We start from the raw sequence: 72,089 nt of genomic DNA, 5'->3' as shown, positions 1-72,089 counted from the left end.
TTGAAAGTCTGTGCATCAAGAGTTAAATGCTGAGCAGCAATCATTGGCTCGCACGCATCATAAGTGCTGCTTCAGTGGGCACTCTTGTATGATGAGTCTGACTCCAAGCATGTCAATTGAGCTCGAGCTGAGCAGTCGCAGCTGTAAAAGACTGCTCAAACATGTTTTTCCATTTGCCTTGTCCTTGTCTTCTTTCTGCTCCTATACGTACCCTCCCGTTCACATACCCCACCCCCATGATTGTGTAGCACCTTCAGACTGGGCTGATTCCTCCATACCCACCACCGCTTTTAAGCCCATTCCCTGGACTTCCTTCCCTTCTTTCCCTTCACCACTGATGCCTGTGCTCCAGCACCTAAAGGCAGCCAAGAAGAAACTGCTGTGCAGACATATCTCTGAACCCCCCCCACCCACCCCCGAAGATGTAGAGTCACTCTGCAGGTGCAGCGCCAGCTTAAGGCTCATCTCTGAACTCCCCTCAGAGATCTGTTCATGAGGTGCGCATCTATTGAAACAAGTCGTACATTGCGCCAGTCTGACATCACAATGCTATGGAGGTTCAATTTGACATGGGGGTATGATTCCGACGTATGGGCCTGATAATAATGTACAGACATATTATAATGATGTTCCCGATGTTTGATGGTGGGAAACATGGAACACCACTGGCGGAGGGAAGGAGTCGATTGCGACCTGCATCTACACCACCGGGAAGCATGTCTGGAGCATTCTTGCGATTATTTCCGCTCGCCCCGCCTGCCGTGATGTGGAGCAGAAAATCCCGGCCAACATATAACCTGCAAGTTAAACAAAAGGTGAGAATATGTGCAGGTTAGGTGGGTCGGCCATGCTAAATTGCCCCTTAGTGTCCCAAGATATATAGGTTAGGGGAATTAATGGGGTAAATACATGAGTTTATGGGGTAAGCCTGAGCAAGAGTTGGTGCAGACCCGATGGGCTGAATGGCCTCCTGGGTAAGAGTTGGTGCAGACCCGATGGGCTGAATGGCCTCCTTCTGCACTGTAGGGATTCTATGATTCTATCTTCAGTAAACAGTCGGACTATGAGCTTGCATTTGAATTTCTAGTTACAAAGAGATTTTGTCGTGTGCTGTTTATGAATATTCAAATAATAAATGCTTCACTGCTTTGCCCTTGTTTCATGCTGAGGTGATAAGCTGGCACAGGCATGATGATGCTTTCTATGAAGAGTAAAGGTGCAGCATCTGAGTTTCTAGCTAGTGTGAGAAAGATGCAGGAATGAAATGAAGTTTTAAAGACATTTCAATAAATGCAGCCCACGTCTCATTGGAGAAATGCACTGGGATGCTTCGCGACATAGACCATAATGGGCACAGTGACAGTGGTTAGCACTGCTGCCTCACAGCGCCAGGGACCCGGGTTCAATTCCTGGCTTGGGTCACTGTCTGTGCTAAGTCTGCACATTCTCCCCGTGTCTGCGTGGGTTTCTTCCAGGTGCTCCGGTTTCCCCCCTCAGTCTGAAAGACGTGCTGGTTAGGTGCATTGGCCATGCTAAATTCTTCCTCAATGTACCCGAACAGGCACCGAAGTGTGTTGACTAGGGGATTTTCACAGCAACGTCATTGCAGTGTTAATGTAAGCCGACTTGTGACACTAATAAATAAACCTAAACTTTATAATCATAGAAATCATCATATAATCATAGGCCAGATGAGATATATCTTAGGATTCTTTGGGAGGCAATGGATGAGATTGCAGAGCCTTTGGCTTTGATCTTTGGGTCCTCAAAATCCACAGGGATAGTGCCAGAGGACTGGAGAGTGGCGAATGTTGTTCCTCTGTTCAAGAAAGGAAATTGGAATGACCCTGGTAATTATAGGCCGGTTAGTCTTACCTCGGTGGTCGGTAAGTTAATGGAAAAGCTCCTGAGGGATAGGATTTATGACCATTTGGAAAGATACAGCTTAATCCGGGATAGTCAACACGGATTCATGAAGGGTAAGTCTTGTCTCACAAATTTGATTGAATTCTTTGAGGAGGTAACTAAGTGTGTAGATGAAGGTAGAGCAGTTGATGTCATATACATGGATTTTAGTAAGGCGTTTGATAAGGTCCCCCATGGTCGGCTGATGAAGAAAGTAAGGAGGTGTGGGATAGAGGGAAATTTGGCCGATTGGATAAGTAACTGGCTATCTCATAGAAGACAGAGGATGGTGGTGGATGGGAAATTTTCAGACTGGAGACCAGTTACCAGCGGTGTACTACAGGGATCAGTGCTGGGTCCTCTGCTTTTTGTGATTTTTATCAATGACTTGGAGGAGGGGGCTGAAGGGTGGATCAGTAAATTTGCTGATGACACCAAGATTGGTGGAGGAGTGGATGAGGTGGAAGGCTGTTGTAGGCTGCAAAGAGACATTGATAGGATGCAGAGCTGGGCCAAAAAATGGCAGATGGAGTTTAACTCTGGTAAGTGCGAGGTGATTCATTTTGGTAGGACAAATTTGAATGCGGATTACAGGGTCAACGGTAAGGTTCTGAGGAATGTGGAGGAACAGAGAGATCTTGGGGTTCATATCCACAGATCTCTGAAAGTTACCACTCAGGTGGATAGAGCCATGAAGAAGGCCTATAGTGTGTTAGCGTTTATTAACAGGGGGTTTGAGTTTAAGAGCCGTGAGGTTATGCTGCAACTGTATAGGACCTTGGTGAGACCACATTTGGAATATTGTGTGCAGTTCTGGTCACTTCACTATAAGAAGGATGTGGAAGCTTTGGAGAGAGTGCAAAGGAGATTTACCAGGATGCTGCCTAGTTTGGAGGGTAGGTCTTATGAGGAAAGGTTGAGGGAGCTGGGGCTTTTCTCTTTAGAGCGGAGGAGGTTGAGAGGCGACTTAATAGAGGTTTATAAAATGATGAGGGGGATAGATAGAGTGAACGTTCAGAGACTATTTACTTGGGTGGATGTAGCTGTTACTAGGGGGCATAACTATAAGGTTCATGGTGGGAGATATAGGAGGGATGTCCGAGGTAGGTTCTTTACTCAGAGAGTGGTTGGGGTGTGGAATGGACTGCCTGCTGTGTTACTTTAGGAACTTTCAAGCGGTTATTGGATAGGCACATGAAGCACACCAGAATGATAGGGAGTGGGATAGCTTGATCTTGGTTTCGGACAAAGCTCGGCACAACATCGAGGGCCGAAGGGCCTCTATTGTGCTGTACTGTTCTATGTTCTATGTTCTATGTTCTAGAATCCCTAAAGAGCAGAAGGAGGCCATTCGGCCCATCGAGTCTGCACCGACCACAATCCCACCCACGCCCTATCCCTGTAATCTCAAATATTTACTCCGCTAATCCCTCTACGTCTCACATCCCAGGACACTAAGGGGCAATTGAGCATGGCCAATTAACCCAACCAAACTCCAGAACATGAATCAAGCCATCCAATTGTTCGACACAAACTTTCTATGAGTCATATTTGAAGTGAAACAAAATGTAATCTTCAGTGTGATGCAAAGGCAATCATTTTATAATGATCCTCCTCATCAATGCTTATGCTGACCGATGGCGGCACCCTGGCGCAGTGGTTAGCATTGCTGCCTCATAGCGCCAGGGACCCGGGTTCAATTCCAACCTGGGGTCACTGCCTGTGTGGCATTTGCACATTCTTCCCGTGTCTGCGTGGGTTTCCTCCGGGTGTTCCGGTTTCCTCCCGCAGTCCAAAGATATGCGGGATAGGTTGATTGGCCATGCTAAATGGACCCTAGTGTCAGGAGGGTTAGCAGGATAAATGTGGGTGACGGGAATAGGGCCTGGGTGGGATTGTGGTTGGTATGGACCCAATGGGCTGAATGGCAGCTCAAAGAATGACAGCTCATAGAACCATAGAATCCCTACAGGGATTCTATGCTTCTATGATCACATCCAGTGAGATGATGGGGTACCACAGTCTGAAACGTTATGCCACGGGTGTCATGTTGTAGCTGTGGTGTGAAACAAGTGCAAAATACAAGACTTCCTTTCTTCAATATCAATCTGTCCATTTTTCATGGCGGCAGAGAAAACAATACAAGTGACAGGATTTGCATATTTTTACTCCTTTAATTAAACTTGTTAAAACAAAATTCTAAAATCAACAACTGAGCTGAAAATTAACAGAACATGTGTAAGTGGCTTTTCACAGGAGAATCTTCGACAATCGGGCCCATGGTGTTGGATTCAGGGTTGAATGCTCCTGTTTTGCTAATCTTGTTTGAGATGTGTGTGGAATAATATTGAGGCATGCTGGTGTGACATTAGCCCATCAGCATGATCCTTCCCATTAACTGCAAGCACAGTGATTACATTTTAAATGTGGCCACAAGCAGGCATTAATTACATTGCTTGATTTCATGCTTCAACAAAGAATTTGGTACCGTCACATAGCAAAGGATTAAAGTCCCAAACAGTGTGTGACACGATGCTGTGGATCAATCGGAGTGTTTGATTCAATCTGATCTGTCCTATGCACTGAACCCTTTGCCAAACTCAAACTGCTTCAATTATCTGTTTTACTAAAGATTACATTTTGTTTCATTTCAAATATGACTCATAGAAAGTTTGTGTCAAACAGTTGGATGGCTTGATTCATGTTCAGGGGTTTGTCATGGGACTATGATACACATTTTTGAAATTGAGGGCTCGGTGAACTTTCTTTCGCTCAAACTCATTCCTTCCCAGGTTCTGCAAACCGAACTGTCTCGGTCTTCCATTTCTCCAAGAATCTTCAAGTTCTTAAACTCATGCCCAATGTCATAGAGCCATAGACCAGAATTTTACCACCCCATCCACTGGAGCGGGCGAGGGGCAGACCATGGAAAGGTCTGTTGACCTCGGGTGGGACTTTGCAGTTCTGGGATGAGCAAGTCGGTAAAGTGCCGCCCATAGAGTTTTACAGCACTGAAAGAGACCATTCGGCCCATCGTGTCCACGCCAGCCATCAAACAGCCAATCTATTCTAATCTGATTTTCCAGCACTTAGTCTATAGCCTAGTATGCCATGCTGTTTCGAGTTGTGATAACTTCAGCCAGGCTAATGAGGTTGGCTTGCTAGAGTATGAAGTACCTGATTGATGGTCCATGACTACCTTTCGTGTCTTAGGTTGCACTCCCTTTTTGTTTTCCTCAAAAACCTTTTACTGATGTTTTGTTTGCACTTCAGCCCCATGCTCCTGATCTACAGGCACCTGGTGCGGAGAGGGGCGGGTCGGGATGGCAGCCTCCTCGTGAACCTGCTCCTGGGCCTGGCGAGGTGCGCCAGTAATATGTCCAGGGAGCAGGCAATCGACGGGGTCGTCCATCCTGACTGTCTGCCCCTCTACCGCGGCTATATTCGTGGCCAGGTGTCCCTGGAGAGGGAGCATGCGGTGTCCATGGGCGCAGTTGACGCCTTCCATGCCCGCTGGGCACCGCAGGGGCTGGAGTGTATTATCAACCCCGAAAATCACATTCTGATTTGATGTTTTAAGTTTCCTTTGTACTTTGTTTTTTGTATGGCTGTTCCCCCTCCTTTTGGGGAGCTGCCCCTTTTAATTTGTCCTTAAGTTAATTTGAGTTTGTTTATTTGGTTGGTGTTGAAAGAGATACCTGATTGATGGTTAAATCAGGGAGCCTCATGCTCCCTATTTAAAGCATTGAGTTTGCCTCTGCTGCTATCAGCCCTTCTTCAGCCGGCCTCACTCCATCACTCGTCTCATCACAGCTCCATTCCAATTTAACTAAGCAGTTTTCCTTCCATCTTTCTCTATACATTATGCCTATTGTCTCTCCTGTGACTCAGTTCCTGACCAATCAGTTCTTTCACCACTCAATTTCTGGCCCCCTCCTAATTCCCATTCTAGCCAACATTGTTGTTAACTCTCTGAGAGATCCTATGTATGCTTAGCCCTATTTGCTTTAGTCTATGCAAAGACTTCATCCATGCAAAGACTTCATTTTAAGATATTTCTGCCTGTGCAATTACATTTAAATGCTAGACTGTAGGGGTTAACTAACACTGCTAACTTGCTTACATTTTAAAACTCAGAAGGCATGCTGAGTTGGCTAAACATTGACTGCATTCCTAAAGGGTACACAGCAGGCAAAACAAGTCCTGCAGCTGCAAGACTTGTTTTTTCTAGACCAAGACAGCATGTGAAGGACACCTACAATAATGAGACAAGGGTTGAGATATAGTTTGGATTTTAGTGTGTGTTTGTGCAGTTTGTTTTTGAGATCCTGTTCAAGGTCAGTTCAGTGTCTACAGTACCGAGACTGGCTTATTTAGAAGTCAATTCCTCCAAGTTCGCTTTGCTTTTACCTTTTGCTTCTGTCATGATTTAATTTTCTTTAAGTTCTATTCAATAAAAGAAATTCATTTCAAAACTCGTACCAAGTGCCGTCCCCTCATCTATTTGAATGAATGAATGGACCCTTTACTCTCTTTGCTCATGTTATCCCTTACCTTTGGAAAATTCCCTCTATCATTATCTCCTCCTATCTGTCCAGAACAACTTCTACCCTATCTTTATCATAGATGACCAGTCTATGGTTCTCAAATTCATTGTACAACCATAGATGTTTATGATGCAGCAGGAGGCCCATTAACCCATACAGACATAAGGAGAACATACAAACTCTACACAGATAGTCACCCCAGGGCTGGAATCGAACCCGGGTCCCTGGAGCTGTGAAACAGCAGTGCTAACCACTGTACCACCGTTCCACAGGGCGCTGTACCCTTAATCACTTAACATTGGCATGTGTTATATGCAGTAACAATGCATCAAAATTTGTCCAAAGTTCCACCTCGCTCTCTGTGGTGACACTTTTACATTGATGACTCATCATCATCGACTCACTGACCATGGAATGTAAGCTTTGCCAAATTACTTGGTCAAAACCATTCATAATTTAGTTAATGCCTGAATCTTACCACTGTTCATGTCAACGGGATTTTCCCATCCAGCCACAGTGAACAGTTTTTTCAAATTTGGTATTCTTTCAACTCAAAATCAAAATTTCAAGTCTATCATGCCAAAGCCATTCAATTCACAGCAGCTTAGGAGATAGGTTTGGTGGAGGTACAGGTGGGCTGAGATAGAGGTTGGATTTGCCACAATGTTAGACAGACCGTCTGGTTTCAGACATGGTACATTGGGGAGACCATGCAGGTGCTACGACAATGAATGAATGAACACTGCTCGATAATCACCAGGCAAGAGTGTTCTCTTCCTGTTGGGGAACACTTCAGCGGTCACAGGCATTCGGCCTCTGATCTTCGAGTAAGCATTCTCCAAGGCGGCCTTCATGACACACGACAACGCAGAGTCGCTGAGCAGAGACTGATAGTCAAGTTCCGCACACATGGGGACGGCCTCAACCGGGATCTTGGGTTCATGTCACACGATCTGTAACCCCCATGACTTGCCTGGGCTTGCAAAATCTCACTAACTGTCCTGGCTGGAGACAATACACATCTTTTTAACCTGCGCTTAACCCTCTCCCCACTCACATTGTCTGTATCTTTAAGACTTGATTACCTGTAAAGACTCGCATTCCAACCATTATTTTGTAAATTGAGTTTGTGTCTTTATATGTCCTGTTTGTGAACAGATCTCCCACTTTCCTGACGAAGGAGCAGCGAGCGCTCCGAAAGCTAGTGGCTTTTGCTACCAAATAAATCTGTTGGACTTTAACCTGGTGTTGTGAGACTTCTTACTTGTATTCTAGCCCACGAGACACGCTGGTTAGATGCATTGGCCATGCTACATTCTCCCTCAGTGTACCCAAACAGGTGCCGGAGCGACAAGGGGATTTTCACAGTAACTTTATTGCAGTGTTAATGTAAGCCTACTTGTGACACTAATAAATAAACTTAAAATTTTAAACTTTGCAAAGTATTGAGTTATACCATTAGTTACATCCTCTGTCTCCTCATGTCTCAGCTTGTCTCAGTTTTTTATTATACTTTTGCTTTCAAGCTAGCAGATCGACCTCAACTTCAGGATTTAAACACAAGTGTGGTGAACCATCGTTGGTTCCCACTGGATAGTATATTTCCCGAGCATCTAGCCTCGTGTTTGATAACGCGCATCAAGGTGTTGGGGGGGAGGGCGGGGGAGGACGGTGGGGGGGGGGAAGGTGGTGTGTTGGGGGAGTAGGTGATTAACTCAGTGGCCCAAATGGCTGTAGCATTTGGTTTATAATAGCATCAATAAAGCAGGTTTAATTCCCATTCCTACTGAGGTACATTTGAGCACTGCTTCCTTGTTCTATGCCTCAGACTGGAGACCCTGGTATACCACCACTTAAAAACAACCACCAAGAAAACAGCTCAGAGTGTAAAATAATCCGACATGAGTCAAGGACCTGCCTTTGGACAGAACAACACATCCATACGCCATCAATCTACACTGCTAGTTCAGACCAGCAGTCAAATAGAGAAGTCCATAGTTCATACTTTCGGTCACGTAAGCTATTTAACAGAGGCTGAGACTGTTTGTTTTGGTAAAAAAAAAGTCCCATGAAACTATTGGAAGCACTAAACGGAGTTCTCTTGTTGTACTAGCACTGCCAAAAAAAAAATTTCTTGGTCATTTGTTTTATCTGCTGTCTGTGGTACTTTGCATTATGCAGTTAGCTTCCACATTTCATAGATCATAGAATCCCTACACTGCAGAAAGAAGACATTCAGGCCATCGGGTCTGCACCGACTCTCTGCCAGAGGATCTTATCCAGATCCTCTCTCCTGCCCTATCCACTTAACGCCGGACATTTACCATGGCTAATCCATCTCACCTTACACATCTTGGGACACGAAGGGGCAATTTAGCATGGCCAATCCACCTAAACTGCACATCTTTGGACTGTAGGAGGAAACTACTGCACCCGGAGGAAACCCACGCAGACGCGAGGAAAACATGCAAACTTCACACAGACGAACACCCAAGGCCGGAATTGAACCCAGGTCTCAGGTGCTGCTATAGTGATTTCACTGTAAGAGTAATTCATTGATTGTGATATCCCATGGATGTGACAAGATGCCACTTAGATATAGCCAGACTGATTCCTGGGATGGCGGGACTGACTTTTGAGGTGAGGTTGAGTCAGTTTGGATTATAGTTCCTGGAGTTTAGAATAATGGGGGGGAAATTTCATAGAAAGCTATAAAACAGGACAAGACAGGGTAAATACAGGATGGATGTTCCCGATGGTGTGGGTGTCTAGAATCAGGGGCTAAGGATATAGAAACATAGAAACTAGAAGCAGGGGTAGGTCATTCAGCCCTTCGAGCTTGCTCCACCATTCATTTTGATCATGGCTGATTATCAAATTCAATATCCTGATCCCCCTTCCTCCCATATCCCTTGATCCCTTTAGCTCCAACAACTATATCTAATTTCTTCTTGAAGTCAGGCAACATTTTGGCCTCAACTACATTCTGTGGTCGTGAATTCCATACATTCACCACCCTCTGGGTGAAGAAATTTCTCCTCACCTCAGTTCTAAAAGGTTTGTCCCTTATCCTCAAACTATGATGCCTAGTTCTGGACTCCCCCACCAATGGGAACATTCTTTCTGAATCTACCCTGTCTAACTCTGTTAGAATTTTATGTTTCGATGAGATCCTCTCTCACTCTTCTAAACTCCAGTGAATATAATCCTAACCATCTTAGCTTCTCCTCACGTGACAGACCTGCCATCCCAGGAATCAGCCTGGTAAACCTTCACTGTAGTCCCCCTATAGCAAGGACATCCTTCCTCAGATAAAGACATCAAAACTGCACACAATACTCCAGTTATATCTTTAAGGACTGAGACGAGGAGAAATGTATTCACCCAGAGCGTGGTAAACATGTGGAATTCAATACCAAAGAAAGCAGTTCAGGCCAAAATAGTATATTTTTTCAAGAAGCAGTTAGATGCAGCTCTTGGGGCGAAGGGGCGAGAAATAAACAAAGAAATAACTGATGCATGTAAAAATGATACAGCAATTATCATGGGGGATTTTAATCTACATATCAATTGGTCAAACGAGGTCAGCTGAGGCAGCCTTGATGAGGAGTTCATAGAATGTATCTGCGATAGCTTCCTTGAACAGTATGTAATGGAACCGACAAGGGAGCAAGCTATCCTAGATCTGGTCCTGTATAATGAGACGGGAATAATTAATGATCTTGCAGTTAGGGATCCTATTGGAAGAAGCAATCACAGTATGGTTGAATTTAAAATACAGATGGAGTGTGAGAAGGTAAAATCCAATACCAGTGTCTTGTGCTTAAACAAAGGAGACTACAAAGGGATGAAGGAGGTGTTGGCTAAGGTAGACTGGGAGCAAAAACTTTATGGTGGGACAATTGAGGAACAGCGGAGGACTTTCAAAGCAATCTTTCACAGTGCTCAGCAAAAGTATATACCAGTGATAAGGACTGTAGAAAAAGAAATAATCAGCCATGGATATCTAAGGAAATAAAGGAGGGTGTCAAATTGAAAGAAAATGTATACAAAGTGGCAAAGATTAGTGGGAACCAAGAGGATTGGGAAATCTTTAAAGGTCAGCAGAAAGCCACGAAAAAACTATAAAGAAAGGTAAAATGGATTATGAGAGTAAACTAGCTCAGAATATAAAAACAGATAGCAAACGTTTCTACAAATATATAAAACGAAAAAGAGTGGTGAAAGTAAACATTGGTTCTTTAGAGGATGAGAAGGGGAATGTAATAACTGGAAATGAGAAAATGGCTGAGGCATTGAACAGGTATTTTATGTCGGTCTTCCCAGTGGGAGACACAAATAACATGCCAAAAATTGATGACAGGAAGGCTATGGCAGCTGAGGACCTAGAAACTATCATTATCACGAAAGAGGTAGTGTTGGGCAAGTTAATGGGGCTAAAGGTAAATAAGTTTCCAGGTCCTGATGGAATGCATCCCAGGGTACTAAAAGAGATGGCAGGAGAAATAGCAAATGCACTAGTGGTAATTTACCAAAATTCGCTGGACTCTGGGGTGGTTCCCGCAGATTGGAAAACAGCAAATGTGACGCCACTGTTTAAAAAAGGAGGTAGACAAAAGGTAGGTAACTATAGGCTGGTTAGCTTAACTTCTGTAGTAGGGAAAATGCTTGAATCCATCATCAAGGAAGAAATAGCGAGACATCTGGATATAAATTGTCCCATTGGTAAGACGCAGCATGGGTTCATGAAGGGCAGGTCATGTTTGACTAATTTTGTGGAACTCTTTGAGAACATTACATGTGCAGTGGACAATGGGGAACTTGTGCATGTGGCGTATCTGGATTTCCAGAAGGCATTTGACAAGGTGCCTCAACAAAGACTACTACATAGGATAAAGGTGCATGGCATTATGGGTAATATATTAGCATGGATAGAGGATTGGTTAACGAACAGAAAGCAAAGAGTGGGGGTAAATGGGTGTTTTTCTGGTTGGCGATCAGTGACTAGTGGTGTGCCTCAGGGATCAGTGTTCGGACCGCAATTGTTTACGATTTACATAGATGATTTGGAGTTGGGGACCAAGTGTAGTGTGTCAAAATTCATGGATGACACTAAGTAGTGGCAGAGCAAAGTGTGCAGGGGACACTGAAAGTCTGCAAAGGGATATAGATAGTCTAAGTGAGTGGGCGAGGGTCTGGCAGATGGAGTACAATGTTGGTAAATCTGATGTCATCCATTTTGGTAGGAATAACAGCAAAATGGACTATTATTTAAATGGTGAAAAATTGCTGTATGCTGCTGTGCAGAGGGACCTGGGTGTCTTTGTGCAGGAATCTCAAGGAGTTGGTTTGCAGGTGCAGCAGGTAATTAAGAAGGCAAATGGAATTTTGTCCTTTATTGCTAGAGGGATGGAGTTTAAAAACAGCAAGGTTATGTTGCAGCTGTATAAGGTGCTGGTGAGGCCACACCTGGAATACTGTGTACAGTTTTGGTCTCCTTACTTGAGAAAGGATATACTGGCACTGGAGGGGGTGCAGAGGAGATTCACTAGGTTGATTCCAGAGTTGAGAGGGTTGGCTTATGAGGAGAGACTGAGTAGGCTGGGGCTATATTCATTGGAATTCAGAAGTATGAGAGGAGATCTTATAGAAACATGTAAGATTATGAAGGGAATAGATAAGATAGAAGCAGGGAAGTTGTTTTCACTGGCAGGTGAAACTAGAACCAGGGGGCATGGCCTCAAAATAAGGGGAAGCAGATTTAGGACTGAGTTGAGGAGGAAATTCTTCACACAAAGGGTTGTGAATCTATGGAATTCCCTGCCCAGTGAAGCAGTTGACACTACCTCATTGAATGTTTTTAAAGCAAGGATAGATAAATTTTTGAACAGTAAAGGAATTACGAGTTATGGTGAGCAGGCGGGTAAGTGGAGTTGAGTCCACAAAAAGATCAGCCATGATCTTATTGAAAGGCGGAGCAGGCTCGAGGGGCCAGATGGCCTACTCTTGCTTCTAGCTCTTATGTTCTTATGTTCTTATGTAAGGGGATCAAAGGATGTGGGGTGAAGATAAGATCAGGCTATGGTGTTGGATGATCAACTATGATCATAATGAATGGTGGAGCAGGCTCAAAGGGCTGAATGGCCTCCTCCTGCCCCTATTTTTATGTTTCTATGTTAACTTCTTTATTTTCTGGTCCAAAGGTTAATATTTGGCCACCAGTACATGAGACAGTAGACTGAAAGTGAAGCCTGTTTTCAGGGAAAATGGCTGTGCCACATCAGAGCTGCGCTGTACCTACACTGACATTGTAGCACAATCTGGCACTCCATACCTGTCAAGCATTCTGGAAAGACATGGGAAGATATTAAGGAGTTAGTTTGTTGTCATCATGATGCATCTGAGAGGAAAGAAAATCATTGCTGAGATTTTAAGGATGGTGAGTGATCGGCATTCTCAACCCTGAGAGTCAGTGCTTAACGTGCAATCACCGAGTCTCTAACTCCCACCACTCACTTGAGTGCTGATTGGCAAGGGGTTGAAATTCCGTCCGCAATTGGAAGGAAACCCCACCAATCAGATAGGCCAACAGCTCTTCAACTCGGACAGGCAGAGCGCTGAAGTGGCCATAATAGCGGTTCTGCAACACTCTGCCTGGAGATAAGTTCCGGGACCTTGGGAAAGGTAGTTCCCAGAGGTCCCACGGTGGGAAGGGGAGGGTGGGGGGTGGGGGGATTGTGATGTCAGGGGGGTAGGCTTGGGGGGGGAGGTCCTAGAGCACCAACATCCCAGGGTGGCACGGTGGCACAGTGGTTAGCACCTGTCTCACAGCGCCAGGGACCCGAATTCAATTACTGGCTTGGGTCACTGTCTGAGCGAAGTCTGCACGTTCTCCCCGTGTCTGCGTGGGTTTCTTCCGAGTGCTCCAGTTTCCTCCCACAGTCTGTAAGACATGCTGGTTAGGTGCATTGGCCATGCTAAATTCTCCCTCAGTGTACCCAAACAGGCGCCGGAGTGTGGCGAAGAGGGCATTTTCACAGTGACTTCATTGCAGTGTTAATTTACTGTGTTAACATTAATAAATAAACTTTAAAACTTAAAAAAGTTGATGCCTTCCCAAGTCTGAGGGAGCCTTCAGAATGAGCCCCCTCCTCACCAACCTTTCCTGCCTGAGATGGGGAAAATTGCAAATGTCACTTTCCCACCTACCTGCACCCATGCCCGCCAGCCTAAAAATTGAGGCTGGGTGGGATAAGGTCCTTGAGTGGCCATAAGTGGTAACTTAAGGACCTTGATAGGTGAAGAGGTGGGATTCCTGCCCTGCCTGTAAAATTTTGTCTGCGTTCGGGCGAGAGGTTCCTGAGGGGGGGGAATCCCACCGAATCCCACCCATCCCACCCATTCAGTTTTACCCTCCCCCCTCTGCCTCAGAATCCACTTTTGAGTGGAGCGTACAATTCTGCCCCACAATACCATCATTATTTACCATCCTATTTATTGACTACAGCTCAGCTTTCAACACTATTATTCACATGAACCTCATCTCTAGACTCCATGGCCTGGGCCTCGGCACTTCCTTCTGCGGCTGGATTCTGAACTTCCTAACTCACAGACCACAATCAGTAAGGATAGGCAACAAAACCTCCTCCACGATCATCCTCAACACCGGTGCCCCACAAGGCTGTGTTCTCAGCCCCCTACTATACTCCTTATACACCTATGACTGTATGGCCAAATTCCCCTCCAATTCGATTTTCACGTTTGCTGATGACACCGCCGTAGTGGGTCAGATCTCAAACAATGATTAGACAGAGTACAGGAATGAGATAGAGAATCTGGTGAACTAGTGCAGCAACAATAATCTCTCCCTCAATGTCAACAAAACGAAGGAGATTATCACCGACTTCAGGAAGCATAGAGGAGAACATGTCCCTGTCTACATCAACACAGACAAAGTAGAAAGGGTCGAGAGCTTCACGTTTTTAGGTGTCCAGATCAGCAACAATCTGTCCTGATCCCCCCTTGCCAACACTATAGTTAAGAAAGCCCACCAGCACCTCTACTTTCTCAGAAGATTAAGGAAATTTAGCACGTCAGCTACGACTCTCACCAACTTTTACAGATGCACCATAGAAAGCATTCTTTCTGGTTGTATCACAGCTTGGTATGGCTCCTGCTGTGCCCAAGACCGCAAGGAACTACAAAAGGTTGTGAATGTCGCCCAATCCATAGCAAACCAGCCTCCCATCCATTGACTCTGTCTACATTTTCCGCTGCCTCAGCAAAGAAGCCAGCATAATTAAGGACCCCATGCAACCTGGACATTCTCTCTTCCACCTTCTTCCTTCGGGAAAAAGATACAAAAGTCTGAGGTCATGTACCAACCGACTCAAGAACAGCTTCTTCCCTGCTGCTGTCAGACTTTTGAATGGACTTGCCGTGCATTAAGTTGATCTTTCTCTACACACTAGCTATGACTGTAACACTACATTCTGCACTCTCTCGTTTCCTTCTCTATGAATGGTATGCTTTGTCTGTATAACGCACAAGAAACAATACTAATACATGTGACAATAATAAATCAAATAAAAAAAATCAAATCAAATTATTTATACATCATGTTGATTGTGAGGAAACATTTTGGACCAGGTGTATGGTCCCTTTACTGGTTCATTTTATGAGGGACTGGTGAGAAAAGTGAGCGTATTGACTGATAAGGCTTGCTCTTCTTGATAAGGAGGATATCCTGACCTTTATTTCCACAACAGACTCAGGCAAATGAGACAGTGTCTGGGAAGAGGAATCGCAAAGGAGACATATGAGCCATAAGGTCATTGTTACATATCAAAACACCTCTTAGATCCTACTTGACACCAATGATCTCTCTAAAGAGTTGGTATTCTGAACGAGCAGATAAGAAAGATATGGGGAAATGTAGGGGGATCGATATTCATTAGCTGTGAATATTCCCCATGCTCCAATTCTGGAACAATGTTGCAGCAAGTAATAGTCAATTCTTGGCTGCAACTGGCAAATGAGCCTGAAATAATTACGCTGGATATTCTTTCAAAAATGTAGTTTCAGATGGATGGGATCCATAAAAAGCATTATTTACTACCGCAAGGCGGACAATGCAGTGCTGTGGAGCTGGTGGCTAAACTAAGCACCAGCTCTGTGAACAAGTGATAAAGAGGGAAGGCAGGAAAGGGAGAACATAGTACAAAATGTAAAGTTAATTGCTGGCGTATCATAGGACATGGAGCCAGGTCAGGTTGGGGGTTAAGTTAGATAGATTGGTCATCAAGAGGTCACACGAGGGTGAAGGTTTTAGTCCGCATTGCAGGAAGGGAAACGACTGGAGGCGAGGGAGGAATGAAGGGAGGGATGGGAGGTGTGAATATTATAGAAAAAGTTGACAGTTAAATGGGGGCGGTATGGTGGCACAGTGGTTAGCCCTGCTGCCTCACAGTGCCAGGGTCCCGGGTTCGATTCCCGATTTGGGTCACTGTCTGTGTGGAGTGTGCACTTTCTCCCCGTGTCTGCGTGGGTTTCCTCCAGGTGCTCCGGTTTCCTCCCACAGTCCAAAGATGTGCGGGTTCAGCGGATTGGCCATGCTAAATTGCCCCTTAACGCTAGGGGGACTAGCTAATGTAAATGCATGGGGTTATGGGGATGGGGCCTGGGTGGGATTGTTGTCGGTGCAGGCTCGATGGGCCGAATGGCCTCCACTGTAGAGAATCTATGATTCTATGATCACACTCAATGTTGAATCGAAAATCAAGGCCGGAATTTTCCAGCTGTTCACACCCCATTGCTGCTGCAAGTGAGGATGGAGAATTTGGCGTGCAACCACTTCTCTGTTCACGGGAACCAGAAAATCCCGCCGGTATGAATGGCCGGAAAATTCCACTCCTAGTCTCAAGTGGCGAAGGAATTCACAGCAGGATGTTTGGATATTTTAATTATCTTGATTTAGGAGTTTGATGCGTAGTTTGAATCAGAAACAGTGTAAATTGTGATTTTAAGAAGAAAGTACCTGTAAATGTTGTATTGCCTTCCATTGCTGCACAAGTTTCTATGAGAGGTTTGAGTGCTGCAGTGGAAATGCAGGCTCAATTCCTGCATGTTCAGCTTGCTCCTACCGCGGCTACAGAAAGCAGTGATAAAAGTGACTTGCAGCAGTCCAGCAATCTGGCATAGAATCGTAGAATCCCTCCAGTGCAGGAGGAGGCCATTTTGCCCATCAAGCCTGCACTGACAACAGTCCCACCCAGGCCCCTATCCTTGTAACCCTTGCTTATCTCCCTGACAATAAGGGGCAATTTAGCATGGCCAATCCACCTAACCCGCACATCTTTAGACTCTAACAGATTATGTGGGTTGCTGAGGCACTGACCCAGGGCAAATGGCAGTGGCTCCATCGAACGTGAATTACCCCTGTCTCAGGATGACAGCTTTCCTCCTCCCGCCACTCCACCAGCGCCCTATCCTGTTGCCTTGCTGCGGCCATACGGTCTCGCGGTCTGAAACGAGATCTTCTGGGCTCAGAGCTGCTCAAGATCAACCACCAAGGCCATCAGCAGTTTTCCTCTTTGAAAACCCATATGGGTTTTTACAACATAAGAATTTGGAGCAGGAGTAGGCCCCTCGAGCCTGCTCCGCCATTCAATAAGATCATGGCTGATCTTTTCGTGGACTCAGCTCCACTTACCCGCCCGCTCACCATAACCCTTAATTCTTCTACTGTCCAAAAATCTATCTATCTTTGCCAACAATCTTACAGTCAACATGAGACTATATTTAAATTCCATATTTTTATTGAATTCAAATTTCATTCACCATCTGCCTGGTGGGATTCGAACCCGGGTCCCGAGTGCATTACCCTGGGTCTCTGGATTACTAGTCTAGTGACAATACCAGTGGCAATACCACTACGTTACCTCCTCCCCCTGATTTCACATCTGTTGGTCACTGCATCACTGCTACGGCTCCCACCTTGTCAGGATGCAAACAAAGACCAAACAACGACCTGTGCACTTGACTTCATTTTCGATTGAAATATTTTCTTGTTCACCTTCAGGTTCATCTGGTGAGCTCTCTACAGCAGTCACACTCGATTCTGATAATGGTCAACAATGCCTTCTTCCATTGTGTCTCCACATCCATGAAGTAGCAGACCATCCACCCCAGGAAGATCATGGACTACCTCATGCTGTCTGCATTGATACTCTTCTGGAGCTGTGAAAATGCCAAACAGCCCACACAAACCATCTGTATCTCCTGAATGATGTCCAGAATGTAGGTGGCAAATTATTGCTTTCATCCAGCTTCACTTGCCAGGAATCATCCTTCGCATCTAAGGTAGTAATTACCTTTGCCTTGGCAAGTTGTGGCAAAATCCATTTGATAGTTGGCATGGGGTAGTGAGATCTCTTCAGAACTTTATTTAGGTCCTTTGAGTCGAAACATACTCACAGATTTTCAGGATGTTTAACTGCTACCATGCTGCTAATCCACTCTGTAGGAGCTGGAAGTTTCTTGATTGCTTCCTGCTTTTCCAGCTCTTCTCTCTTGTCTTTACGGATGGATTTGAGGACAGCTAGAACTCTTCTCATCAGAGGTAGAATTGGTCTTCCATCTACTTTGAGCCAGGAAGACATTCAAACTGTGTAAAGACACACTGTACTCCTCTTGTGTCTGTTCAGCCTTCAATGGTTTAATGTGCTGTGACACATTATAAATCTCTGTTGGCATGTTTAGGGTTACTAGTCCAAGCTTTAGACTTGCTCCAGCTGAGATAAGTGGGCTGGAATTCTCTGGCCGTTCACGCCGGCGGGATTCTCCGATCCCATCGGAAGCGCACTCCTGCCCATGGGTTTCCGCCAGCATGGAGTGACTCAATGGGAACTCCCATTGACAGCTGTGGGATTAGAGAATCCCGTCGCTGGCAAACAACATGCTAACTTCCGCTGGCAGGAAACACATGGCTGGGAGGCTGAAGAATCTCGCCCGTGGCTTTTGCTGCTTCCTGTCGGTGATCTGGAAATCTAGGGAAGGAATTTTCCAGCCACGCTGGCCGCAAAACTGGAAAAACCCGCCCAAGGTCAACAGACCTTTGCATGGTGCCCCCCACACCCTTCCCACCCCACGCCCTTCCCATCCCTTCCGTGGTGGGTTGGAAGGGAAAACTCCCTCCTAGATCTTTAGTCTTTCCAAAGCATTGGGTTTTCAGGTTAACGTATCCCCTTGGCATAAGAACATAAGAACATAAGAAATAGGAGCAGGAGTAGGCCATCTAGCCCCTCGAGCCTGCCCCGCCATTCAATAAGATCATGGCTGATCTGACGTGGATCAGTACCACTTACCCGCCTGATCCCCATAACCCTTAATTCCCTTCCCGATCAGGAATCCATCCATCCGCGCTTTAAACATATTCAGCGAGGTAGCCTCCACCACCTCAGTGGGCAGAGAATTCCAGAGATTCACCACCCTCTGGGAGAAGAAGTTCCTCCTCAACTCTGTCTTAAACCGACCCCCCTTTATTTTGAGGCTGTGTCCTCTAGTTTTAACTTCCTTACTAAGTGGAAAGAATCTCTCCGCCTCCACCCTATCCAGCCCCCGCATTATCTTATAAGTCTCCATAAGATCCCCCCTCATCCTTCTAAACTCCAACGAGTACAAACCCAATCTCCTCAGCCTCTCCTCATAATCCAAACCCCTCATCTCCAGTATCAACCTGGTGAACCTTCTCTGCACTCCCTCCAATGCCAATATATCCTTCCTCATATAAGGGGACCAATACTGCACACAGTATTCCAGCTGCGGCCTCACCAATGCCCTGTACAGGTGCATCAAGACATCCCTGCTTTTATATTCTATCCCCCTCGCGATATAGGCCAACATCCCATTTGCCTTCTTGATCACCTGTTGTACCTGCAGACTGGGCTTTTGCGTCTCATGCACAAGGACCCCCAGGTCCCTTTGCACGGTAGCATGTTTTAATTTGTTTCCATTGAGATAGTAATCCCATTTGTTATTATTTCCTCCAAAGTGTATAACTTCGCATTTATCAACGTTATAGCCTGTCATCAGCCTGTCCAAATCTCTCTGCAGATCTTCTCCGTCCTCCACACGAGTGGCATGAGTATCATGTCATCACATTGCCTCACATTTACTTTCCAGGGCTTCATTTTCGAATTGCGGTGTTGAGCAACTTTGCACAGGTCTGTGAAGGTTATGATGCAAGACCTTCATAACCTTGCATGAAGGACAAAAGAGCAAATCACAGCTTGGTGTCGCTCCTGCTCTATCCAAGACTGCAAGAAACAACAAAAGGTCGTGAATATAGCCCAATCCATCACGCAAACAATCCTCCCATCCACTGACTCTGTCTACACTTTCTGCTGCCTCAGCAAAGCAGCCAGTGCCTATCTGACACTTCACGTTTACTTGAAGCTCTCCATCTGCGGACATCATTGTAACCGTCACAAACCATTTATCACCTAAAGACTTCATGGAGCCAACCTGTTAAATGGTGCATTGTGAGTCATCGGAATCTTGGGCTAATATAATTCAAGTGGCCATTTGCTTAGGTTTATTTTGCTTCTTTCCAGCCAAACAAGTACAAAATATTACAGCCTCCTGCAGCTAGAACACTGCTTTCCCCATACTGAGCAAGTCATCTTTTCCTCTGTGCGATCTCCTCTGTGGTATTTGTATCCTGCCCTTTGCTTGTAGTCTTTCTACTTTGATTTGATTTTGATTTGATTTGATTTGGATGTGATTTAATTTATTATTGTCGCATGTATTAGTATTAAGTGAAAAGTACTGTTTCTTCTGCACTATGCAGATAAAGCATACCATTCATAGAAAAGGAAACTAGAGAGTACAAAATGTAGTGTTACAGTCACAGCGAGGGTGCAGGGAAAGATCAACTTAATGCGAGGTAGGTCCATTCAAAAGTCTGACAGCAGCAGGGAACAAGCTGTTCTTGAGTTGGTTGGCACGTGACCTCAGACTTTTGTATATTTATCCCGACGGAAGAAGGTGGAAGAGAGTATGTCCAGGGTGTGTGGGTCCTTAATTATGCTGGCTGCTTTGCTGAGGCAGCAGAAAGTGTAGACAGAGTCAGTGGATGGGAGGATTGTTTGCGTGATGGATTGGGCTACATTCACGACCTTTTGTTGTTTCTTGCAGTCTTGGATAGAGCAGGAGCGACACCAAGCTGTGATTTGCTCTTTTGTCCTGGAATGTCTGTCAGCAAAATGCAAAGCCTGCCCTGTTCTGCCATACATATGCTTCAGCTGATGATTAATAAGCGCATGTCAATCGCTTTCTTGAGAGTAAGTTCCTCTTTCTTAGTAGATATGCTCTCACTACAGGGTTTCTTCATTCTAAGACAATCCTATCTTTAATGAGATCTGCTTTTAGTTACCTGAATTCACAGGATTCTGAGAGCTGTATTACTGCAGCCACATACTGATCAATAGATTATTTTCCCCTTGAGCTCTAATGTTAAACACATAGCGTTCATAAGTTACTTTCACTTTGTTACACAAATTTGCTCTGACTTTTGAATTAAATCTGTCGCAATCTCATAGTTTTGCTATTGCAAAGATGAAAACTGCCAGTTCTGATGCATATCTGCTCTCAATTTGACAGCAGCAGGGAGAGGAAGATTCACAGCCATTGTGACCCAGCCTGCCTCCTTTATTTGCTTTTCTTTTTCAATGGCTTACTTTTCTTAGCAGCTTTCAGGAGCTCTGACATTTCTGTGTTCCTCATTTAGTAGCTGTGCTTCTACACAATTCTTCAATACTGAATCTCATCTCTACTTCTGCCAGCATGTTATGAGTTCAATGATTATAGTGTTTCCTGTACTCAATATTTTTTTAGACTTGGTGTAATGCATCAGTGCCTAATGGCAGAGGTCACCTGACTATGGCAAGCCAGGTAGGACCTTTTGTATGTAATTGCATTTCAATCCAAGTAAATATTAAGGGAATACATAAGGGCATGATTTCATTTCAAAACCTGTTCCAGTATGTTTACTTTGTGTTGATATTTACTTTTACATTGGACGGCACAGTGGTTAGCACTGCTGCCTCACCAGGGGCCCGGGTTCAATTCCGGCCTTGGGTGACTGTGTGGAGTTTGCAAATTCTCCCCATGTCTGCGTAGGTTTCCTCCAGGTGCTCCAGTTTCATCCCACAATCCAACGTTGTGCAGGTTAGGTGGATTGGCCATGATAAATTGCCCCTTAGTGTCCCAAGATGTGTAGGTTAGGGGAATTAGCCATGGTAAATGTGGGATTACGGGGATAGGGCGGGGGGGAGGGCCTGGGTAAGATACTCTGTCAGAGAGTTGGTGCAGACGCAATGGACAAAATGGACTCTTCTACACTGTAGAGATTTTATGACTCTACAATTCCTCCGGAAGCTCCGGTACCCTCCCACAGTCCAAAGATGCGCAGGTTAGGTGGATTGGCCAAGGTAAATTGCCCCTTATTGTCAGGGGAATTAGTAGGGTAAATCTGTGGGGTTATGGGGATAGGGACTGGGTGGGATTGTGATTGGTGCAGACTCGATGGGCCAAATGGCCTCCTTCTGCACTGAAGGGATACTATGATACAATTGTGACCCAGTGGACAATTTGATGGTCAGTGATGGGGGTGGTAGGCATTTATGAATGGGGAATGAGGATTGTAATCACTGATATCTCACTCGATATTGTGCTTCATGTATGGCCCTTGCAGAATGAAACTACCCACATTGTCTTCCCCTCCTTCTCCCTTGTCCTACTCCCTGTGATCCCTGCTCCTTCTCTCCGTCATGTTCATTCCCAAGGGAAAGACCTACTAGTCCATCCACCTGTGGCCACAACTGGTTTGTGCACAAGCCTTGAAGTCAGGAAGGATGTCTTTCAGCAACTTCTTGTTGACTTTTACAACTTTAAACAAAAATCAAGACCACCAAACACTGGCAGAATCATAGCGGCATCCAGAAAAAAATCAGCCAGCAGCTATCCTAAAAGTAGTTGAGTATCCCTTTCACTAACACTGTTGGAAGGTCCTTGTTGCTGCTTAACATTTATTTAGCTGTGTGAGGTTAATATCAGATTAGCTGGAGCATTGAGCTCCCGAATAGCAACACTGTTGTCAAGTGAAGAGTTGCCTGCTGATTGACACCATGATTTGCCTGTCCTGCATGTTCCCAGCAGACATTAGCTGACGCGCCCTCGCTTGTTGAATATGCCCCGATGGACTAAGGGTTCATAGAAAATCACAAGGTAAAGTTTAAAGTTTATTTATTAGTGTCACAAGTAGGTTTACATTAACACTACACTGAAGTTACTGTGAAAATCACCTAGTCGCCACACTTCGGCACCTGTTCGGGTACACTGAGGGAGAATTTAGCACGGCCAATGCACCGAACCAGCACATCTTTCGGACTGTGGAAGGAAGCTGGAGCATCCAGAGGAAACCCACGCAGACTCCGCACAGACAGTGACCCAAGGCCGGAAATGAACCTGGGTCCCTGGCACTGTGAGGCAGCAGTGCTAACCATTGTGCCACCGTGCCACCCTCGGCTTGGTAACTTGAACAGTGGAAGCTGTTTATTCAAGGTCTGAAATGATTCACAGTCAGGTCTAAGATTGCTCAACTGGGCCCCACACTGGAAGGAGCTAATTGTCCAGAGGTCACCTGACCTGCACTCTTAAAATGCCAGTCCGCACCCCAACTTACTAATATATACATACATACACCACATTGCCAATATGGTACCCAGCCTCAATTATGGCAGAAGTGCATCTTCGCACGCTACACACCACTTCTGTCCCGAAATAGCATCCAAACAATGAGTGCAACCATGTCCCAATTAGGCACCCCCCCATGTCTTTACTATATTAAATGCACTATGTAAATGCAAGTTGTTGTTGATCCGATGGCAGGAAAATCAGCCATTTGGATGGCAGAGGGGGTTGGGGAAAGGTCACCATTTGTCCTTTTGCTAATCTGTCTTCCTCCCACTGGTGATACTTACTTTCATGGTCAGGAAGATCAGGACTTTTTTTATTCATTCATGGGACATTGGCGTCGCTGGTTGGCCAGCATTTATTGCCCATCCCTAGTTGCCCGAAGGTGTTTAAACGCCTGCCACATTGATGGGGATCTGGTCACACATAGACCAGACCAGGTAAGGACGGCAGATTTCCTTCCCTAAAGGACATTAATGAACCAGATGGGTTTTTCCGACAATTGACAAAGGTTTCATGGTCATCAGTAGATTCTTAATTCCAGATATTTTTTATTGAATTCAAATTTCACCACCTGCCGTGCCGGGATTCGAACTCAGGTCCCCAGAACATTAGCTGAGCTTCTGGACTAATGGTCTAGCGATAATACCACTAGACCATTGCTATGCAAAGATGTGGAAAACCCAATTGACATGATGAAAGATTTCACTCAAAAGCGCATTCAAGGGTGGCATGGTGGCACAGTGGTTAGCACTGTTACCTCACAGTTCCAGGGACCCGGGTTCAGTTCCGGCCTCCGGTGACTGTATGTATGGAGTCTGCACATTCTCCCCGTTTCTGCGCGGGTTTCCTCTGGGTGCTCCGGTTTCCTCCCACAGTCCAAAGATGTCCTGGTTTGGTTGATTGGCCATGCTAAGTTCCCCCTTGTATCAGGGGGATTAACAGGGTAAATATATGGGGTTACAAGGATAGGGCCTGGGTGGGATTGCGGTCGGTGCAGACTCGATGGGCTGAATGGTCTTCTTCTGCACTGTAGGGATTGTATGATGCTAAAAGCAGCCTGAAAACCAACCTCTGCATCGGTTGAATCAATTTCAAAAGTGCTAGTTTTGAGATGATTAACACAAATCATGACTTTGCACTGGGGGATGTGGGTGAAGGGTTGCGGGAAGGAAACGTTAGAAGAAAATGGAGAGAGTGTGTCAATTTCCCGTGCTTTTGAAGTTAGCATGTTAACGGGATTTGCAAAGGTGGTTTATCTACCTGCCAGCTCACTGTGATTTCGCTGAAATCTGCAATTTTTTGGCTTGCACTTTGCTGCAGACAGAAAACCCTTTGCTGTGGGTTTAAATTTTAGCTCTTTAACAAAGTTGAAATGGGAGATTTCTAACCAGTTAATAAGGTTCTTAGACAGAATACATAAGGCACTGACAAGACTACCAGTAAAGAGTTAAATGATTCTTGAAACAAGTTAATAAGCTAATGAGAAAATGGTTTACGCATATGTGAAGGCAGTGAGAGAATTACACAAGTAATTATGATTTTAAAACATATATACTGATATTTTAAATGTATTTTAAGTATTGTATGTATCCTTGTTCACTTCAGCTGAAAGCAGGTTGCCACAAGGTATGATGGTAAAGGTGAATAGTTCAGAGCCAAAGGCCTGGGAACCCCGTAGTTCGCAAAATTCGTGTCAGAAAGTTTCTTATGCGGGAATGCATACTGCAACATTTATGAACAGGTGTATTCATTGTCTAGACTTAGAATGGAAACGTGCCCGCACATTGGATCATGTGTCCATCCAATTTCGCAATGATCTGGTGAGAACATTCACTTTGATCCCTGTAGGAGCGTCTAGGGTAACCAGGCAGTATGGAAGTGACCATAGCCAAGACGTGAGTTAGTGTCCAGATTTAATAGATGAATGAGATATCATTATGCTGGATGGTAAAATGCAATTGGCTGAGGTGAATGTCAGGGATTATTATTGATGTGTGTATACTAAATGTAATTGATTTTAAGCTAATGAAAGGTGGGAATGATTGATAAGAAAAACTATAATTGATCTGTTTTTAATTGTATGTGTCAAATTAATCGGAGAAGTTCTGACATTTTATCTCAGAGCTACTTAACCCTTTTGGTGATCTCCTTGCAGCTGCTTGTTTTTCTTTTGAATAAATGCTGCGTCTTTATATCGAGATAACTGTCTCATGGGTTTTGTACTTCTAAAGCTAAGACAGTACTGGTCATCTCGATTTACCCCACAACAAAAGTCAAACTTTGAAAAGAGAGCTCATGCACAGTATTGAACAACTTTATTTCTGGTCAACTTGTTCCTAATTATTGCAGAAACAGGAGCCCCGCTTATATTAAGCAAAATAAGTGGTCAGAAAAGCCACTTCAACTAAAGAAAAGACAGAATTAAACCTTTGAATGCGCAGCTTATGTAATTTACAATACAGAAATAACTATTCAGCCCAAATGGCCTGTGCTTTGCCCTTCACCCTTCTTTGTCTAACCCAATTAGAATATCTTTCTATTCCTTGCACTGTCATGTATTTATCTAGTTATATCTTGAGAATGCATTTATGCTATTCACCTCAACCATTCTGTGTGGTAGCAGGTTCCACATTCTAACCACTCAGCGAAGAAATATTTCCTGATTTCTTTTTCGATTCATTTGTGGCTATTTTGGCGCAATGGTTAGCACTGTTGCCTCACAGCACCAGGGACCTGTGTTCAATTCCGGCCTCGGGTCACTGGAGTTTGTACATTTTCCCCGTGTCTGTGTGGGTTTCCTCTGGGTACTCCAATTTCCTCCCACAGTCCAAAGATGTGCGGGTTAGGTTGATTGGCCATGCTAAATTAGCCCTAGTGTCAGGGAGTAAATATGTGGGGTTACGGGAATAGGGCCCAGGTGGGATTGTGGTTGGTACAGACTCGATGGTCCAAATGGCCTCCTTCTGTACTGTAGGGATTCTATAACAATCAGGATTCTATTACATTTTATATTTAGCACCCCTAGTTTTGGATTCCCGATATATTTCTGACCATACGTTATTTTATGTTTCTTCCCATCCGTATATTTTTCCATGTCTGATGTCCACTTCCTCCATGCTTGCCTGCCAGTGTGCCCGACCACGAACACTTTTCCTGGTTTCTCTCTCACGGGTCGATTTCCAAATACTGGAAGGCTTTCGATTCCCATACAATGTCCATTGCGCGGAGTGCTTCAAGGGACCTCAATTCATTTATTTATTATTTTAAATATTGATACGGTTTTTCCCTCAACAACTCTCTCTATAAAGCAAAACTTTGTCCACAAATTAAAAACTGCCCCCATATCCAAGTAGAACTGAGCACTCTTTAGAGGACGAAGGTGGAATAACAATCTTGTCCTCTAATATTATACTCTGCCGCCTACAGAGTGCAAGCTTACCATTGCGCCCCACCAGTCGATGGGTGGGGTGAGCTGATAAGATCGCGAGAGAGCTGAGAAATCAGGTTTGCGCCTGATTTCTCACCTCTCACAATCTTACCGGCACCGGATATCCGGTGCAATCAGCCTTGCATCCAAAATGGGCACGAGGCTGAATATATTATTTAAAATTAATTTAATTTTCATTTATGTACAATTAGTGAGCCTGGGACAGAACCGTCCAGGCTCACTTGCCTGAGTGGCATCACTGGGGAAGAATCTCTCCAGTGAGGATCACACATGGTCTCCCATCAATGGGGACCATGTGTGAAGGCTTTTCCAATAGAACTGGAGGCTATTGAGGCTTCCCCAGCAGGTTTGGGGCAAGCGATGGATGCCCCTTGGGCAGTTCCAGGGTGTGGCATTGCCCACTGTGCACCGTGGCACTGCCCACTGGGCGCCCCAGCACTGCCAGCCTGGCAACCTGACATTGCCCGACAGCACCGGGCAGTGCCAAGGGGGTGGGGCCAGAGGGGGGGGGGGGCTGGGGCAAACTGGGGGTGGGGCCAGATTAGGAGGCAAGCCATTCAGTGGGAGGGGGAGCAATTTCTCCGCACCCTGCACAGTGAGCAGTGGGGGTAGGGAAGGGGGCACTGCATAATCTGCACAGTGATCAATGGAGGGAGGGAGGTGGGCACTGCATACTCTACACAGTGATCAGTGGGGGGAGGGAGGGGGGCACTGCCTACTCTACACAGTGATCAGTGGGGGGGAGGAAGGGGAGACCACTGTGCACTCTGCAATGGGGCCTCACAGTAGTGGGGGACGCAGGTTTAGGTCAAGGAGGCTGGCTGATAGCAGCAGATGCAGTGACAGGTCTGTGCTGCTCTCAGAGCACAGTCACCTGCACAGTCACAATGGTGCCCTGTGCTGCTATCAGCTGGCTTTCGGGTGATTTAGGCCCCGCCCACTCACTCTGAAGGCAGTAATCAGATTGAGGGGTTCTTTTATCACACAGAGTGCAGATTTGACTGGTGGCCTCGCCGAAAAAGTGGATCTGAAACTCTCCCATTTTCACACCCTCTGTGGACTTAGAATTACCTTGGTAAGTTCACCTCCCCACGGTATCTTTCTCACTCCATTACAGGCATTGTTGAGGTGTTTTGTTTTTAATATAACATGGTTAGTACTGCTCTGAATGTGATCAACCCAAACTATACAACTAAGACGTAGGACCAAATGATATTCCGAGTTCTGATGGTCCTCCCTCCTCATCGCTTTGAAATGTTAGTGTCCTACACCAGGTGGACAAACATTTCAAATAGGTAGTTCCCAGCATGCAATAGAGAGCTGAGAGCAATGTGTTGAGCTATCTCTGTTATTACATCAACGGGATAGATTAGATAAAATAATTTTGTGAAGCAGTGTTGTGCATGGCTGATAATCAGTGAGTTAAAACAAATTTGATATTAAAGAGCTTGATTATCATAATGTTTTCAGTGGGATACTTTTGACACTTTGAAGGCTGGCATAGTGGTCATGGTCACTGGACAAGCATTCCAGAGGCCCAGGCTAGTTCTGGGGGCATGAGTTTAAAAGCCACAATGTCCGCTTGTGAGATTTGAATTCAAATAAATAATTCTGGAATGTAAAGTGAGCCTCAGTAAATGGTGACCAGGAAACTATGATTGACTGTTGCAAAAACCATCTGGTTCACTCATGTTCCTCAGGGAAGGAATTCTACCATCCCTACCTGGTCTGGCCTACATGTGACAACAACAGGCCTGATTTTACCATTTTCATTCTAAGTGCTGAATCTGGGGGTATTGCAGATCCGACTTGGAAATCTGCTTTCAGGTGCCCCCATACGCACTCAACCTGAAAAAAAATTGCCAGTCCCATTCGCGCTGTGGGCGGGGCTTAGCGCGGCCGAAATGATCGGAGCTCTGAACTGCGCATGTGCAGTTGGAAAAAAATTTGAAAAAGCGCACCCGTGTCAGATCGCTCCCGAGCCGCAGAAAGTGGAGAAAGCGGTCCGGGAGCAAAAAGCAGGAGCGATGACCCCCACATGCATCACTGTCCCCCTTATCAACACCCCCCCCACTACCCACAGACATCACTGTCCCCCTTATCAACCCACACCCCGCTACCCACACACATCACTGTCCCCCTTATCCACACCCCCACTACCCACAGACATCACTGTCCCCCTTACCCCACTACCCAGACCGATCGCCACCCCTGCCCCCCTTCCCCCCACCGATCACCCGCAGAGTGGCAACGATCCCCCTGCCCCCGCCCTCCCCCCCACCAGAGATCCATCTGACCGCCCCCCCCATTGGAGATCCATCTGCCCCCCCAACCAGTGAGCGATTGGGCCTCCCTCTTCCTCCCCCCCCAGACAACGATCTAGCCTCACTCCCCCCCCCCCCTCCGAGAATGGTCTGGCCTCACTCACCCCCTACGCCAACCAGACAACGATCTGGCCTCACTCATTCCCCCCCCCAGAGAATGGTCTGGCCTCACTCACCCTCCTCCCCAGAGGAACATCTGACCCGCCTCCTCCTCCCTCCCCACCAGACAATGATCAGCCCTCTCCCCCCCCCACCCCCCACCCCCACCACCACAGAGATACATCTGACCCGCTTCCTCCTCCTTCCCCCCCGGCCAACCAGACAACGATCTGGCCTCACTCCCCTCCCCCCCAACCAGAGAATGTTCTGACCCGCCTCCCTCCTCCCCCTGCTCTACCACTGATCTGAGTCAAAGAGCCGTTGGAAACACTGAACGCACTCTTCAGCAGCTGGAGCGCCCGATTCAGACTTTTATTTAGCAGGTCCATTACGGCGCGGTTCCGGATTGTCAAACGCGGTGGTAAAGGGGGAAATGCTGATAAAGTTGGGCGGGCAGTTCATTAATTCAATTTGAATACATGCAAATGCATTTAAATCGCCATTGCGCTCGTTTTGGGCGCGAATCAAATCGCCGCCGTTCCGGAGTTTCGGTAAAGTGGCAATCTGCACGGACGTGGGCGCGGATCGCGTTAATGGCCTCACACCCGACTTTACCACGTTTTGGGCACGACGCAATGGTAAAATCGGGCCCAACGTGGTTGACTTTCAACTGTCCTCTGAAATGGCCCAGCATGCCACACAATTCAAGGGCAATTAGGAATAGGCAACAAGCGTTGGCCTTGCCAGCAATGCCAACATCCCATGAAAGCATTAAAAAATAATCCTATGGAGATATTCCATCGTTTTAAGTTCATATGTTAGTATCAAAAGTAGGTTTACATTAAAACTGCAATGAAGTTACTGTGAAAATCCCCCAGTTGCCAAGTTCTGGTACACTGAGGGAGAATTTAGTATGGCAAATGCACCTAACCTGCACACCTTTGGACTGTGGGAGGGAACCGGAGCACCCAGAGGAAACCCATGCAGACATGGGGAGAACATGCAGACTTCGCACAGACAGTGACCCAAGCTGGGAATCGAACTCCTGTCCCTGGCGCTGTGAGGCAGCAGTGCTAACCACTGTGCCACCGTGCCTCCCATGATTTAGGACTGACACTTGCCCAGACTGGTTATGGACTCTGGTAACAGGCTCAAAATGATCAGAGAGGGAATCACAATTTGAACAGAAATTAGTGGTCGGGAGAGAAACTTGTTATGCAGACAATGCTGCTGAAGGATGTTTGTGTAACTCTTCTCATAGCACAATCAAAAGCTCCTTACAATTTCTACGGTTTAAATTGTTCTGAATTACATGTGTCCCAAGTCTTTGTTCATTGCATTCTTTCTCGTTAACTCTCGCGCTTTTATTTTTCAAATTGTTTACTTTCATTGTATGAACTGAAGCTGCCTGTGAGGTTAAGTAAATAGAGATTTTCTATCCAAAGAATAATGCATGTTTATAAAATAGCGCAGTAAATTTAACACTGCCGCATTTCATATTGTTTTCTTAAAATGCTATTGGCTCACGAGGTAAAACCTGGGACAATGCAGAGCAATAATATTGTTAATTCTATATCTCTTTATTTAGGTCATAAAAAGTCCCTTAAATGTATGCGTTACTTGTGTGTTTCAGTGTAATTATTATGTCTAAATTACAGTCATTTTCTGCCAACACAATATTATTCTGTGATCTGCCATGGCCTTTCTTATCATTTTTATTGTTTATAAGTTCCAGATTAATGAAGTGTCCAACATACTCTTATTATAATACGCACATCACTGGAACACACTGCCTATATGACTCCTAAGGGAGTAAGATAATGAAGGGTTTTACTTTACTTTCATAGTTCTTAATTGGCGAGGGCAGCAAATGGTATGCAACTGTAATTTGTATTATTAGTTCAGTGCGCCCCTCCAAAAATGTGTAATACTCAACAGAGATTTTCATCCAACTGTTGATAAAATTGGTGGTGAAAATTGTCTTACTTGTCAACACAGAGTGAAGGATGAGCCATCTTCCAGCAGTTGAGTACATTCAAAACAAGCAGCTCTTGCAAAATTGGATCGGCCGGAGCTGGGAATAAACAAAGTCGCCCCTGTCTATGGTGAGTTTTACCAGTAAATGTTTTTATTCATTCGTGGGACATGGGTTCCGCTAGCTGGCCAACATTTATTGCTCACCCATAAGACCATAGGACCATAAGACATAGGAGCTGAATTAGGCCACTCAGCCCATCGAGTCTGCTCCGCCATTCAATCATGACTGATATTTTTCTCATCCCCATTCCCCTGTTTTTTCCCCATAACCCCTGATCCTCTCATTAATCAAGAACCTATCTATCTCTGTCATAAAGACACTCAATGACCTGGCCTCCACAGCCTTCTGCGGCAAAGAGTTCCACAGATTCACCACTTTCTGGCTGAAGAAATTCCTCCTCATCTCTGTTTTAAAGGATCGTCCCTTTAGCCTGAGGTTGTGCCCTCTGGTACTAGTTTTTCCTTCCAGTGGAAACATCCTCTCCACGCCCACTCAATCCAGGCCTTGCAGTATCCTGTAAGTTTCAATAAGATTCCCCCTCTTCCTCCTAAACTACAACAAGTACAGACACAGAATCCTCAACCGTTCCTCATACGACAAGCTCTTCATTCCAGGGATCATTCTTGTGAACCTCTTCTGGACCCTTTCCAAGACTAGCGCATTCTTCCTTAGATATGGGGCCCAAAACTGCTCACAGTACTCCAAATGGGATCTGACCAGAGCCTATACAGCCTCAGAAGTACATCCCTGTTCTTGTATTCTAGCCAGCTCGACATGAATGCTAACATTGCATTTGCCTTCCCAACTGCCGACTGAACCTGCACGTTAACCTTGAGAGAATATTGAACAATGACTCCCAAATCCCTTTCAGCTTCTGATTTCCTGAGCATTTTCCCATTTAGAAAATAGTCTATGGCTCCATTCCTCCTTCCAAAGTGCATAACCTTATGTTTTTCCACATTGCATTCCATCTGCCACTTCCTTGCCCACTCTTCTAGCCTGTCCAAGTCCTTCTGCAGCCCCCTCAATACCCCTAGTTGTCCTTGGAAGGCAGCTGAGAGTCAACCACATTGCTGTGGCTCTGGGGTCAGATGGAGGCTCGACCAGGAAAGGGTGGCAGCTTTCCTTCCATAAAGGACATGAGTGAAACAGATGGGTTTTCCGATAATCATTTCATAGACATCAGTAGATTCTTAATTCCAGTTATTTTTTATTGAATTCAAATTCCACCATCTGCCATGGTGGGATTCGAACCTGGGTCCCCAGAACATTAGCTGAGTTTTTGGATTAATAGTCCAGCGATAATACCATGAGGCCATCACCTCCCCACCATATAGTTTTATTCATGTTCATTCATGATGGAATGTGTGTCAGTGGCTATCCTGAATTGCCCTTGTGAAGGAGATGGTGAACTGCCTTTATTAATATGGCTGAGTGGCTTAATTAGACCATTTTAGAGAACCCCAAAGGCTTAACCATATTGCTGTTGTTCTGAATCAAATACAGGTCAGACCAGATAAGGATAGCATATCTCCATCCTTAAAGGACATTAATGAATCAGATGGCTTTTTATGACAATTTGGTAGTTTCATGGTCACTGTTACACAGACTAGTATTTAATTCCCAGTTTATTTCAGGAACTGATTTAAGTCCCACAGCTGCCACAGTGGGATATCAGCTCAGAGGCTGAAATTTTGATCACCATTGACATCCCTCTCTAACAGCACTGTGGATGTATCTACACCACGAGGACGAGAGCGGTTAAAGAAGGCAGTTCACTCCTCAAGGGCAATTTGGGATGGGCAATAAATGCTGATCGAGCCACCTTTGCCTGCATCCCAAGAATGAATAAATAAATAAAATAATAGCAGGGATATGCGGGTTAGGTTGATTGGCCATGCTAAATTGACCCAAGTGTCAGGGGATTAGCAGGGTAAATATGTGGGTTTGTGGGAATAAGGCCTGGGTGGGATTGTGGTCGGTGCAGACTCGACAGGCTGAATGGCCTCCTTCTGTATTGAAGGGATTCTATGATTCTACGAACAGAAGCCTGTACTGCAGCACCATTTAGAATCTCCACAATGGTCATAAGGTGTCAGTCGTGGCTCCGAGTAGCACTCTTGCCTCGGCATGAAAAAGTTGTGGGTTCAAGACTCATCACAAAACTTGACAAAATCTAAGCTAATACTGAAGTGCAGCACTGAGGGTGTGCCTGCACTGTTGGGAGGAGCTGACTTTTGGATGAGATGCTTAACTGAAGCCCCATCTGCCCTCTCAGGTAAATGTTAAAAATACCATGGAAATATTTCATGGAAGTATTTCCGGTTTCCCTCCACAGTCCAGAGATGTGCGGGTTGGGTGGATTGGCCATGCTAAATTTGTCCCTTAGTGTCAGGGGGACTAGCTAGGGTAAATGTATGAGGTTATGGGGAGAGGAACTGGGTGGGATTGTGGTCGATGCAGACTCGATGGGCCGAATGGCCTCCTTCTGCACTGTAGGATTCTATGACTGAGAAGGATGTGGGTACATTCAATATCCAAATGGGTAAGGAAATGACAATACACTGAGAGGAAGGAATATTGGATTAATAGTGAGAGGAAGAGAGATGTGGGGAGAAAAACAGAAAGGAATTATTTTCAAAAATTCATGTTAACTTTTATATTTTTAAAATCCCCAACAACAATTAAAAGCTGATGGAATGAGACTCCAAAATTGTAATACCTAATTTCCATGCCTGAGAAGTTGAATAGCAATAATTATCATGTCATTTAAACGCTATTTAGACTGAAAAAAACAGAAAATGTTGGAAATGCTCAGCAAGTCTCGCAGCATCAGTGGAGGAACTGATTTAAGGTGCAATTTTATTGGCTCACACACCGGCCAATGACGTGGCGAGCCAATAAGATAGGACAAGAGATGAAAAATCAGATTTGCACCTAATTTCTCATCTGTCGTGATCTTGCTGGCTCCGTTTTGCTATCGAAATTAGCATCTCACCCAGGGAGGGTGTGAGGCTGATTTAAATATTTATGTCATGATTTACATATCAATAAAGAGCGCTGGACGCACTTGTCCGGACTCACTTACCTTCGTCCCATCACTGGGGAGGACCCCGACTGGTGAGAATCACAGATCGGCCTCAGCAACAGTGGCCAGACATGATGGCTTCGCTAGTGGGATGAGTGGCCATTCAATGCCCCCCTGGGTGGACAGGGGCAGGGCCGGGCAATGCCCCTGGAGCAGAACCAGCCTGGCACCCTGGCACTAGCAGCATGGCACCCTGGCAGTTCCAAGAGGACGGCGCTAAATGTGGGCAGAGCCTGAGGGAGACCAGGGGGGGTGCGAGACCTGAGGGGGCAGGGGCCTGATCAGGCAGAGCCTGATGGGGTGGAGGCAGGGAGTGAGCTCCATAGAGAGGGGGGAGAAGTGGGGAACTCTGCAGGGAGGTGGAAGGTTGATCAGTGGGGGTGGCAATCGGGGGTTGGATGTGGTAATCAAGGGGTTGGGGTGACGATCGCCCGGGGCAGCAATCAGGGTGGGAAACAATCGGCTCAGGCGGCAATCGGGGGGGGGGGCGGGTGATGATGTCCTTGCGGGGGGTTGGGAATGGGGGGAGTGACAGATCTCTCTATATGCTGAGACTCCACATCCCTACTAGTGAATCTCTGAGAACCATGGCTGTAGGCCTCGGGAGCATGCTGGAGAAACAGCGGTCCATGGCAGCGGGCTTTGCAAGCATGGGCTAGCCAGAGAGGGCAATTGCAGAGGGGCTGCAGAACTTGTTCCAGATGCAGAGCTCCATTGCTAAGGGCTCTCGTACAATCGTGCAGACAATGTGGGGCCTCCAGGACTAGCAGTGTCAGGTGACACAGAGGCTTCTGGACCTCACTTAAGCTGCCCCTCTGTCCCGAGAGCCCCAAGGGAGGTGGAAGAGTAGGAGGCCATTCCGGGGCCTTTCAATCGGGAAACTCCAACATTCTCTAGCCATTTTGAATCCCTCCCTTCCTGACACCAGTGCAGCTCAAGGACAGTGGGCTGAACATGGTGGCATGACTACATCCGTGACGCCCAAAGGTCAGCTGGGGCCCTCCAGGTCCTGGTCCTCCAGAGGATGCCAAGCAAGGGCATCAAAAGCCATACGGTGCGGAACACAGCAGGCCACCTCCACCTCCGATGTGCATCCTGGGAGGACATTTAGATGTAGCACTAGACCATGCAAGATTAAAAAGATTTACAACCACCGAGAGGGCACAGGTGAAGGCAGACACTGTAGTTAGGATTAGGGTAATTGTCACTGCAAATAATCAGTATTAAATATGCAACTCCTCCGTCTTTGCCCTGTTTCCCACAGGGAAGTTATCTCCTCATTTGTACTCATCATCTCCTACTACACCTGCTGCACCTCCAAAGCAATCTGAACAGTGAGAGCCATGGAGAGCCATAGTGACAGACATACTGGAATAGCAGCCTTGTCACTCACTGAATCCTGGGCCTGATCCCTCCCCTCCCCCACTCAAACATGGGCCCGGATCTCTGTGTGCAGTCAGAAGACAGGCAGGAGTCAAACATCAGCAGCACCAGTGAGTCGTCATCACTCTCCCGTCTGGACAATTCACTCACTGACGTAGCCAACCCAGGCCCATCACTCTGGTGTGATGTCAATGAGACTCTTGAGGGGGGAAGGGGTGTGCTATTTTGGGGAGTGTGGACAAGGGTTCTGGAAGGGTTGGCAAGGGTCTTGGAAGGGTGGACAGGGTTCTTGCAAGGGTGGGACAACAGGATTGCAGGTTTTCCTTGGGGAGGATGGGGGTGGGCTGGAGCTGCCAGAGCATTTGGCAGCAACCTCCCTGGTCTGCCTGGCTTGCTGGACCCTTGCTGCCGCTTGTCCTCCATCTTCAGGTCCTCATCTGGCTCTCCCTCCACACCCTCCTGGCCTGCCTCCTCCCCAGTGGAATACTCATGGTTCTCCTTCTCCAGAATGTCTCTCCACTGCTGCACAAGGCAGAGCAGAACACCATGATGTGGGAGACCCTCTGAGGGCTGTACTGAAGAGCAGTCCAAGCAGTGGAACCGCATCTTGAGCATGCCAATGTCCTGTTCAATGGCAGATCGGATGGCAGCCTTGGCCTCACTGTAGCGGGTCTCCGCCTCAGGCTCAGGCCTCCACACTGGAATCGTCAGCCATGATGTCAGAGGGTAGCTCTTGCCTCCCAAGAGCCATCCCGGCAGCCTGGGCTGGCCTTCAAGTACCCCAGGGACGTTCTAGTGCCCCAGGATGAAGCTGACATGTTATCATATTCAATGTACCTGGGCAGGGAGTGCATGAACTATGACTTGCAACCTGATGGGGAGTCAGATTTTAGCCCATTCCCCCGCCCTCAGGATGTCCCGACTCCTCTCTCGAGTGACGTACAGCCAGGCCCTTGTGCTGACACGTTTCAGTTGTGGGAGCCCCTCCCACCCAGATATGGACCTCTGGCACCCCTGGCCATTGACAGCAGCAAGTGGCAGATTGGGCTGAGCTCTGTGTGGACAATCAAGGTGGCTGTGAGAACATTGAGGAACACTTGCAGTATGATTTCTGGGTGTAGCCTCCAGAATGGCATTCAGTTCAGACAGAAGAAAGAACCCTCCCAACTTCCATGCAATTAGACATTGTGGTGCTCATGGTAGGAAGCACTTCAGAGTTTATGCAGTCTGAAGAGTTGTGTTAACATCTGACAACCTCCCTTGATTGAGGCAACAGCTGTCAGACCTAGTGCTTGTAACTGTTAGTCGGGCCTGGGATGGAATTTCAAAACTAAACCACAGAACCGTTCAAGCGGGTATCCAGTGCAACATTGGAGGGCTTTTCGGTTGGCATCATAGGCAGTCCCTCAGCAGCCAGTGAGAATACTCACAACGCGAGCCTCAACCTAGTGGTGGGCCCCAACCTGTGGACCTCCAGCCCTGCCGAGGCGCCCCCCCCACCAAGCCTCGGCACCCTTGAAGGCCCCCGCCCCACACCGCACCATGGCAGTGGCTGACTTGCCCTTTTGCACCCTGGAGGTTAGAGCTAAGCGGTACTCACCTCCTCGCTCACCCTCACAATCCACGCCGTCTGGACCACACTTCAAGGGCCAGGAATGATTTGCATCCATGTGACTTCCCGCTCGGGATTGGGAACATTCCGGGAGGAGGAATGACCATGTACTGAACTCGTTAATGAGATTGAAATCAAGTCAATCTCATGCCAATCAGTCTCATGCCCTTTCTGATCGAGATCCGGTTTACACCAGCAGAAAGGGACCGGGAAGATTGCAAACCATTTGCTGCCAAGTCTTTGGGCCCGTACGTAATTTTCCTGGATTAGTGCGATCTGTGCCAGGCACAACACGGCTGGAAAATCACGGCAATTAACTCTGTTTCTCTCTCCAGTGATGTTTACATATATAGGATTACATGTCACTGAATCAGGAAATTTTCAGCCCATTGAATCAGCACTCACTATCTGAAAGAACATTCCACTTCGTCCCACTCCCCTTCTTCATCCCCATGACTCTGCAAATTCTTTCCTTTAGATAGAAATCCAATTCCCTTTTGAATACCTCAATTGAACCTGCTCCCATTCCCCTCTCAGGAACTTCATTCCAGACTCTAACCACCACCTGGGTGAAAACCTTTTGCCTCACATCACTTCTACTCCTTTTGTCCATTATTTTGTGCCCTCCAATTCTTGTAGATCTCTTGAGCTTCTCACTAATTACCCTGTCCATACCCAGCAGTATCTTGAATACCTCGAGCAAGTCTCTTCTTGGCCTTTTTCCCAAAGACAACATTCCCAACTTCTCCAACCTATCCCCATAGCTACAGTTCTTTATCCTGAATCATTCTTGTGAATCTCCTTCCCACTCTCTCCAATGCCTTCACATCCTTCCTCAAGTATTGTGCCCAGAACTGGATGCAGTTCTCCAGATGAGGCCTAATTAGTACCTTATACAAGTACCTCCTTACTCTTTTACTCAAATCCCTATTAATAAAGCCTACACACGATAGACGGCACAGAAACAGGCCATTGAGCCAAGCCTCTCCACTGATGTTAATGCTCCATACAAGCCTCCTCCCATCTTTCTTCATCTAACTTTCCCAACATAGTAATTGATTCCTATTGCCCTCAAATTATTCTCTAGCTTCACTTCAAGGTGTCTATTTTCAGCATTGTTCAAGATGTTAAGCCATCTTCCTTCTTAAATGGATATAAAAGATCCCAAAGCAATATGTGAAGAAGTTAAAGAGATGTGTATTGTCTCCAGACAGGACAGCTAGTGAGATTTTGCACATCCAGGCAGGTTGTGGGGGTTACAGATAATGTGACATTATGTCACACTATCTGTAACCCCCACAACCTAGCTGTCCTGTCTGGAGACAATACACATCTCTTTAACCTGTGCTTAATGCTCCCTCCACTCACGTTGTCTGTACCTTTAAGACTTGATTAGCTGTAAAGACTCACATTCCAATCATTATTCATGTAAATTGAGTTTGTGTTTTTGTGCCCTGTTTGTGATCAGAACTCCCACCCATCTGACGAAGGGACAGCCTGTTCCGAAAGCTAGTGGCTTTTGCTACCAAATAGCCCTGTTGGACTTTAACCTGGTGTTGTTAGACTTCTTACTGTGTTTACCCCAGTCCAATGCCGGCATCTCCACAATATGTGAAGAAGAGCAGAGGAGTTCTCCATGGTCATGGAATCCCTGCAGGGCCGCAGGCCATTCAGCCCATTCAGTCTGCAGTGACTCTTCAAAAGAGCATCTTACCTAGGCTCAACACCCCCTAAACCTGTGCATTTACCATGGCTAATCCACTTTATTGACACATTTTTGGACACTATGGGGTAATTTAATTTGGCCAATCCTTCTAGTTAGAACATAGAACATAGAGAACATAGAACCACAGCAGAGAACAGGCCCTTTGGCCCATGATGTTGTGCCGAGCTTTATCTGAAACCAAGATCAAGCTATCCCACTCCCTATCATCCTGGTGTGCTCCATGTGCCTATCCAATAACCGCTTAAATGTTCCTAAAGTGTCTGACTCCACTATCACTGCAGGCAGTCCATTCCACACCCCAACCACTCTCTGCATAAAGAACCTACCTCTGATATCCTTCCTATATCTCCCACCACGAACCCTATAGTTGTGCCCCCTTGTAATAGCTCCATCCACCCTAGGAAATAGTCTTTGAACATTCACTCTATCTATCCCCTTCATCATTTTATAAACCTCTATTAAGTCTCCCCTCAGCCTCCTCCGCTCCAGAGAGAACAGCCCTAGCTCCCTCAACCTTTCCTCATAAGACCTACCCTCCAAAGTTAGGGAAGGAAACTGGAGCACCCTGGGGACATCCACCCAGACACGGGGAGAACATGCAAACTCCACACAGACAGTCACCCAAGGTTGGAATTGAACCCGGGGTCCCTGACACTGTGAAGCAGTAGTGCTAACCATTGTGCTGCCATGCCACCCCAAACATTTGTTCCACTGATATTTGTCGTTCAATTAACATAATTGGAAACAGATTACCTGGTCATTATCTCATTGCTGCACATGGGTTCTAAGCATGCCATATTTCAATAGTTAATACCTTTCATTGACTACCCAATGAAGTATTTCATTGACAGTAATGTACATTGAGCCTTCTAAGTTTATGAATGGTATTGTATAACTACACCGATTTTCTCTTTTTTAATGAAGGAATGCTCATGCCAGACCTTTGGAAGAACTTCTAATCACCATGTTGGGACCTTTGCATCTCTTTGTTGGATTCTCAGCACGATTCCCCAAACCGAACTCGACTCGCTGCTGAAGGCTTTTATATAGTTTCCTCATTTAAATTTAATGAATGTTTCTCCTTAGGTGCAAATTGCCGCTCATTAACAACCATCAACGCCTTGCACATAAAGTTGACATCTTGCAGAGAGGCATCTGTGATTGGCAAAATCAAAGAACTGCGGATGCTGGAAATCTGAAATGAAAACAAAAAAACAGAAATTGCTGGAAACACGCAGCAGGTCAGTTAGCAGCTGTGAAAAGAGGGCAGAAGCGAGTTATCATTTCCGTGCAATGATCTTTCGTCAGAGTTCTGGTGAAGGGTCATCAACCTGAAATGTTAATCCTGCCTTTGTCTCTCCACAAATCTGCCTGACTGACGCAATGTTTTCTGTTGTTGGAAAAGTGATTGACATATTGGCTGCAAAAGTAATCCGACAAAGCTGAGAGTCTAAATGAAAATATAGGCGGCACGGTGGCACACTGGTGAGCACTGCTGCCTCACAGCGCCAGGGACCCGGGTTTGATTCCCGGCTTGGGTGACTGTGTGTGTGTGGAGTTTGCACGTTCTCCCCGAGTCTGCATTCCCCGGGTGCTCTGGTTTCATAGAATCATCATAGAAACCCTACAGCACAGAAAGAGGCCATTCGGCCCATCGAGTCTGCACCGACCACAATCCCACCCAGGCCCTACCCCCATATCCCTACATATTTACCTCTAACCTACGCATCTCTGGACACTAAGGGCAATTTTAGCGTGGCCAATCAAACTAACTCGCACATCTTTGGACTGTGGGAGGAAACCGGAGCACCCGGAGAAAACCCACGCAGGCACGAGGAGAATGTGCAAACTCCACACAGACAGTGACCCAAGCTGGGAATCGAACCCAGGTCCCTGGAGCTGTGAAGCAGCAGTGCTAACCACTGTGCTACCGTGCCGCCCTAGTCCACAGTCCAAAGATGTGCGGGTTAAGTGGATTGGCCATGCCAAATTGCCCCTTAGAGTTAGGCGGACTAGCTAGGATAAATGTATGGGGTTATGGGGATAGGGGCTGGGTGGGATTGTGGTCGGTGCAGACTCAATGGGCCGAATGGCCTCTTCTGCACTCTATGATTCTAGTATTTACATTGAGGAGCACGAGAATACCCCATAGAATTTACAGCGCTGGAAGAGACCATTCTACTCAAGTTATCGTTGCTCCACGTCGTTTCTCCTCACCTTACTTCATCTTATCCTATTTGTCTATCTTTCTATTCTGGGAGAAAATTCTACAATGCCAGCACAGAACGGTTTTTGGGGACTAGTGGAAGTATGCATTCACTGTAACAGAATCATAAGCATGTTTTTTTTAACTAAGCTGCAAACAGGAAATCACCCACTGCTGTGGCTCTATTCTGAATGAGAGGAATCCTGCACACACGGATTTATGTGTTAAGATGTACCAGGAGGCAATAGAACAGATATCTGTGATGCTTACAAATCGGCAACACTTAAAGCACTCATTAGAATGATTAGTTTCCTATTGGGATGCTCTTGCCTCCTGAATGCAGAGCTGTAGCCAGATTGTCCTGTCCTGTTCAGTTGTTTCCACTTGCAATCTCACTATGGTCAGCGCTTCTTGGAATTAGACTCCTAATGTATTGGTTATGTGAGCCAATATTGGTATAGGATATAGAATCGTAGAATCCTTACAGTGCAGAAGGAGGCCCATCGTGCCTGCACCGACACCAATCCCAGCCAGGCCTTATCCCCGTAACCCCACGTATTTACCCCGCTAGTCCTACTGTCACTAAGGGGCAATTTAACATGGCTTATCCACCTAACCTGCGAATCTTGGGAGTGTGGGAGGAAACTGGATATATTGGCACTGGAGGTGGTGCAGAGGAGATTCACTAGGTTGATTCTGGAACTGAGAGGCTTGGCTTATGAGGAGAGACTGAGTAGACTGGGGCTATACTCATTGGAATTCAGATGAATGAGGGGAGATCTTATAGAAACATATAAGGTTATGAAGGGAATAGATAAGATAGAAGCAGGGAAGCTGTTTCCACTGGTGGGTGAAACTAGAACTAGGGGGCATAGCCTCAAAATAAGGAGAAGCAAATTTAGGACTGAGTTGAGGAGGAACTTCTTCACACAAAGGGTTGTGAATCTGTGGAATTCCCTGCCCAGTGAAGTAGTTGAGGCTACCCCATTGAACATTTTTAAGGCAAGGATAGATACATTTTTGAACAGTAAAGGAATTAAGGGTTATGGTGAGCGGGTGGGTAAGTGGAATTGAGTCCACAAAAAGATCAGCCATGATCTTATTGAATGGCGGAGCAGGCTCGAGGGGCCAGATGGCCTACACCTGCTCCTAGTTGTTATGTTCTTATTAAACCGGAGCACCCAGAGGAAACCCACGCAGACATGGGGAGAAAGTGCAGACTCCGCACAGACAGTCACCTGAGACTGGAATTGAACCCGAGTTCCTGGCGTTTTGAGGCAGCAGTGCAAACCACTGTGCTACCGTGCTGTTATGTGAGCTTATTATTTCTTGTTCACTGTTGAATGGTCATTGATTTTGATTTTAGTATCATTCGTCTGAGGTACATACTGAGCTGCCCAAATAAGAGGTCAAAATGAACAGAAGTTATTGTCCTGTTGAAATGGGATGGAAAATTAATGCGTATCTACATCACCCAGACTACTTTGTAAAAACTATCATTTTTATTAATGGACCAGGCCTTCCATGACTAGCCATGACTCATACCTGAGGAATTTGTAACCTTAAGAAAATCACCATGCAGCTTATTATGTTTAAAAAAGGTGTTAATGCCCTCTGTGACTGCCAACAATAGAATTTCAGAGAAATACATCAACCCCTTTCCCATTTCTAATGCAGAGTTCCAGCCCTGGAGATGGTATGTCTATCCTAGCTATGTATGGACAAAGGCAGCAACTTGTGATGCCTAATATACCAAAGTGGTGCTAATGGCCCAATGGTTACCTGCTCCCAAACACAATAGGTTTCAACCAGGGGGCCTCGTTAGTTACCCAAAACCATGCTGCCACATGAACGAGACTTGAGCTGTCTGAATTCATTTAATTAATAAGCTATTGGACCTCCGAAGAGAACAGTAACACCATGTAATCAACCTGTTGCTGTCTACCCTCTTACCAACAAACAGATAGCAGCAGAGGAATTCTGTCCAGGTACAATTGCCCGGTCCTCATTTACACTGTGAATTAATGAAACATTGGAACTGGTGCTTTCAAGCCTAATTCAACTCTACGTGCCTTCTCCCATTGTGGACATCTCACTTCTCTGAAGACGAATCACCCTGTGACAGTCAACCCACTTGCCCCCAGAAGGTCACCATGAAGGACCTCCGGTAGACTTTCGGTTCTGGATTCAGGACTCAGGCAAAACCATAACTTGCATTTTACTGTGGTCCGACACTGTACCTCTTTCTTTCCCGTATCCCTCTTTTATTGTATCAGCGCAAAAGGGGCAGACATTGCAGAATGTTTTATTTTCCATTATGTGTGTGAAATAAATCAATCCTTTTATTTTATCTCATATGGAGTTTGCTGTGCAAGTCATTCGCAGAGGATTGGAATACTCCAAATTTAAAGATTGGGGAAAATACAACTCCTCTCAGAAAAGGGGCAATTAAAAATCAAAAAGAACTTTCTGTTTATGGATGGGTAGTGAGAGGAGAAATCAGAGCTGTTTAATTCATCCCCTTCCTACCCATGACATTATATCTAAAGCAATGGGGAAAACTGTCAGCTTTTTAAAAATTCAGTCATAGGACATGGGTGTCGCTGGTTGGCCAGCATTTATTGCCCATCCCTACTTGCCCTTGGAGGGCAGTTGAGAATCAACCACATTGCTGTGGCTCTGGAGTCACATGTAGAATCATAGAATCCCTACAATGCAGAATGAGGCCATTTGGTCCATCAAGCCTGCGCCAACAACAATCCTACCCTGCCCCTATCCCCGTAATCCCATGTATTTACCCTACTAATCCCACTGACACTAAGGGGTAATTTAGCATAGCCAATCCACCTAACCTGCACATTTTTGGACTGTGGGAGGAAACTAGAGCACCCGGAGGAAACCCACGCAGAAAAGTGGAGAACGTGCAAACTCCACACAGACAGTCACCCCAAGGTCGGAATTGAACCCAGGTCCCTGGCGTTGTAAGGCCAGTAAGAAGTCTCACAACACCAGGTTAAAGTCCAACAGGTTTATTTGGTAGCAAATACCATAAGCTTTCGGAGCGCTGCCCCTTCGTCAGATGGGGTGTGCCACCATCCCACCTGGCCAGACCAGGTAAGGACGGCAGATTTCCTTCCCTAAAGGACATTAGTGAACCAGATGGTTTTTTTCCGACAATCGACAATGTTTTCACGGTCATCAGTGGATTCTTAATTCCAGATTTTAAAAATTGAATTCAAACCTGGGTCCCCAGAACGTTAGCTGAGTTTCTGGATCAATAGTCTAGTGATAATACCACTCGGCCATTTCCTCCCCACTCTCAAATGATAGCAGCACTTTTAACTTACTCAGATAGGCATTTGAGCAAGAATTGCTCTATTACCAGTATAAGTGCAGGGAGTGATGACTCTTTCAGATATTGTTATTAGGCAACAAACTCAAATAATTAGTCATATTTGTCAAGAACCCCACTAACGTTACCTGCAAGAGTGTCTCAAAACCCAGAAGGATAACTTGAAACATTGGTTCTTAGTGATGTATGTTTGTTTGGAATAATGTGAGGAACCATGTACAACCAAGTAAGGAATCAGTCCAGTCATTGTAAACAATTAATAAAGAGTATTTATTAAAGTAAAAGAAAAAAAACACGCAAGAAAGACTAATATACAGTAACACATTAATTATTTAGAATAACTAAACGCACCGTTTTATCTGAAATTATCTCTTGTTCCCAAAATATACCCGTGTTACTTGAACTCATTAAGACACCCTTTTTCCCAAATGGTAAAAGGATGGCACGGTGGCACAGTGGTTAACACTGCTGCCTCACAGTGCCAGGAACCCAGGTTCAATTCCCAGCTTGGGTCACTGTCTGTGCCCGGTTTACACGTTCTCCCAGTGTCTGTGTGTGTTTTCTCCGGGTGCTCCGGTTTCCTCCCATAGTCCAAAAGATGTGCCGTTTAGGTGCATTGGCCATGTTAAATTCTCCCTCAGTTTACTCCTCACCATGGTCCTAAAAGGTTTACCCCCTCATCCTCAAACTATGACTCCCCCACCATCGGGAACATTCTTTCTGAATGCACCCTGTCTAACCCTGTTTGAATTTTATAAGTTTCTATGAGATCCCATCTCACTCTTCTAAACTCCAATGAATATAATCCTAACCGACTTAGTCTCTCCTCATATGACAGATTTGCCATCCCAGTAATCAGGCTGGTAAGCCTTCGCTGTATTCCCTCTATAGCAAGGACATCCTTCCTCAGTTAAGGACATCAAAGCTGCACATAATACTCCAGGTGTGGCCTCACCGATGCCCTGTACAATTGTGATGATGCAGCTATTAAAAGGGTCATGTGTTAGGAGCGCAGGAATTCTCCCTGGAGAGCGAGCAGAGTGCAAGCCCGGAGTAGCTGCACAGCTAATAAATAAAATATTATTTCTTACAAGTCCTTGGTTGTCACTTCAACAAATTTCCCGAATATCTGTACTTTTCGACTCTCCTGCCCACCGATGAGTTGTACAAAGCCAATTCCTGTGCTTGCCGTTTAAGTTTGTTCTGAGATTTGACAATGAATGTTATTGTCTGGATCCCCACTCCCTTCGTACAAGGCCTAAGGCCTTCAGAAGTACTTGGCAGCTGTTGACATTTCATGAAAAATCAGTGTGGAGGAGTTCTCTCTTGCTTTACTTAAAAGTTGACAAATTGGACATTTCTCCCACCAGGGTGCCTGGATTAACGGCCTTAAATAACGTGAGAAAAGTCTGAATATATCCAGCAATTATCCAGATTTGCATTTAGATGTAAATTATGCAAATTTAGTTCCATTTAAAGGTTGCACAGATTTAAAAACACCAGTCAGTATACTGTCTGGTATACTGTTTTTCTCCCCAGCAAATGCTATTTGAACAGATGCTGACTGTTGTTTTAGTCTATTGCCGATAAATGTGACTCTTCCATAGTTTTCATAGAGCAGTGTATGGAAGCAATTACAGAGCTGGCTTAGAGGGTCAATGTCCACTTAGCATAAACCTTGTTTGTACAGGATAAGGAGGTTACAGGTTCAATTTCTGGCTTGTGCTGAGTGTATTGATCTTGGCTAGCATTGCAGTAGGAGCTGAATATTTGGGCCTCGTGACCCAGGATGCCTGCTAGCAGTAAAGCCAGTGATCAGAAGATGGCTGTTCTTTGATGCTGGTCTGCAGCCAAATAGCCCATTGACACCCATTCTCTTAGCTCATCCCATGGAACAAGACCCTTACCTGAACATGAGACTTCATAAGAAGAGGAACAAATTAAAACAATTGGCCTTGTCAATGGAATTTAGGTAGGAACGAATCAGATGCAGGCCCATGTAATAGCTTCCGACTTTACATTAGATGAGTTACTCATTGGCTGGTTCAGGGTGAGGAAGGACTTGTGTTTACATGCAGCCATGTTGTTCACAGGATATTTCAAAGTACTTCACAGCCACTGAAAGATTCTTAAAGTAAAGGCACTGTTACTAGTGTTATGAAGTTGCATATACAAGGTTAAAAATGTTGTGTTTGACAAATGTAAATATTGAAAAGAAATGCTGCAATCAAAAGAAGAAATCATATAGCATTGTCTCTTTAAAAAATGTGTCTTTCTGTAGATTTTAAACTGCAGCAGCAGGTTTGTAACGTTTGTATCCAAAGCAGCAGTCAGGGCTCCAACACAGCAAAACAGGCTTTTGAATTGAACCAATGAGTTTAAAGCAAGCACGCAGAGACACAGGATCAATGGAATTCAAATGTGAGGTTTGTTGACAGCCTCAAGCCACTTAGATTGCAGGAATAGTGTGAAGTAATTCCAGATACTTAAACCCAGACAAGGGGAAATAACTGTCAGGGGAGGCTTGCCACCTCGTAAGTGAAAAGGAGGGAAAGGCGAGGCTCTCATGTAAATCCTGAAGTTGCTTGTATGTCTTCATAGAACCACCATCGGAATAAAGAGAGATACCAACCCAGAAAGTGTTCCAGACGTGAGCATCATTGAAAAAAGGTCATTTTTTCAAAGATGCCTGTTTGTATTTTACTTGAGAGTGACTAAATTCTGTAATAATTTCTTTCACTATTCCTGAATGAGTTTTGTAGTATTCGAACAGCTTTCTATTGGGATTTTATTCAGTTTGTTCATTATTTTAATAAGGTTGTCACCAGTTTTAAAAATAAAGACCTGTTAATTGTTCATGATAGAGAGTGTCGGATCCTGCTTTAATTTACCAAAACCAATAACTTCCTACTTCCTCACATACACTTGTACAAGATTACAAGGCGAGGCATGTCCCTTTGGTTGGTTCCAAAATCGCACAGAGAGAAAAATCACCTCCGTGTCACAACACTAGGCAATGTGTAAGGCAGCCAGTCACTCATAGTAAGGCCCAATACATCAGGGTGACCAAATCTGGGTGAAATAAGTAAGGGAAACTTTGCCATGGAGTGTACTGAGGTGACCATGAGAGCCAGGTGGCAGAGGGAAGGGGAAGTTTGAGAGTGCAGGGTGAAGGAGGGTTGCAGGGGGAAGGATGGTGGTGAGTTCAAGAATCGGGTGCAGGGGAGAAATGTTAGCTCTTCACTAATTTGTGGCACTGCTGTTGCAGTCACCTCACCCTCCCTGGGTCTGATAACCCTTCTCGGGCCCCACCTCCCTGATCACCAATATTCTAACTCTAACCTAGGCCACCAAGCAGCTAAGTTCAAGGTGTGTGCAGACACAAAGCCTGAGGAGACAGAAGAAATCTGAGACACAACATGTCCCAGGAAGACCTGACCGAGGATGCAGACAGAGGCCAAATTATGAGACAGTAGAAGAAAAATCAGGGATGGTTAGTTTGCAATGAACTGCAAACAAAATGGATCAATTAGTTGACTTTTCCAGGTAATGTTGGTTGAAGTCAGATTGTTGGCTTGCAAACCAGGAGATTTCCCTGCTCCAATCTGAATAACTAGTTTCATAGTATCATGGAACCCCTACAGTGCAGAAGTAGGCCATTATGCCCATCGAGTCTGCACCAACTCTCTGAAAGATCATCTTACCCATCTTTGGGCACTAAGGGGCAATTTAGCAAGGCCAATCCACCTCACCTGCACATCTTTGGAGTGTGGGAGGAAACTGGAGCACTTAGAGGAAACCCACACAGACATGGGGAGAACGTGCAGACACCACACAGACAGTGACCCAAGGCTGGAATCGAACCGCATCTCTGTGTGGCAGCAGGGCTGACCACTTTGCCCCTGTGCTGCCCAAGTTTAACACTATGTCCAAAAAAATGCTCCTCCCAAAGTTTTTAGCAGTGTACTGATTTGTCCTAATAGTTTAGACACACAAATCTAGGAGTGGGATTTTAACCTACAACTATTTGACTTAGAAGCAAGAGTCATTGCAACTGAGCCATTCTCAAAATTAATTTGACTATCTGTCAATAGTTAGAAAAACTTCAACCATGCACACAAACTGAAGCAATTTAATTATAAATTAATCTTAATCTGGTCATGTCTTTATTGCTTCTGACTGTGTCCAATAATTCTGCAGGAAAATGTTTCACATGCTACATTGAGCCATGTAGATTAAGAAGGTCCTGGTTTGGATTGCTTTGTGAATACAGTCACAATAGTACTGAAAGGATGAAAACTGGTGTCTGTCTTTGCAGGAAAGAGCATTCGGTTACAAATTCAATTTGGTGTCCCTACAACATTCGGAGTGGGATACGTTGGGTCTTCCATTATGCTTCCCTGTGGAACAAAAGCAGAAAATGCTGGAAATGTGCACCAACAACCTGCCCCGGTCCCTCCACACCGGAGCAATCGTTAAGAAAACCTACCAACACCTCTACTTTCTCTGAAAGCTTTGTAAATTTGGCATGTCTGCTACAACTCTCACCAGCTTTTACAGATGTACCATAGAAGAATCCTTTTTGGATGTATCACAGCTTGGTATGGCTCCTGTTCTGACCAAGACCGCAAAAAACTACAAACGGTGGTGAATGAAGCCCAGTCCATCACGCAAACCAGCCTCCCATCCATTGACTCTGTCTACATTTCCCACTGCCTTGCAAAAGCAGCCAGCATAATAAAGGACCCCATGAACCCCAGACATTCTCTTTTCCACCTTCTTCCATCAAGAAATAGACACAAAATTCTGAGGTCACGTACCAACTGATTCAAGAACAGCTTCTTCCCTGCTGCCATCAGACTTTTGAATGGACCTATCTTACAACAAGTTGATCTATCTCTACACCCTAGATATGACTGTAACACTTCATTCTGCACCCTCTCCTTTCCCAGTCCCCCATGTACGTTATTGACGGAATGCTTTGTCTGTTTAGCGTGCAAGAAACAATACTTTTTACGGTACCTTTCATGTGACAACAATAAATCAAATCTCAGCAGATCTGACAGCATCTGTGGAGAGAGAATAGAGCCAATGTTTTGGACATGCAGGGTAAATTTTACCATCCCACCTGCCATGGGAATGGGAGTGGGCGATGGCTGGACCATGGAAAGATCCATTGACCTTGTGCGGGGATTTTCCAGTATCTGGACAAGCGAGGCCAGAAAATTCCGCCCCCAGACTCAAAACGTTGGCTCTATTCTCTCTCCGCAGATGCTGTCAGACTTGCTGAGTTTTTCCAGCATTTCCGTTTTTATTTCAGATTCCAGTATCCGCAGTATTTTGCTTTTATCTTTATGCTTCGTTGTGGCCTTGACACAGAGGAACATAGCCCACAGATTTCAGGACCTGCATGCTTCAGCGCTCCAGAGTTTTTTTTTTCTACCTTGTTACAGACTGAACTTAATAAGAAATGTCATTAAATTTACTGGAATATTTTCAAAGAAATGTCTTGTAAATTATCATTGAAAGCACCAGCTTCCTCTAGCTCCATTTACTTTTCTACTAATCACTTTTGAACTTGTTCCAAACAGATCAAATGCAGCTTCCTTTGACTATATCCTGCTGGGTGTGACTCTACCTTCTAAAGAGTCATTTCAAACAGAAGACAAAAGTGTTAAGCACGACAAGGGTAGCCATGTGGATAGACCTGGCAATTTAACTACCCACAATGCTCGATTTGCAGAGAAAACAAAGCAGTGAAGCCAGCCAACAATTAGAGAAGTTTGAAAGAGAACATGAAACACTCCTAAAATTGTCTCATGTCTCATCAGTTAAAGGATTTTTGAGTTGCCATTCTAATTATCCACAGTCACAGCAAATCTCTGAAATGTTTGGCATTCAGTTCGGAACAGTTGCAAACAGATATGAGGGACGCCCTTCAGCAAGAAAAAAATGATTTTGGTTGAAAGTGCAAAGGAGAACTTTCGAACGATTCCGAAACAGATTGTAAATGGCAAATATTTCATCAGAAAGAAACCTGCTCGTCCAGTTGGGGGTTGGAAGGTTAGTACATGGAGGGAACTGAGCCATTTCTTGATAAGCTCCACATGGACTGCAGTGGTTCAAGATGGAAGCTCACCACCTCCTTCTCAAGGGCAATCAATTTTGGCCTAGTCAGTGAAGACTACATCCCATGAAAGAATAAATACAGCTGGGATTCTCCCAGCCCTCTGTGCTGCTCAAGTAGCGCAGTCGGCCAGGAGACATCAGCAGGGGACCTGTAGCAGGACTCACGACCGGCTTCTGGCTAATCGCAAGTCTCCCAGGCCCTTTCTTTCTGACATAATCAGCCCCGCGCCGGAAATCGGAACGGGGCTGATTACCATCTAGAAACCTCAATTTTCATGTGATTAGTAGGCCTGGACGGTAGTCACCAGGCCCACTAGTGTTTCCCCCCATTCCAGGAGAGGTCCTCACCAGCGAGGTTTACAGTTACTCCCCACCAACTGGGAATAGGTGTGCTCACCCTGCTGGTGGGGGCCAGAGCCCATTGAGGCCCCCCGGGAGGTTGGGGGCAGGAGGGTGCTGCTTGGGCAGTGCCAGCCTGGCACCCTGACAATGCCCACCATGCACACTGGCACTGCCCACCAGGCACCCCGGCACCACCCACTGGGCATTCGGCAGTGCCAAGAGATGGGGTCAGAGGGGGACGGGGTCTACTGGGAGGCGATCGGTTTGTAGTGGGTGAGAACTGCTGCGCACTCTGCAATGGGATTGGTGAGAGAGGGAGGGGGCAATCAGGGCTGGCCATGGGTGGGGGGTGTGGCAATCGAGGCTAGCCATGGGGAGAGGGGTTAGGGCTGGCGCGGAGAGTGGGGGAGGGGGGGATGTTTGGGTAAGCCACTGATCAGGAGTGGGTGGGTCAGGAAGGCCAGCGATCAGTGGGGGGAGATCGGGTAGGTGGTGGTCAGGGGGGGAAGGGTAGGCCGGTGATTGGGTTGGGGGTGTTGGGGGGGGTTGGATAAGCCAATGATCGGGAGACAGGCAATGGGGAAGTGCAGTGTACATGCGCCAATCTCCCTACTGACAGATCGACACATGCGCAGTGGCCCCCTCAGCACACTGATTCTGGCCTCCCCAGCAGGCTTAGACCCCAACCCTCACTTACCACAATGAATCCCCCGGAGGCACTCCATAGAGCACAGAGTGCCGGAGATTCGTTCAGGTAAGTACACCCAAAAAACGGGTGGGAAAGTCTCCCATTTTCCTGCCTGTTGGGCACTTAGTTTTTTGGGGAGAATCGTAGCCCAAATCAAGTGTTTCTTTCGAAAGGAACCTGCTCATCTGGTTAAGGATTGGAAGGATTGTACATGGTTGGAACTGAGCCATTTAACAGCTAAGCTCCACATGGGCAGCAGTGGTTCAAGATGGCAGCTCAACATCACCTTCTCAAGGGCAATTAGTGATGGGCAATCAAGTCAGTGAAGACTGCATCCCACAAAAGAATAAATGAATAAGTGTCTGAAGTCCAGAAGTTGGAAAAATGTCGAAGTGGTCATGCACCCATTGGGTTGATGCTGAATCTGTCTATCTGAACAAGACTCATAGAATTCCTATGTGCAGAAGGAGGCCATTCAGCCCATCGAGTCTGCACCGACAACAATCGCACCCAGGCCCTAGCCCTGTAACCCCACATATTTACCCTGCTAATCCCCCTGACACCAAGGGGCAATTTAGCATAGCCTATCAACCTAACCCGCACATCTTCAGACTGTGGGAGGAAACCAGAGCATCTGGAGGAGACCCACGCAGACATGGAGAGAATGTATAAAATAACCCAACGCTGAATTCAACAATTTCATAACAAAGCCACTGACACCAATTATTTTTTTATTCTTTCATGGGATATGGGTGCTGCCAGCAAGGTCAGAATGTGTTCCCCATGTCCAACCGCCTTTGAACTGAGTAACTTGCTGTGGTATTTCAGAGTGCAATTAAACCACATTGCTTTGGGTCTGGAGTCACATCCAGCCCAGATAAGGACGGCAGATTTCCTTCCCTAGATGATAATAGTGAACCAGATGGGTTTTTTAAACAACAATCAGTGATAGCCACCGTCTCTGACAGCAGTTTTATTAATCAAATTTAAATCCCACAAGATGCCATGGTGAGATTTGAATCCACATTCTAATGCAGAATATGAGCTTCTGGGTTACTAGCCGGGATGGGAAAATACCCCTCAAATGATAGGTGCCGGAATAGGATCAGCATCGGGACTGAGGACAAAGCTTTAAGAAAGAGAGGGGAGGCAGAGAATTCAAATGACAGGCAACCGGAAGCTCGGGGGCATGAGTGCAGGCTGAATGAAGATGTTTTACAGAGGCGACAAGTCTGCAATGTTACTTTGTCTCCTCAGTGAAGGGAAACTTGCATTGTGAGTGGCATCCCAAAGGAATCATTGCCTCTGTCACATCCTTTCCACTCCTCAATCACCCCCCATCACTCTTCCCCTTCTCACACTACCATTTCAACCAAGCTTAAAGCTGTAACATATGCCCATTTAACTCTTCCTTTCTGGAGTCCAGAACTAGGGGGGTCACAGAATCATAGAATCACTACAGTGCAGAAGGAGGCCATTCAGCCCATCGAGCAGGCTCAAAGGGCTGATTGGCCTACTCCTGCTTCTTTTGCTATATTTCTATCGCATGACCACTCAGTCTACATCTCCCCCATTTATGTTGAGACAACCAGACCTCAGAAATTTCTTCCAAGTGAAACTTATTTATTTGTCAATTTAGTAAACTCTATTCCCTGCTCACAATACAAGTTCAGCATGCCCACTATGATCCTCACCAATTCTTACAGATGCACCACAGAAAGCATCATATTATATCACAATCAATGGCTCCTGCTCTGACCAAGGCCACAAGAAAATACAAAGGGTTGTGAACGTAGCCCAGTCTATCACGCAAACCAGCCTCCCATCCATTGACTCCATCTACACTTCCCATTGCCTTGGAAAAGCAACCAGCATAATCAAAGGTCCCACACACCCCGGACATACTCTCTTGGGGTGACACGGTGATGCAGTGGTTAAGACTTCTGCCTCACAGTGCCATAGACCCAGATTCAATTCCATCTTCGGGTCATTGTCTCTGTGGAGTTTGCACATTCTCCCCATGTCTGCGTGGGTTTCCTCCGGGTGCTCCAGTTTCCTCCCACAGTCCAAAGATGTGCGGGTTATGTTGATTGGCCATGCTAAATTGACCCTAATGTCAGGGGGATTAGCAGGGTAAATGAGGATTACAGGAATAGAGCCCAGTTGGGATTGTGGTTGGTACACTCAATGGGCCAAATGGCCCCCTTCTGTACTGTAGGGATTCTATGATTCTTCCACCTTTTTCCATTGGGAAAAAGGTATAAATGTCTGAAAACATGTACCAACCTACTCAAGAACAGCTTCTTCCCTGCTGTCATCAGACTTTTAAATGGTCCTATCATATATTAAACTGATCTTTCTCTTCACCCTAGCTGTGACTGCAACACTATATTCTGCACCTTATCCTGTTCCTTTTCCCTTCTATGAATGGTATGTTTTGTCTGTATAGTGTGCAAGAAACAATACTTTACATTGTACCCCAGTACATGTGACGATCAATTAAATCAAATCAAATACAGTCTCTTCTACGTTGGGGGGACCAGGCACAGATTTGTTGATGACCTTGCAGAACATCCATGTTCAGCCCACAACTGTGACCATAAATCTCCAGTCGACTGTCATTTTCATTCTCTGCTGCACTTCCACTTTGACCTCTGTTGGCGGGGTTTGCGAGATGGATGGGTACCCTCAGAATTTTCAGACAATACAAGACTCACAAAGCCAGTGTTTCAGTTTAAAGATGGAATATTTATTTTGAATAGCAGACGTTAGGAGAAATAATCAAAGGGTCAGAACAGCTCCCAAGATGGTGCAGTTAGACCTCTCCAATGAATTCTGACATATACAATTCAAAACAGATCAATTATAGATTTTATATCAATTACTCCCGCCTTTCATTACCTTTAAATCAACCATCTTCAATATACATAGATCAACAATATTACCTGCCATATACTTTAGCCAATTGCATCTTACCCTCTGGCATAATGGCATTCCTTTGGTCCTTAGAATCTGGATGTTTCCTTCCATTTTGGCTACTCAATGTCCTGTATCCCTTAGTAACCAGGCGCCAGCCCAAAGTTCAAAGTGTACTTTCCCAAAACTTCCCCCACAGGTCACTGCCAAACCAGACTAACACGTGATTCCACATCTGGGCATGCATCAATCTTATCTGGACAGTGAATAAGCCCTATTCATGAAGTTTGATTAAGTGTTCTGAATGTTCTTACCATGAGATAAAAACTTGCATATTTCCAAGGTTTCTGTACTCCCTTAGAATATGGCTTTGTCCTAATGCCCTTTACCATAATGCTTTGCAGCAATCTGCCTTTGGCTAAAGTGAACGATGATTCTTAAAAATACATTAGTACATTTAAAATATCAGGATATGTGTTTTTAAATCATAATCACATGTTTAAATCTCTTAGTGCATTTCATCTGTGTGCAAATTGCATTCTTGTTAGCTTATAAGTCTGTTTCAAAGTCATTTAACACAATGCTGGTAGTTCTGTCAATATCTTAATGTCTAATGATTCAAAAATCTTTACTAATCTATTTGGATTCCTTCCCCTTACAACCTCTCTGTTCTTAGCCTCCAATACTGCTCGAATGAAGTCCAATTTCAGCTTGAGAAACAACACCTTGAGTGAATTTTCCTGTCACACCCGCCACGGGAATCATAGTGGGCGGGGGCGGACCATGCAAAGGTTCCTTGATATTATGTGGGAATTTCCGGCCTTGGGGTAAGCACAGCCAGAAAATCATACAATCATAGAATCTACAGTGCAGAACGAGGCCATTTGGCCCATTGAATCTGAACTGACAACAATCCCGCCCAGGTCCTACCCCCGTAACCCCATATATTTACCCTCTTAATCCCCCTGACACTGAGGGGCATGGGCAATCAACCTAACCCGCACATCTTTGGAATGTGGGAGGAAACTGGAGCACCCGGAGAAACCCACGCAGACATGGGGAGAATGTGCAAACTCCACACAGACAGTGACCCGAGGCCGGAATTGAACCTGGGTCCCTGATGCTGTGAGGCAGCAGTGCTAACCATTTTGCCACCATGGTGCCCTTTGTCTTTCAATTAGGAACTTTGTAGCCTTCTAGATTCAACACTGAGTTCAAAAAAGTTAGATCAGAGCAGAATTTTATTTTGCTTGCTTATTGTGTGGTTGTCTGTTGTTTATTCATCTATTGATAGTTAATTTTGTTGCTTTTGTTTGTTTTTAAACAACAGTTATTAGTAATGATTCTGCTATTTTGCTTTACCCATTTACACCTCCCCTAGACACATCTTTTAAGACCATAAGACCATAAGACATAGGAGCGGAAGTAAGGCCATTCGGCCCATCGAGACCACTCCACCATTCAATCATGGTTGATTTCAACTCCATTTACCCGCTCTCTCCCCATAGCCCTTAATTCCTCGAGAAATCAAGAATTTATCAATTTCTGTCTTGAAGACGTTCAACGTCTCGGCCTCCACAGCCCTCTGTGGCAATGAATTCCACAGACCCACCACTCTCTGGCTGAAGAAATTTCTCCTCATCTCTGTTCTAAAGTGACTCCCTTTTATTCTAAGGCTGTGCCCCCGCGTCCTAGTCTCCCCTGTTAATGGAAACAACTTCCCTACGCCATCCTATCTAAGCCGTTCATTATCTTGTAAGTTTCTATCAGATCTCCCCTCAACCTCCTAAACTCCAATGAATATAATCCCACGATCCTCAGACGTTCATCGTATGTCAGGCCTACCATTCCTGGGATCATCCGTGTGAATCTCCGCTGGACCCGCTCCAGTGCCAGTATGTCCTTCCTGAGGTGTGGGGCCCAAAATTGCTCACAGTACTCCAAATGGGGCCTAACCAGTGCTTTATAAAGCCTCAGAAGTACATCCCTGCTTTTGTATTCCAAGCCTCTTGAGATAAATGACAACATTACATTTGCTTTCTTAATTACGGACTCAACCTGCAAGTTTACCTTTAGAGAATCCTGGACTAGGACTCCCAAGTCCCTTTGCACTTTAGCATTATGAATTTTGTCACCGTTTAGAAAATAGTCCATGCCTCTATTCTTTTTTCCAAAGTGTACGACCTCGCACTTGCCCACGTTGAATTTCATCAGCCACTTCTTGGACCACTCTCCTAAACTGTCTAAATCTTTCTGCAGCCTCCCCACCTCCTCAATACTACCTGCCCCTCCACCTATCTTTGTATCATCGGCAAACTTGGCCAGAATGCTCCCAGTCCCGTCATCTAGATCGTTAATATATAAAGAGAACAGCTGTGGCCCCAACACTGAACCCTGCGGGACACCACTTGTCACCGGTTGCCATTCTGAGAAAGAACCTTTTATCCCAACTCTCTGCCTTCTGTCTGACAGCCAATCGTCAATCCATGTTAGTACCTTGCCTCGAATACCATGGGCCCTTATTTTACTCAGCAGTCTCCCGTGAGGCACCTTGTCAAAGGCCTTTTGGAAGTCAAGATAGATAACATCCATTGGCTCTCCTTGGTCTAACCTATTTGTTATCTCTTCAAAGAACTCTAACAGGTTTGTCAGGCACGACCTCCCCTTACTAAATCCATGCTGACTTGTCTTAATCCGACCCTGCACTTCCAAGAATTTAGAAATCTCATCCTTAACGATGGATTCTAGAATTTTGCCAACAACTGAGGTTAGGCTAATTGGCCTATAATTTTCCATCTTTTTTCTTGTTCCCTTCTTGAACAGTGGGGTTACAACAGCGATTTTCCAATCCTCTGGGACTTTCCCTGACTCCAGTGACTTTTGAAAGATCATAACTAACGCCTCCACTATTTCTTCAGCTATCTCCTTTAGAACTCTAGGATGTAGCCCATCTGGGCCCGGAGATTTATCAATTTTCAGACCTTTTAGTTTCTCTAGCACTTTCTTTACTTGTCCCATTGCCATCTTCTTTTGTCTTGCATCATCACCCCTTTTGTCATTTAATCTCTCCTGCCTTCCATAGTTTTTTCTTACTTCTGCATCTGGTCAGATTTTTGTTTTCCTGTTGTGGATTGTACCATATGTTCCCAGAGAGGCATATCCCATTTGCAAAATTCCAGATGGTTTACATATAGCTTATGGAAGCAACAATCTTTGAAGACTTGTATAGAATTGAAACTAAGCCTTTCACCAGTAAAGTACGCAAATAAACATCCACCTGTCTGTTCAACATTTCATACAATCATAGAATCCCTACAGTGCAGAAGAAGGCCATTTGGCCCATCGAGACTGTTCCGACAACAATCCCACCCAGGCCCTATCTCTGTAAACCCATATATTTACCCTGCTAATCCCCCGGACACAAAGTGGCAATTTAACATGGCCAATCAACCTAACCTGCACATCTTTGGACTGTGGGAGGAAACTGGAGCACTCGGAGGAAACCCATGCAAACACGGGGAGAACATGCAAACTGCACACAGACAGAGGCCAGAATTGAACCCAGGCCACCAGCACAGTGAGGCAGCGGTGCTAACAGGATTGTATGGAGCCAAGTCCCATTGACAGGTCTACCCTTCCAGGTCCTGTTGATGGGCTGCTTGTCAATCATCAGTTGTGTATAAGCACCATTAAGTGCTGCTGACCTACCTCTGTGGGAGGTGTGACCTAATCTACCACGTAACCATAAATCAGTCTTCATTCGCCAAGCATATTATCATGGATTAAATTGCCCTGAAGTGACCCCACTTATCTCTCCGAACAAGATAGTTGTGATCCTTCTGGGAGAAGATTAATAACAATCTATATCATTCCAGGATGGCCTCTGGCTGTTAAACTACAGTTGTTATGTAGGTTGGGGCATAATCCTTTTAAGGCAATGGGTCAAGTGATGTGGGCTGTGAGGTGATCTGCCCGGGGACCGCTCTGAGAGTGCCATTGTCGTTTGGAGTGTGGAACAAGTAAGACTGCAATAAAGATCTGTGTTCCCTGACACCTGTTTATGGAATGGGTTCTTGGAGATACTCCTCGCTACTGAAGAATTTAACAAGAGTGACATTGGTAAATGTTGTTCTTAGTCTAAAAAACAGCTTGGGTGCATGAACACACATGTAGATGGATGGAAAAGGAATCAGGCTTTCCTAATTATCCTTATCTCATGTTATGGCCTGACAAAGCAAATTCATTTCAGAATAGGTGAAATGTGCTTGGGGGTTTGTTCATCCTTAACACCAGAGTAGCAATCTGATGAAGCAGATTGCTCTCCCTCTATAGAATCTGCCTAATTTGGATTTGTACTTATGTCAGCGGAATAAAGATTATGTGGATCCCATTCAGTGCAGGCAATCCATTTCACCAGATTACCATTCAGTTAACGAAGATAGAAGTCTACTTCAATAATCCTGTGCTCATTTTCCCAATTGAGTCATTTGTTGCCAATCAAAAATTAGAGTGCTCTTTGGTGATATGTTAGGAAGAAAGAGTAGGCCAGTGCCCACTGGTTTACATTCAGTAGATTAAGCATCTTTTTTTTGAATAATGTCAAGTGCTAGTTTTTTCAGTGTTGAATGATGTCTAGATATCAAGTCCATTTCAATACTTTTTTTTCTCTCCTTTGTTGACTATTCATGATGCGAAGCAAAGATAATAATGCTTTTCTAAAAAATTACATACAGTCATAGTCATCATCAAGGAAGATCAGGGAAATGTAGTACAAGTCAGATATTGGGGGCGATCTCACCAAAACAATTTTAAGTCCAGGATGGGTGTGAAAACGGGAGAGTTTAAGATGTGCTTTTTAGGCAAGTTCAAATCTGTGATCTTACGCACTCAATGCATGAAAAAAACAGCAGAAACAGTTTCTCACCTGTCGAGGAAGGAGGCGGGGCTTAGGTCAACAGAACACTGGCTGAGAGCAGCAGAGGGCGCCATTGCGCAAGTGCAGGTCTCCAGCAGCACAGACCCATCACTCAGCCTTTGCTGATCTCAGTTTGCCTCCATGGCCCCCACAAAGTGCCCCCCCAGCTATCACGGGGTTCTGTGACCTATCATGACCCCCCACCTGCCTGACCGATTGAACCCGTGACCATCTCCATCAGGATCAATCCCTTCATCCATCCTCCAGAATCTCCGCAAGCGGTGGCCCGACACCACCCACCCCACTTTTGGCGGCCCGACACTCCCCCCACATTCGGCAGCCTGACCCCTCTCCCCATGGCCAGCCTCGATCATCCCCCTCACTGCCCCCCACCGATCCCTAATGCAGAGTACGTAGAGGGTCCCCCCCCCTTCCTCCCCCCACCAATCCCTAATGCAGAGTACGTAGAGGGTCCCCCCTTCCTCCCCCCACCAATCCCTAATGCAGAGTACGCAGCAGCTCCCCCCACCATTCACCACTGACCGGCCGCCCCTGGTCTGGCCCTGCCCCCAGTAGGCCATTTCCCCTTTGGCCCCACCACTTTGGCACTGCCCAGTGCCTAATGGGTAGTGCCAGGGTGCCTGGTGGGAAGTATCAGGGTGCCCAGGGTGCCAGGCTGACACTGCCCAAGGGGCACCCTCTCTTTCCCCTGACCACGTTGGAGGGCCCAATGGCCTCCGTTCTACTGGCAAGGCCATCATGACTGATTTCCATTGCTGCGGACCGGCTGTGATTCTCACCGGAGAGAAACTCTCCCAGCGAGGTCACACAGGCAGGTGAGCTCGGACGATTCCATTCTGGCCTCATTAAGTCAATATAAAACAAGTTTTAAATATATTGAAATAATTTATTCAGCCTTGCAGCGGAAATGGGTGTGAGGCTGATCGCGCTGGATATCCGATGTCGGTAAGAGCGCGAGAGGCAAGAAATCAATCTGATTTCTCTGCTCTCTCGCAATCTTACCAAATCGCCTCACTCATGGGCCAATGGGGGGCAATGATAAGATCGCCCCCACTGAGTTATGATCCCTTCACTTTCCCCCATTACCATTACTTATCCTTGTCTTCAGATATAACTTCTCTCTCAGTGTGAAATTTCCATTTCCCACTACAACCATCCTTGAATTTTTTAAAAACCTATTCAGAAAAGGTGGTTGCAACCAGTACCCACATTTATTGACAGCCCCTAATTGCCTTTGAGACCTAACCATACCCCTATCCAAGCTGCTCCAGTACAACACTGGCATCTATCCAAAAATGTAGAAAATTGGTATGTCCTGTCCACAAAATGCAGGATAAATTCAATCCAGCCAGTTACCATCCCGTCAGTCTCTTCTCAATCATCAGCAGGAATGATGCTCAGCTGTCTTCTTGAACTCCTGCAGTCCATTTGGTGTAGGTACACACGCTGCTGTTTGGGAAGGAGTCCTGGGAGTTTTGGCCAAGTGATGATGAAAGAACGATGATATATTTCCTCACCAGGATGTTGTATGACTTAAGAAGGGAACTTTCAGGTGGTGGCGTTGCCATGTGCCTGTTGTCCTTGTCCTTCAAGGAAGAAGAGGCCATGGGTTTGCAAGATGCTGTTGAAGACACCTTGGCTAGTTGTTGCAGTGCATCTTGTGAAATGAACACCCTGCAGCTAACAGTTTACCTTAGTTGGAGGGAGTGAGTGTTTACAGTGTTAGTTGGGGTGCCAATCAAATGCGTTGCTTTGTCCTCAATGCTGTCACTTTCTCTGAGTGTTCTTAAAGCTGCCCTCATCCAAGCAAAGGGAGAGTGTTCCATCACAATCCTGACATATACCTTTGTAAATCAGGAGGAGAGTCATTCACCACAGCTTATGATCTGTGCTTGTAACTACACCAATTATTTGGCTGGACCAGTTACGTTTCAAGTGAATGGTGACCCAACAAGTATGATAATGCAGATTCAATGAGATGCAAGTTGAGCGATGCAATCATCAACAAATATCCCTACTTCTGACATTTTAATGGAGGGGAGGGCATTGATAAAGCAGCTGAAGATGGCTGGGTCTAGGGCACTACCTTGAGCAACACCTGGAGCAATGTCTTGGAAATGTGATGATTGCCCTCTGACAATCATAGCCATTTTCCTCAGTGCTTGGTATGAATCCAACCAATGGCGAGTTTTCCACTTGATTCTCTTTGCCTTCAGGGCTCCTTGATGGCACATTTGGTCAAATGCTGCCTTGATGTCAAGATGAGGATGCGGTCAAGTAAGTTTTCCCTTTATGTTGACTCTCTCACCTCACCTCTGGCATTCAAAGTTTAGTTCATGCTTTTTGTCCATGAGGTCAAGTGGTCCGACGGAACCCAAACAGAGCATCAATGAGCAGGTTCTTGGTGAATAAAGTGTCACCTGATAGCACTGTCACTGATAACTCAAATCAGTTTGCTGATGATTGAGAGTAGACTGATGGTACTTGAACAGATTGCATTTGTCATGCTTTTTGTGGGCACAATCTACATGGACAATATTCAACATTTTGGGGTAAATGCCTGTGCTGTGGCTGTAGTGGAGCAGCTTGGCTAGCGGCAAATTCTGGCGAGAAGTCTCAGGGCTATTGCCAGAATGTTTTCAGAGCCAATCAACATTTTTTTTTACATCTTGTGCACTCCGCTGTTTATTAATATCACATGGTATGAATAAAATAAGCTTCAATACTGGTGGAGATTTCAGGAGGAAGCCAAGATTGGTCATCTAATTTTCACTTCTGGCTCAAGATGATTTCAATAGCTTCAGCCTTATCTTTCTTCTTCTCCTTCGATTACATTGGAACATGGAACATAGGAATTAGGAGCAGAAGTAGGCAAATTCAGCCCTTTAAGCCTACTCCGCCACTCAAGCAGATCATGGCTGATCTCTCCCTGGTCTTAAATCCACCTCCCCACCCGTTCCCCATATTTCTCTTTCCCTTTTTTTTATCAGAACTATGTCTATCTGCCTCTTGGAACCTCAACGATTCAGACTCCACCGCTCGTGGGGCAGCGAATTCCACAAATTCACTTCTGCGACAAGTAGTTCCTCCTCATCTCAGTTTTAAATCTGATGCCTCTCAGCCTATACCTGTGACCTCTTGTTCATGAAGTTATTTTCTTGTTCCGTTAGTTATTTAAATGTCCATCACCATTCATAATTGGATGTGACAGGACAGCAGAACTTTGATCTAATTGGTTTGTTGTGAGATTACTCGGATCTGTCTATAACATGCTGCTCTCAGTGTTTAGCTTGCATGTCGTCTTGTGTTGTATCTTCACTAGGTTCTTCTTCAGATATGCCTGATCCTGCCCCTGGCAATGCTTCTCATTGAACCAGCGTCAGTCCACTGGTTTTGATGGCAATTGTGAGGGAAGTGAAGGATGTGCTGAGCCATGACGTTGCTGATTGTGATGGAATACAATTTTACCCTTGCTAATGGCCCAAAGCATCACATTGTTACCCAGTTTTGAGCTGTTAAATCTGTTCTGCAGCTATCCCATTTAGCATAGCATAGTGCCACACAGCGCCATGGAGAGTATCCATAGTGTGAAGGCCAGACTTTACCTCCACAAGGGTCATGCTGCAATCACATTGAAACATAACAGCTTCTGAAGGGTCTTGATAGGCTGAGAGGTTGATCTTTCTCTACATCCTAGCTATGACTGTAATACTACATTCTGCACTCTCTCCTTTCCTTCTCTATGAACGGTATGTTTAGTCTGTATAGCGTGCAAGAAACAATACTTTTCACTGAATACTAAAACATGTGACAATAATAAATCAAATCAAATCAAAATCAAAAGAGGTTGTTTCCCCTGGCTGGGGTAGCTAAAACATGGTGACACAGTCTCAGGATAAGGGGCCGATCATTTAGGACTGAGTTGAGGAGAATTTTTTTCATTCAGAGAGTTGTAAATCTTTGGAATTCCCCACCCAGAGGGTTATGGATGCCCCATTGTTGACCATATTAAGTATGTGACGGAGAGATGTTTGATCTCTCAGGGAATCCATGGATATGGGGCGTGAGGATGGTGGGGAAAATAGAGTTGGGGCAAAAGTTCAGCCATGAGTGCATTGAATGGCAAAGCAGGTTAGAGGGGCTGAATGGCTTTCCCTACTTCTTTTTATATATGTTTCCATGTGCACTTCTACCAATACTATCACCGACAAATGTGTCTATGACAGGTAGATTGGTGAGGATGCGGTCAGGTAAATGTTTCCTCCATGTTGGTTCTCTCACCACCTGACACAAAGCCAGTCCGACAGATAATGTTCTTCAATACTCAATCAACCCGACCAATGCTACCGAACTACTCTTGTTGATGGACATTGAGGACCCCCACCCAGAGTTCTTTTTGTGTCCTTACCCGGTCAAACCTATATCTCATGCTAAACCCACAGAAATGTGACTGACTCTTAACTGCCCTCTGAAACGACTTAGCAAAGAATTCAATGATGAATTTAATAAGAATAAAATCAGACGGACCACCCAATTCCTCTGCCTTAAGCTGCTCATTTATGATTGAACTGTTGGCTGTTGGCTATGGGCTCAATTACTGAGTGAGTCTCTGGCAGAACTTATTTCGTTTATGATGTTAATAGCCAACAGAAAAGATATTTTTAGGAAACATCGACCCAGCACATAAGATGACCCCATTTTTCCAGTGCCAAAAGTTCTGCTATTGCCTATACTTGGCACACAAGTCGAACTTTCCTTTCCAGCTACGATATGCCATGTTTGTGGTAGTTGTCGGCCTCAGTTTTTCACGCCAGTGATCTAAGTTTTACTTAGCTTATACTTTAACTCAGTGCATGGGATGTATCAGGCAATACCAACTGTGTTGCAAAGAAGATGCACGAGAGCTTCAGACACCGTCCACTTACAGCAGGCCATATACATGAGAGACAAACAGAAATGGATCTGCCATCAAAAAGAGTGAAACACGAGGTTGCTTTCAAGATAAAAGTCACAACATTCGCTAATTTATTAAACACCTGTGTTGCAGCGAGGTAATTCAGTGACGGTGAAACATTGGTGTGAAAACAGAAGATTGAAAATACCCTGAAGAAGACCAAAGGGGCCAAGAGAGTAGGGACCAGTCATTGGCCTGATCTTCAGGAGCATGTGTCAGAATAGGTCCTCAAAAATTGTCAAAAATATGACATTGCCACCAGAAATTAGTTCAACAAAGATTTCAGACTAACAGCTAGTTGATGCAGGCAAAATATGTGGAGAGAGAATAGACCCAAAGTTTCGAGTCAGGAATGGTCATCCTGACTTGCTTAGCATGTCATTAATGAGTTCCAGGTGGTAATGGCAGAGTGGGGGAGTGGTGGCGGTGATGTGTCTATGGGGGTGTAATGCCTGATGTGCATGGGCCTGGTTGGGATGGGGGGAGGAGAGGGGGGGTGGGAGGGGGTTTGGGGAAAGGCAACAGGGCGCCTGCGCAATGGTTTCCCCAGTGAGCTCAGACTCAACTCCCCCGCTTCTGGCGAGAATTGCATCCTGGTACTTTTGTTTTGCACTAAGTGCCATAAGGTAGCATTTTTAAACTCGCCCTAAAAGCAAGTCTGAAACTTTCCCATTTTCCTCGCATGTTTGACACTCTTAGGACCCGATTTTACTATAAAGTTGTGCCCATTTTTGGGCGTGAAAACTTGGTGAAGTCGGGTGTGAGGTGAGTAGCGTGATCCACGACTGCGCCCGTACCCGTTCCCCTTTACCAAGCACCTAAGATGGCTGAGATCGGGACCACGCCCATTTGCATGCATTTACATTGACTTAATGGGCTGGATGCCCAAACATACTGGCATTTCCCCCTTTACCACCACATTTGCCTGTCCAGATTTGACGCGAACCAGACATGGTCCCCAAAGATCCGATGCCGGTGCCCCAGCTTCTGAGGAGGTAAACTTCAGAGCTTCTGGCGGCTCTCTGACTCAAATTGGTTGGGGGGGGGCGGGGTGTAGGTGGTTCTCTGGTGGGGGGGAGGGAGGCGGGTCAGATGGCTTTCTGGTGAGGGAGGAGGAGGGAGGTGGGTCAGATGGCTCTCTGGTGAGGGAGGAGGAGGGAGGCGGGTCAGATGGCTCACTGGTGGAGGGGAAGGGGGGTTCACTGCCACTCTGCGTGCGATCGGTGGAGGGGAAAGGGGTCAGGAGCTGCAATCAGTCTGGGTAGTGGGGGGGGGGGTGAGGGATAACGGGGACAGTTATGTTGTGGGGGTGGGGCAATGCCTGTGGGAGCCAGGGGGGATGCATTATCAGGCTCGGGAGCGATGTGGTAGAGGAGCGTTTTTCTATTTTCTTTACCGCGCACGCGCAGTTGAAGTGTCCGATTGGAGCTGCAGTGTTTCGGGCGCGATAAGCCCCACCCACAGGCTTCTGCAGCACGATTCAGAATCACTGATTTTTTTTCAGGCAGAGTGCGTATGGGAACGGGTCTAAAAGTCGGATCTGAAACATTCCCAGATTCAGCACTTCAAACCAAAATGGTAAAATCGGGCCCATTAGAATTGTTTTTCCGCCCTAAGAGTTGAATTTTGTTTTGGTGGGGGTTAGGGGAGGATACTGAAGTGTGACGGACACCTGCAACACACAGGAGCTGGTGAGAGGAATTCACATTGAGCTCCCGAGGCCTTTGTTCTTGGTTAGCTTTCAAAGGTATTGGAAAGGGGGAAGGAAAATTGGGTACCTGATCCACATGGCAATGGCTGGTTTTGTCCCACTCACTTTGCTTGCAAACATTTACATTGATGCAACTTTTCTAGGTTCGCAGCAAAGGGCTCAGTGGCCCGGACACTCATTTAGTGCATAGGGATGCACGGGGATTCTGATTTCACTCCTCTCCAGTGGGGTTGCCGAATCCTAAATGCATTCGTAGAAGCATTTGCAGATGCTACTGATTTTCAGAAAATTAATACACAAAGGTTTTGTCCATGCTTCAAATGTAATTGATCCTGACAGTTTCATTTTCTGTTATTTCCGTGCTTTCTGTTGCTGTTTCTTTTCTTTTGAAGATCGCGAGGGTTTTGTCCTTGAGCAATGAAAGGGAAAGTGACTGGCTATGAGCAACTTGTTCTTCAGAAACAGATGAAGCTAATACATAAATTGGTTTTGTGATGGTCCATCAGAGAGGAGGGAACAAACAACATCAAAAGTCTTTGCAAAGGTCAACTCCACATTTTGGTCTGGCGATGGAATGGGCAGAGGAACAAGGTAAGGAGAGACATCAAAGGAACTGAAAGATGAAAAATGATACTTTAAAAGTATTTTTTTCCACCTGTTAACTTTTCTGCTTCCATTTTCTTTCTGAAAGTCTAAACAAGTGACTGAGGCCCAGAAGAACATTGCAGCTTGTGCTAACATCCTAGCCTCTGTTTAAAGTTTATTTATTAGCGTCACCACTAGGCTTACATTAACACTGCAATGTGTAAATCCCCTAGTCGCCACACTCCGGTGCCTGTTCGGAAACACTGAGGGAGAATTTAGCACGGTCAATGCACCTAACCAGTGCGTATCTCAAAATGTGGGAGGAAACTGGGCGACCTGGAGGAAACTCATGCAGACATGGGGAGAATGTGTAGACTCCGCACAGACAATGACCGAAGCCGGGATTGAACCCGGGTCCCTGGCACTGTGAGGCAGCAGTGCTAACCAAGATGCAGCATGGTGGTACAGTGGTTAGCACTGCTGCCTCACAGCGCCAAAGACCCGGGTTCAATTCTGGCCTAGGATCACTGCCTGTGTGAAGTCTGCACATTCTCCCCGTGTCTGCGTGAGTTTCCTTCAGGTGCTCCGGTTTCCTCCCACAGTCCAAAAATGTGTGGGTTAGGTTGATTAGCCATGCTAAATTGACCCTAGTGTCAGGGGGTTACAGAGATAGGGCCTGGGTGGGATTTTGGTCAGTGCAGACTCGATGAGCCGGATGGCCTCCTTCTGCACTGTAGGGATTCTATGTTTCACTGTGCCGCCATGCTGCCCTTTGACCTGTGGGTCAGAGACTTGTTCGTTCAAGATATTACGACAGTGATGATGCCACAGTAGTACTTCTTTGGCCACAAAGCGCTTTGGGATATCCTTTGATCAGGAGAGGTGTAATATGAGTGTGAGTTCTTCTGTTTATGAACAATGGCTTGAGGGAAGACCAAGGGAGCAATAAAGATGAAGAAGAAAATCATTATTCATGCCCACAGTACAACAGCCACCGCATTCCAAAAGCAATTCATGGTGTGAAGCACTTTCTGACACAATAACGCACCAGTATAAAGTGTTATTAAAAGAGGATAAAGTTTGATGGGGGCGAGGGGCAGAGAGATGAGATTGGCAGCTAAGAAACTGCGGAATAATTGGATCAGTCAATCAGATTGTAGAGAGACATAAACTATTTTGAATGGTATTCCATTTCTCCTCAAGCAGATATGTATAGCCTTTTCATACAAAATTCAACAGCCATGAGTAGCACAGTTATAGTGTCAATTGAGGTTTGGGGTGGTGGGGGAGGTCTCTTCCACTCATTCTCCTTGCGTTTGAAGCTAGTCACAATTGTAATCATTTTACTGAGAGATGAAATGCATTTTTACAGTCAATAATGATCTGGTGACCCGCTGAGCTTGGCACACAATTTATGCGATAGATAACTGCGAGTATTTTGTCTGCTTGAAGCCCAGGCTTTTGTACAATTTGCATATTCCCACACTTGTTTGTCAGAACTGGTAGCAGCAGGATTGCTGTTTACGTCTAACTTCCTCATTGAACATTCAGCTAATATGTTATCCAAGGTTGAGGTACTGAAAGAACCAGGTGAATTTCAGAGGGGGAGGGGAGGTGTTGCAGGGTTGTGGGGTAGGGGGAGGGAAACTGATGGTAATAGAATCACTACAATGCAGAAGGAGGTCATTCAGCCCATTTAGTCCGCACTGACTCTGTGACCGAGTATCTTACCCAGGCCCACCACCCCGCAACCCCACACATTTACCATGGCTAATCCATCCAACCTACATATCTTGGGAAACTAAGGGGCAAGTTGTCATAGCCTATCAACCTAACCCACACATCTTTGAAGTGTGGGAGGAAACCGGAGTATCTGGGGGAAACCCACGCTGATGTGGGGAGAATGTGCAAATTCCACTATGACCCGAGACTGGAATCGAACCCGGGTCACTGACGCTCTGAGGCAGAAGTGCTAACAACTGTGCCACCATGCTGCCTTAATAACTGGAGCAGCCAGGAGACAATTGCCATGATTCTACAATGTTGTATGGGGGCGCCCGAGAACGGGTCTAAAAGTCGGATCTGGAACGCTCCCCCACCCCACCCACCGTGTCCCTCCTCCTCCCATCCTACCCCCCGCCACTGCTGCCAGCAGGCACGGAGAATTTGATGCTCAGACAAATCTCCATTCACTGCAGCGCGACTGGAGAATCCCAGCTGCAGATGGGGTCGGAAAATCCTGGCCAAAATATTTCCGGATGTCCAGATCCAAACTGGTTTTCTATACCACGTTGATCTAGTTAAAGTCAGCATTCTTAGCAAATCTGATGGTGGGAAAAAACCTACTTCTGTCATGGGCTCAGACTTCAATGCTTTGGATGCTGGTAATAAGATCGAAACCAACTTCAAGAAGAGATGTAATAATTTCTTTAAAAATACACGAAGAAAGCGATTTGCATTCACACATTCCAAAGTGACAGGTTTAGTGAAGGATTTGTTTTCTTCAATTTGTAGAGTAGGTGGAGGGCATTAAACGGATCACTTTAGCGTTTGAACACTTTGGCACATGAATTGGTGCTCTATCCACTGCTGCGTTGCTAAACACTGCTCACCTGCCAGACTATCCTGGCAGGTAAATGTTTCTGACACAACTGTCGCTTTTGATGGCTTCAATGTGATTTAATTTTTTTATCATTAGCTGTTTTAGTGTTTTTAGTTGCAGTCCAATTATGTAGTTGTTGCTTAGAAGTCATAGATTCCCTGCAGTGCAGAATGAGGCCATTTGGCCCATCAAGCCTGCACTGACAACAATCCCACCCAGGCCCTATCCCCGTAATCCCATGTCTTTACCCTGCCAACCTGCTGAAACCAAGGGGAAATTCAGCATGGCCAATCCACCTAACCTGCACATCTTCGGATTGTGGGAGGAAACTGGAGCACCCGAAGGAAACCCACACGGACATGGGGAGAACTTGCAAACTCCACACAGGCCGTGACCCAAGGCTGGAATTGAACCTGGGTCCCTGGTGCTGTGAGGCAGCAGTCTGGGCGGCATGATGACACAGTGGTTAACACTGCTGCCTCACGGCACCAGGGACACGGGTTCGATTCCCGGCGTGCGTCACTGTCTGTGTGGAGTCTGCACGTTCTCCCCATGTCTGCTTGGGTTTCCTTCGGGTGCTCCAGTTTCTTCACATAGTCTGAAAGATATGCTGGTTAGGTGCATTGGTCATGTTAAATTCTCCCTCAGTGTATCCGAACAGGTGCCAGAATGTGGCGACAAGGGGATTTTCACAGTGACTTCATTGCAGTGTTAATGTAAGCCTATTTGTGACACTAATAAATAAACTTTAACCACTGTGCCACCATGCCCCCCACACTGTGCCACCGTGCCCCCCACACTGTGCCGCTGTGTTGGAACTTTTCTCAATTGGATTTGTATGTGTTCAGAAAAGCCAATTTTCCAATCGTGCCTTCAGCAGCTCCTGTCCAATGCCAACCAGAATAGCAAGAAAATGCCAAGTAGATATTGCAGAGCTTCAGTACTAATGAACAGGTGAGCATTGCAGATTTTTACAATTTTTTTCAAAAAAGACCAACCTCAAATATGAAAAGCTATTTTGGATATCCACATTAAGATTGATCATCTCCCTTCAGCAATCATTCTAAAGGCTAGCACAGATCCAGAATTATTTCGAGAACACAATGAAACTGGGAGAGACATAGTTATCTCTCCTGTCACCTGGATTCTGTGACAAAAATACTGGAACATTCTGACAGCATATAAAATTTTAGATTTTCATATAGAGTCATAGAGGTTTATAGCATGTCAACTTGTCCATGCCGCCCCTTTTTTTTAACGACTAAGCTAGTCCCAATTGCCCGTGTTTGGTCCATATCCCTCTAAACCCACCTTACCCATGTAACTGTCTAAATGCTTTTTAAAAGACAAAATTTTACCCACCTCTAACACTACCTCTGGCAGCTTGTCCCAGACACTCACCCCTCTCTGGACCCTTTTGTATCTCTCCCCTCGCACCTTAAACCTATGGCCTCCAGTTTTAGTCTCCCCTATCGTTGGGAAAAGATGTTGACTATCTAACTGATCTATTATTTTATAGACCTCTATAAGATCACCCCTAAGTCTCCTACGCTCCACGGAAAAAAGTCCCAGTCTATCCAGCCTCTTCTTATAACTCAAACCATCAAGTCCTGATAGCATCCTAGTAAATCTTTCTGCACTCCTTCTTGTTTGATAATATCCTTTCTAAAATAGGGTGAGAGAAATCTTCTCGGAATCTTTGAATAATACAATAATTGTGTCTCGAGCGGTGAACTCTGATTGAACTGCAACCTGATTTCAAGTAAAAGCTTAAAGTTTATTTATTAGTGTCACAAGTAGACTTACATTAACTCTGCAATGAAGTTACTGTGAAAATCCCCTAGTCGCCACACTCCGGCGTCTGTTTGGGTACACTGAGGGAGAATTTAGCATGGCCAATGCACCTAACCAGCAGATCTTTCGGACTGTGGGAGGAAACCAGAACACCTGGAGGAAACCCACGCAGACATGGGGAGAACGTGCAGATTCCACATAGACAGTGACCCAAGCCGAGAATCGAACCAGGGTCCCTGGTGTTGTGAGGCAGCAGTGCTACCATTGTGCCACCACAGTGCAATATGGAGACAAGCGATGGCTCTCACTAGATAAGAATAGGAAAACAAAAACTGGCCTGGAAGAATATGGGAAACTACTTTAATACTTTAAAATAAAATGAGTTTGTGCATGTGGAACGTGAGCAGCACCACCTGAAACTGATGCAAAATGCTTTTGCTGTGTTACAACAATAAGTGTGAAAAATTGCACATCACTCAGCAATAACCCAACCAGCACAAAAAGTCAAGATTGCTGATCATCATTGGAGCTTAGAAAAGAGCAGTCCAGGGAGGAAGAGAGCAATGGGTCACTGGATCATTGTGAGAAACAGCATGATATTTTATGTTCCAAGCAGAATTTGATATGAAATCTCGAGCTGCATTAAATAACTGTGAGGTTTAAGTTGAGGAGACTGCTCCGTATCTTTAACCAAACTTTTGATGAACTCTGCTACTGTCTCTTTCGGTAGCTTGGCATCAAATTTTGATTTTGATTTGATTTGATTTAAGAACAAAGAACAGTACAGCACAGAAACAAGCCCTTTGGCCCTCCAAGCCTGCGCCAGTCACATTGTCCTATCTAGACCAACCACTTATATCCCTCTATTCCCCTGATAAGCCTATCAAGATGAGTCTTAATGTGGCTAACGCATCTGCCTCAACCACCTCACTTGGCATCGCATACC

This window comes from Mustelus asterias, chromosome 13 (genome assembly GCF_964213995.1).
Source record: "Mustelus asterias chromosome 13, sMusAst1.hap1.1, whole genome shotgun sequence".
Classification (NCBI taxonomy): Eukaryota; Metazoa; Chordata; class Chondrichthyes; order Carcharhiniformes; family Triakidae; genus Mustelus; species Mustelus asterias.
Note: the sequence above shows the minus strand (reverse complement) of the source record.